At 35.7% G+C, this 63,996-nt stretch overlaps 2 protein-coding genes across 2 annotated transcripts; one reads left to right on the top strand and one right to left on the bottom strand.

The window, feature by feature from the left end:
* Positions 1 to 2,898: 2,898 nt before the first annotated feature.
* LOC132556894 (uncharacterized) lies at positions 2,899 to 8,272 on the bottom strand. The gene is made up of 4 exons (XM_060221348.1): positions 8,206 to 8,272; positions 5,747 to 6,034; positions 3,982 to 4,057; positions 2,899 to 3,310 (listed from the first exon to the last, which is right to left on the bottom strand). The coding sequence occupies exons 1-4, from the start codon at positions 8,270 to 8,272 to the stop codon at positions 2,899 to 2,901; spliced, it is 843 nt and encodes a 280-aa protein (XP_060077331.1).
* Positions 8,273 to 11,255: 2,983 nt separating this feature from the next.
* On the top strand, positions 11,256 to 63,763 carry LOC132556893 (uncharacterized). Its single transcript, XM_060221347.1, has 35 exons — positions 11,256 to 11,357; positions 23,370 to 23,435; positions 24,070 to 24,297; positions 24,610 to 24,724; positions 25,960 to 26,107; positions 32,174 to 32,276; positions 33,102 to 33,222; positions 34,128 to 34,199; positions 38,232 to 38,361; positions 42,846 to 43,074; positions 43,239 to 43,403; positions 44,099 to 44,241; positions 44,439 to 44,552; positions 44,906 to 44,978; positions 46,302 to 46,357; positions 46,889 to 47,038; positions 48,223 to 48,343; positions 48,807 to 48,977; positions 50,591 to 50,937; positions 51,420 to 51,588; positions 51,799 to 51,939; positions 52,343 to 53,253; positions 53,929 to 54,045; positions 55,310 to 55,453; positions 55,720 to 55,805; positions 56,357 to 56,459; positions 57,873 to 58,026; positions 58,196 to 58,381; positions 58,701 to 58,836; positions 58,964 to 59,164; positions 59,375 to 59,602; positions 60,841 to 61,795; positions 62,266 to 62,437; positions 62,566 to 63,456; positions 63,731 to 63,763. Exons 1-35 carry the CDS (start codon positions 11,256 to 11,258, stop codon positions 63,761 to 63,763), a joined length of 7,281 nt encoding a protein of 2,426 aa, XP_060077330.1.
* The last annotated feature ends 233 nt before the right edge of the window (positions 63,764 to 63,996 follow it).

Genomic DNA, 63,996 nt, shown 5'->3' with positions numbered 1-63,996 from the left:
CAGAGGTACGAACCCACACAAAACTGAGTTCTCTTCACCTATGGATACTTCAGATAAAATTTGGACGGAATCCCCGTTTGGGCTCCAACCTTTAGGTCACCAATTATCCAAAATTAAGAAATAAGAACATGGTATAGTTATGATATAACAAAATTAAAATGATATGTCACTTAGTCTCTGTTGGTAATTTGTCATTTCATAGACATAGTCAGAGAATTGTTGATAAAATGAATAGTTTAACCTTTGATAAAGACCAATATATATATACATTACCCCTGTATCTACAAAATGAATGCGTGATTTGTATATATACTTTACGAAACCATCGTCGTCGTCGTCGTCTTCGTGATAACTCTGTGTTTTATAAGTCCCGCATGTCTTACCGGACATATTCCCAGTATACATACAGTAATGTTGACAACATTTCCATATGTCATTATATTGATACTTTACAGTTTCCATAATTGATAAGCTATTTAATAATTCAGATATATGGGAGTTTTGTACCATGAAATCAATGGTAATAACATTTTGGGTTATAACCAACGAGCCAGTAAAGACGGAAGCTAATATGACCCTAGGACAGTGCTTGTTTGGTCACAGTCTCAGAAATCAGTGTTACATACTATTTCTGGAATGTCGGTACATATATAAAAATGTCTTTGCGTTTGGCTGCGCATTATGTCTCATTCTCATATTTGTAATTCGTTTCACCTCTGGATCACACTGAAATATGAAAATATTATTCTGATGGATTTTTAAAAAAGGAAATCTCATATAACATGATACAGGCAATAGATATCGATGTTTAAGAAAAAGTTGATGGACTTAATTACTTGGGAGGTATGCTTCCTTTCAGCGATAGAAATAAAACACAATAAGAAATAGCAATGCAAGGTAGCAAGCATTGTCCTCGGTATAAAAATATCTGTTCTTAAAATATTCTGACAATTGTATTTTACAAGCTTGGTACCAATATATGCTAGAAACCAGAATCGAATGGTTATATGATATGTGAGATGAACAGATCGACGCCGTTTCGGGACCAGAAGATGGAGATGAAGATGACCATTGCATACACTTAATAACAACTCTTTACAGATCCAAACATTTTTTACTCCAAAAATGTCCATTTCACTCAAATATAAGAAAAAAATTTGTGCTTTGTCATTATATATGTGAATTATCTGAGCCGCACGTGTGATAGAAAACTTATAATTAACAATATTCTACTTTTGAATTCTGTCATCTAGCTCACTCAAGCAGCACACTGACAGGATACACAATCTTGATACCATTTTTAAAAACTTTTTTGTCTCACCCTGTCTTCCGTTATTTACAAACTTTCAGATATGTATCGTCCTAGATTGATATACTCGATTCAAACTTAATGCATTTAGTTAGTTCGCATGTTTCATTCCAACTGATACCCCATATTCTGTGTCGCAATATTAATTTTCGTTATGCGTTCTCCACTTCCGCTTTGACACAAGCTCAGCGACGTTTACCTCCCTTCCATCACCACAAATGATCCGTGTGTTTATAGATATACGGTCAAGTTGTACATCAATCACGTGGTTTGAACAAAAATGTTTGTGTATTGTGACCATATCTTCGTGCATTTACATAAAGTTAAAATTGTTCGATGACGTCATATACATTAATGTACTTATCCGAAGCAATAAATTGGATTTTAAACTCCACTAAACATATCTTCAGTTTGACACGGAGACTTAGTTGATATATATTGTACTTCTTTACATGAATGTCAATCTGTTCTAGTCTCAAATATACCTTAATTATAGCAGCAGTGTGTCGTGTTACCACTTCGACTTGAGTTGGACCAGGTTGGACGACAGACAGTCACTTTACTTCGACACCAATTTGGACGACAGACAGGTACATTACCTCGACACCAAGTTGGACGACAGACAGCTACATTGCCTCGACACCAAGTTGGACGATAGACAGGTACATTACCTCAACCCCAAGTTGGACGACAGACAGACATGTTACCTCGCCACCAAGTTGGACGTCAGACAGTTACATTATATCGACACCAAGTTGGACGACAGACAGACATGTTACCTCGTCACCAAGTGAGACAGACTACGGATGTTTCACTACAACTTACTTTTTCAAACATCGGTTGTTACAGACTGTTAATTATACCTACTGTGCATGCGTTTCTTAATTTTAAAAGTTTTGCTCTGAATTTACGGAACGATACATTCCCATCTGATTTCTACATTTGTAATTTTTCCTAATGAATGACTGATTTTATTCCAATTATTCAATTTTAAGTCTTTGACATATTTGTTGTTTAGTTGAGTGGTGACAGGCTCGGGAGTAAGGGAATAGTGTTTAAACATCCGATCCACAGAGGCTTGGTACATTCCCAAGAATGAAAAACTAAACCTCAGAGTCTGACCCCCAGAGTCTGACCTCAGAGTCCGACCTCCAGAGTCTGACCTCCAGAGTCCGACCTCCAGAGTCCGACCTCAGAGTCCGGCCTCCAGATTCCAACCTCCCGAGTCCGACCCTCCAGAGTCCGACCTCAGAGTCTGGCCTCCAGATTCCAACCTCCCGAGTCCGACTTCGAGAGTCCGACCTCAGAGTCTGACCTCCAGAGTCTGACCTCAGTGTCCGGCCTCCAGATTCCAACCTCCCGAGTCCGACCTCAGAGTCCGACTTTCAGAGTCTGACCTCCAGAATCTGACCTCAGAGTCCGACTTTCAGAGTCCCTCTAGAGTCCGACCTCGACCTCCAGAGTCTGACTTCCAGAGTACTTAGAGTGTTCGAGACCAGTTGTTAAAACATTAGACATATGGAATTAACTTCTTTATGCTAAAATTTTCCATACAACAAATGTTTGTTAGAGAAGTAGTCCATTTAGCTCTATGACGTTTTATGAGGTATTTGGTCATTGCCTTCAGAAAATTGGATATAATCATCATCATCCTTAATTGGTGCAAAATCGTCTTTAATATCCACAGAAAACATTGTGTTTTCATATTTATTGGTAACGCCATTCACTTTAGCCCGGACGCTAGAAACAATGCCGAAGTCATTGGGTAGAACATACGACGAGGAGTCATCTAGAGAGACTACATCTTCCTCAGGGATTTCATTTCCTCCTGTTCCCCGTACTATCATGGTGTACTGGTTTTCACCTACATCAGCGTTCTCAAGCTTATCATAATTGGAGCTAGAAATCGCTATGACGTCATAGTCGGTGTCCGTTATATCCTCAAATTTTTCACTCTCGTAGTTAACCTTTAGGTCTTCAACGGCGGACTTTTGCCTTTGTCTGACGTCACAGTATGAAAGATAAACAAAATAACAAGAATTAGTGATAATTTCAACACATCACCATTTGTTTCAACAAATAGGACAGTGACTGGTTTCATGTTGACTAATTATGGGTACGTTTTCCTGTGATTTTGACTCTTAAACAACAACAGATTAGAGTATGAAACAATGGGTTGAAGGGTGAGTAAGTCAAGTTACATGAGATACTCTAACGATTCCTATTGTCGGGGACGAATAAAACCGTCATAAAAAACCTTAAGATAAATTTAGAAAGGAAAGAAATCACGACTTCAACAAAACTTGAAAATACAACACTTCTCCATTAAGCTGTTGTATAAACTGCGAAAATTCTTCCCAACTTCCCAAAACCCTTAGAACTTTCTGGACTTTGTGTTTTTGGGCCGTAAAATACAGCTTACTAGCATCTTTAAAATCTGTGTTGCTGGCCCGTAAAATATAGGAGTTATGTTTTAGATGATTGATGTGTCAAGGTGTACTTTATGAAAGCTAGTTACAATAAAAATTCAAAGTTTGGCGGAATTAGACTCACACTCACACTGGGACGCTACATGTTTTTTTCAAGTTGAGGGTTTTGTGACAATCTAAGATATAAGATATTTGATAAAAAACGAAGTCTAGTCGTAAAAGGTTTCGATATGACCTGCTTACCTTCGTTTAAAGTAAAATACTGCAGCCACCAGTAGGATAACAACAATGAGAGAGGAGACGACACCAGCGATGATACCTAGGTTAACGACAACAAATGTAAAATAGTGATAACACAGGGTAACGTACAGATATACTTATGATCGTTTATCCATCTATGTAACAAACTAAGATATCTTTGTAAATAAACATATATACCCATACAATAACATTATACACTTCCGCAGTGAATTGTCCAAACATCGATATATTATTGTAAAGCATTGCTGCCGTCAGGGCGGAGACTCCATGATATACCTACCCGCTGTGTGTTCCGCAGATGAGTGAGATGGGTAGACGCGGATGGCAACAGTACGGTCACTTTGTAAGACAGAAAATATACACGTTGATGACAGAGTATAACAGCTGTATTTTATTGTTACTTTGTACTGCTAAAATAGACTACTGTAAAATATGACGGAAGTGTGTTGTTACTTTGTACATCTAATATAATGACAGTGTATTATGACGGTAATATTTGTTACTTTGTACTGGTAAAATGAATGACAGTGTATTATGACGGTAATATTTGTTACTTTGTACTGGTAAAATGAATGACAGTGTATTATAACGGTATATTTGTTACTTTGTACTGGTAAAATGAATGACAGTGTATTATAACGGTAATATTTGTTACTTTGTACTGGTAAAATGAATGACAGTGTATTATAACGGTATATTTGTTACTTTGTACTGGTAAAATGAATGACAGTGTATTATGACGGTAATATTTGTTACTTTGTACTGGTAAAATGAATGACAGTGTATTATAACGGTATATTTGTTACTTTGTACAGGTAAAATGAATGACAGTGTATTATAACGGTAATATTTGTTACTTTGTACTGGTAAAATGAATGACAGTGTATTATGACGGTAATATTTGTTACTTTGTACTGGTAAAATGAATGACAGTGTATTATGACGGTAATATTTGTTACTTTGTACTGGTAAAATGAATGACAGTGTATTATAACTGTATATTTGTTACTTTGTACTGGTAAAATGAATGACAGTGTATTATAACGGTAATATTTGTTACTTTGTACTGGTAAAATGAATGACAGTGTATTATGACGGTAATATTTGTTACTTTGTACTGGTAAAATGAATGACAGTGTATTATGACGGTAATATTTGTTACTTTGTACTGGTAAAATGAATGACAGTGTATTATGACGGTAATATTTGTTACTTTGTACTGGTAAAATGAATGACAGTGTATTATGACGGTAATATTTGTTACTTTGTACTGGTAAAATGAATGACAGTGTATTATAACGGTATTTGTTACTTTGTACTGGTAAAATGAATTGACAGTGTATTATAACGGTATTTGTTACTTTGTACTGGTAAAATGAATGACAGTGTATTATAACGGTATATTTGTTACTTTGTACTGGTAAAATGAATGACAGTGTATTATAACGGTAATATTTGTTACTTTGTACTGGTAAAATGAATGACAGTGTATTATAACGGTATTTGTTACTTTGTACTGGTAAAATGAATGACAGTTTATTATGACGATGATTATCATTATCATTATTAAATTTCAGCATTTGTCTTTTATTATGTCATGTATTTCTATAATAATATCCTATAGCAGGCGAAAAAATCCCTTATGCTACCTGCCTATTGCGGTATCTATACCCGTACCTAGTGATTGTAGATAATGTTGTGTCTGACGTCATATAAACGGACGGAACCATGGTGATTGTTGAACTACGAGAAATCGCAGCAGAAGACGATTCTTGCGAGTAAGACTCAGATGAGGAGGCGGAAGTGGAAGACAAGAACGTCTTCGTAACACTGGACCTTGTTGTAGTCTCGTCACTAATGTTTGGCGACATTTTTGTTGAATGTGACACTTTAGATAGGGTGGATGTCGATATACTGGCCGGTGGGGACGACGCGGTTTTCAATGAAGGAATCGTTGCAGGCGATGATATACTGAGTGCCGATGTTGATGAAACGTGATCTCTAGTATATCGTTCACGTGTTTGGTCCGGGGATTCTGTGGAGACACTGGCAGGCACCTCATGGCTGAGCCTGGCATAGGCGGGGACATCATTGTGACTAGAACAACCTGATAAGTATATAAATAGTTGTATACTAAAATAAATAGTTCGAATGTTAGAAATAGAACTTACGTCATATCTGATATCCTGGATTGTTGTCTTTCAAACAATTTGTCATTGTGATATGGTAGTAAGTGGTGATATCGGATTGAAAACGTCCAACTTCCTTAATGTATCACACAGTTAAGTACGTGGACAAGTCCACATTATCACACAGTAAGGTACCTGGACAAGTCCACATTATCACACAGTAAAGTACCAGGGACAAGTCCATATTATCACACAGTAAAGTACCTGGACAAGTCCACATTATCACACAGTAAAGTACCGGGACAAGTCCACATTATCACACAGAAAAGTACCGGGACAAATCCACAGTATCATACAGTAAAGTAGTGGGAAAATTCCATATATTTTCACACAGTAAAGTACCTGGACAAGATCACATTATCACACAGTAAAGTACCTGGACAAGTTCACATTATCATACAGTAATGTACGTGGACAAGTCCTCATTATCATACAGTTAAGTACCGGGACAAGTCCCAGTGCTATACATACAATGATATTAGACAAACCAATAACACAGTTAAATGAAATACATTACTGAGAAAAAATATAGTGTTATATATACAAAAATACCCGTTACTGAGACAAATATAGTGTTATATATACAGGCATACCCGTTACTGAGACAAATATAGTGTTATAGATACAGACATACCCGTTACTGAGACTAAACATAGTGTTATATATACAGTCATACTAAGACTAAACATTGTGTTATATATACAGACATACCGTTACTGAGACTAAACATAGTGTTATATATACAGACATACCCTTTACTGAGACTAAACATTGTGTTATATATACAGACATACCCGTTACTGAGACTAAACATAGTGTTATATATACAGACATACCCTTTACTGAGACTAAACATTGTGTTATATATACAGACATACCCGTTACTGAGACTTAACATAGTGTTATATATACAGACATACTGAGACTTAACATAGTGTTATATATACAGATATAACCGTTACTGAGACTAAACATTGAGTTACATATACAGACATACTGTTACTGAGACTAAACATAGTGTTATATATACAGACATACCCTTTACTGAGACTAAACATTGTGTTACATATACAGACATACCGTTACTGAGACTAAACATAGTGTTATATATACAGACATACTGAGACTTAACATAGTGTTATATATACAGACATACCCGTTACTGAGACTAAACATTATGTTATATATACAGACATACCGTTACTGAGACTAAACATAGTGTTATATATACAGACATACCGTTACTGAGACTAAACATTGTGTTATATATACAGACATACTGAGACTAAACATTGTGTTATATATACAGACATACTGAGACTAAGCATTGTGTTATATATACAGACATACTGAGACTAAGTATTGTGTTATATATACTGACATACCGTTACTGAGACTAAACATAGTGTTATATATACAGACATACTGAGACTAAACATTGTGTTATATATACAGAAATACCGTTACTGAGACTAAACATAGTGTTATATATACAGACATACCGTTACTGAGACTAAATATAGTGTTATATATACAGACATACCCGTTACTGAGACTAAACATAGTGTTATATATACATACATACCCGTTACTGAGACTAAACACTGTGTTATATATACAGACATACCCGTTACTGAGACTTAACATTGTGTTATATATACAGACATACTGAGACTAAACATTGTGTTATATATACTGACATATCGTTACTGAGACTTAACATAGTGTTATATATACAGTCATACTGAGACTAAACATTGTGTTATATATACAGACATACCAGTTACTGAGACTAACCATAGTGTTATATATACAGACATACCAGCTACTGAGACTAAACATAGTGTTATATATACAGACATACCCGTATGTAATAGCTACCTGTAAGTGGCCCTTGTAAATCAACTGTCCTCGTCCCACAGATATATCATTATATCATCACACGTATGATCTTTCTTTTATCACAGGAATATTGTGTCACGTGATGGAAAATAGAACCCTGACTTATTTTACTTACCTGTTTTATGTACAGCTGTAACAGCTAAGATGACAAGAACTGTTAAAATTTTGTATTCATCCTCCATCTCTTTTTTAAAACGTTCCACTGTTTATTTGTATCAATGAAGTGGGTCCATCGGTGGTCTGTCCTGCACAGTGTAGCCCGATAACTCGGCCGATGTGGTGAGCACTTATCTACACAGTTATCACAAGTTATCATCTAGTCATGTACAATAATACACATCTATACCATGGATGTATATTATATATACTAAGAAGGAAAAGAAACTCAAGTTACCGGTTTGATAAGATAAAGTTTCTGAGCAATATACCTAGATGTGAAATGCATAGTTAACTTCAAAAAGTGGACCATCCGTCTTCAAATTTTTCAGATTTGGTATTTTATGATATGGTATTTCTTGCTGTTTTACATAACTAACCGGCTTCGATTTGTAAACTTGGTTTCAATCACTTTGAATACAATATGACCGGGTCAAGTACTACGCCAAACTCAGAAATACTCGAGATTTGTATTTCAGCAATTGTGTGTTGCTGTTTAGTTCATAAATAATTGTGATCCCTCCGTAAAGTTGAGCGAACTGTTGAATTTGGAATCGAGGCGGAATTCGGTGAGAGATTTTACTCGCATCGAAGTATTTATTCAGTATAATGGTTTCTATTGTCATGGAAACCTCCTGATAAATCAGCTTCCAAGCGATTGACTTTTTATGCTCATCACCTATACTATTTACAAAAACAAAGGAAAACAATCTTGTTTGCGTTACAGAATGAGAAAAACGGAACAACTAGTTCTTTATGTGTATCTCAAAGTATAAGAAGGCTTTATTTCTAAGTATTGATCTTCAGTAAAGGAAAACATCAAACTTGTACTTAAAATAACAATTGATATGTAAGTTATAATATAAATAAATAAGAATAAAAAAAATACCTTTTGTAAACCACAAAATATCTTCCATAATCTCCAAACATTAAATACTGATACATCAACAGAAATAGGCAGAGGTTAGATATATATAAACAGGAGATCCCACAGGGATCTTGACGCCCACCATACTAAGGTCTTTATTAGATCAGTTGGATCATATCGCTACTATTTTCTTAATATCCATCCCTCCAAAAATCAAACAAACACAACAAGGGACAAGAGGAACCTATTGTCATTTTACCTGTCCCGATGTTGAAGAGCTCAAATAAAACCGAATGGAAATTTACATATGAAATTTGAGAAAAATCCATTTACGTGCAGTATGTCTCAGGATATAGCGATAACAAGATTTACATTTACTTATCAGAATCTCTGGAGTATCCTGTGTCGAGTCACCTTGTTAATTTTACCAGAAACGTGTCAGAAATTCCAGAAAGCAAACAGCTAGGAATCGTTAATGTAGGTTGGCCACAAAGCAAGGATGAGGTTTCACTGGGCTGTTCGAACTATTTCGACAAAATTACATGTGTTGATGGTTTGATGTTTAAAAATCACTAATTGATCGTGCCAGCAGTGATAGTATACAAATTTCAGCTGGAAATAATGAAAAGTAAGTCTTTTTTGACCCGATCTGGGTAGACGAAACTGAAGACGTCCGATAACAATGTGCGAGAATCGATGAATTAACCGAGGCACCAGACATTTTGGGAATGGTCAAGTGAGGCGATTTGAAGGAAGATATATATATGATCAATGACGTAATAACGACAATACGGACAAGAGAATTGTCAAATTTTCGAGGCAAATATTACACAAACTACATCACATACATAGAACATAAAACAAATACAAAGTTATGAATCTAAATCGAGAGCGGTGGTGTAAATCTTATGTTCTATGTATGTGATGGAATTTATGCAATATCTGTGTCTTGATAAAGGGGTAGATTGCCTCGAAAATTTGACAATTCGCTTGTCCGTACTGTCGTTATTACTTCATAGATCATATATCTATTCCAGTAATACGCATCCAACGAATATTTGTATATATATATGAGAGAGAGAGAGAGAGAGAGAGAGAGAGAGAGAGAGAGAGAGAGAGAGAGAGAGAGAGAGAGAGAGAGAGAGAGAGAGAGAGAGAGAGACACCCACCCCCCCCACACACACAGATATATATCATGTTTAGATGTAATCGCTGAAATGGCGGTCGCTTCTTCATTCAGGTTACCGCAGTCCACCTGACAATCATTAGTATCATGCTTTCTTGACATGACTTACGTACACACAAATCGTAGATTAAGTCAATGATTAGCTAAGGAGAGCTCCTAAAATAGATTTAGTTATGTCATTTTTTTTCAGTTTGATATCAATTTCATACGCCCATTAAGGGAGGTGTAAACGCGATTGTGTTGAAAGTCTTTATTTTGGCCAAGCCATGTAGAAAATTCCAACAATATGTAAATTTTTAAAGGCCCACCCGAACACGTATTAGTCCTTCTTTACGTAGACTCGCTGATTATGTATTCACCCCGGTGTAATTCTATATATCTTCCGGGTTGTAATGATTACCTAGGACGGAGACACAAACAATTAAACTCCGACGACAAATATACCCAGCCTTTTATATGTAAATGAGTGTATCCAACCAAAGTCTGTAATCCTGGTACACGCCACAGTAGACCTGGCTTCTGCGCAATATGCATGGACGGATGAATACCCGCTGATCATCCATTCAGTTTCTATTGTCTCAGAATCGTTCAATTGTCGATAGTTAGCAGGGACGCGGTTAATGTGTTTTACTGATTAGTTTATGTGTTATGTTAACAAGGTTAATTTGAGGAGAACAGCACCAATTCGATATTCAGACCAACCAGGAAGTTATTTGTTCTGAGAAGCAAGCCATGGTCGATCTCATTTGACAATTATTGCTGTTTTATACAGCGTAGTTGTTGAACATTACAATACACCTGAACGTTTAGAATATCGTTTTTTTATTTACGGGTAAGATTCGCTTCTGTGATGTTGCTGAGAGATGGCCGCATGTACGAGAAAATAGATACTTATATTGCTGAGAATATCCCAGGACAGGTGTGACAATTTGTGTGTGTGTGAGAAGACTCCGAGATGGCGGAGGCGGACGTGGATGATCTCGCGCAGCTTGGGACTTTGGATAACGACACGATAAAGAATACCCTCAAAGCGAGATATAAGGAAGGCAAAATATACGTAAGTACCCCTATTATTATTATTATGGTAAAGTGACTTAAGAAATGCAATCCAAAGACTTTAGTCAAAGCGTTGTGTGTCGTAATCTTGTGACATTGACCAAAGTTAGTATTCCCAAGCGAACCAGCACATTATGTGAACCTGTACATATAGATAACTCCTCCTTAATATATTACAACAAAGCTTGTCCAACTCTGTAATTTATATCATAACCGTGTTACAGACATTTTCTCACAAATATATATCACACTAAAATATTCTATATGAAGACTTAGCAGCAGAAAACATAATCTGTATGTACAGCAGAAACCACAGACTGAGTGTACAGCAGAAACCACAGACTGTATGTACAACAGAAACCACAGACTGAGTGTACAACAGAAACCACAGGCTGTGTGTACAGCAGAAACCACAGGCTGTGTGTACAGCAGAAACCACAGACTGAGTGTACAGCAGAAACCACAGGCTGTGTGTACAGCAGAAACCACAGACTGAGTGTACAGCAGGAACCACAGACTGTGTGTACAGCAGAAACCACAGACTGTGTGTACAGCAGAAACGACAGGCTGTGTTCAACAGAAACCACAGGCTGTGTGTACAACAGAAACCACAGGCTGTTTGTACAGCAGAAACCACAGGCTGTATGTACAACAGAAACCACAGACTGAGTGTACAGCAGAAACCACAGACTGTGTGTACAGCAGAAACCACAGACTGTGTGTACAGCAGAAACCACAGACTGTGTGTACAGCAGAAACGACAGGCTGTGTGTTCAACAGAAACCACAGGCTGTTTGTACAGCAGAAACGACAGGCTGTGTGTACAGCAGAAACCACAGACTGTGTGTACAGCAGAAACTACAGGCTGTGTGTTCAACAGAAACCACAGGCTGTTTGTACAGCAGAAACCACAGACTGAGTGTACAACAGAAACCACAGGCTGTGTGTACAGCAGAAACCACAGGCTGTGTGTACAACAGAAACCACAGACTGAGTGTACAGCAGAAACCACAGGCTGTGTGTACAGCAGAAACCACAGACTGAGTGTACAGCAGAAACCACAGACTGTGTGTACAGCAGAAACGACAGGCTGTGTGTTCAACAGAAACCACAGGCTGTGTGTACAACAGAAACCACAGGCTGTGTGTACAACAGAAACCACAGGCTGTTTGTACAGCAGAAACCACAGGCTGTATGTACAACAGAAACCACAGACTGAGTGTACAGCAGAAACCACAGACTGAGTGTACAGCAGAAACCACAGACTGTGTGTACAGCAGAAACGACAGGCTGTGTGTTCAACAGAAACCACAGGCTGTTTGTACAGCAGAAACGACAGGCTGTGTGTACAGCAGAAACCACAGACTGTGTGTACAGCAGAAACCACAGGCTGTTTGTACAGCAGAAACCACAGGCTGTGTGTTCAACAAAAACCACAGGCTGTGTGTACAACAGAAACCACAGGCTGTTTGTACAGCAGAAACCACAGGCTGTATGTACAACAGAAACCACAGGCTGTTTGTACAGCAGAAACCACAGGCTGTATGTACAACAGAAACCACAGGCTGTATGTACAGCAGAAACCACAGACTGTGTGTACAGCAGAAACCACAGGCTGTGTGTACAACAGAAACCACAGGCTGTATGTACAACAGAAACCACAGGCTGTTTGTACAGCAGAAACCACAGGCTGTATGTACAGCAGAAACCACAGGCTGTATGTACAGCAGAATCCACAGGCTGTGTGTACAGCAGAAACTACAGGCTGTGTGTACAGCAGAAACCACAGGCTGTGTGTACAACAGAAACCACAGGCTTTGTGTACAACAGAAACCACAGGCTGTATGTACAACAGAAACCACAGGCTGTATGTACAACAGAAACCACAGGCTTTGTGTACAACAGAAACCACAGGCTGTGTGTACAGCAAGAGATACACCTGCAAAATCGAATGAAAACATTTTGAATCCACACTCGAAAACCTGTGTACACACGTCCATTGCTGATCTTTCAGGGACTACTATAGGATCGCTCGGTAAACAAGTGTCTTTTATACTTAGACACGACGAACAGCTTTATGACATTTACAAACTAGATATTTCAAGTCAAACGTAGAATTTTTTACAGAAAGAAGTTGAATGGTTTCTTTTGATTTTCTAAAATGTACACGATAGGAATGAGACCGACCAACAAGCAAAACAACATTTCTACACCAGAATCACTGAACTGTACATGTACATTGAACCATTCACGGTTCCACACATGTCAACAGAATTGAGAAATACGCCACTTCCTATGGGCTACCCGTTACAATAAATTATGCATGCTCGGAACATATGAACTGTTCACACGTGTACAAGGTATACGCTCTGTAGCGTGCCAGATTGTTACAACAAATAATAACATTTGTAACAAATTGGGATGTATTTTGGTTACAGATATTATTGTAACAAAATGGGTTGTAGTAAAAACAAACCGCACGTTACAACGTTAAGCTCCATAGTGTCGTAGAAGGTAGAAGCTTACCACCAATAAGTAACATTGACAGTACACATTGATCTCTGTGGTAGAAGCTTACCACCAATAAGTAAAATTGACAGTACACATTTATCTCTGTGGTAGACGGTAGGGAACTTACCACCAATAAGTAACATTGACAGTACACATTTATCTCTGTGGTAGAAGGTAGGGAGTTTACCACCATTAAGTAACATTGACAGTACACATTTATCTCTGTGGTAGAAGGTAGGGAGTTTACCACCACTAAGTAACATTGACAGTATACATTTATCTCTGTGGTAGAAGGTAGGGAGTTTACCACCACTAAGTAACATTGACAGTACACATTTATCTCTGTGGTAGAAGGTAGGGAGTTTACCACCACTAAGTAACATTGACAGTACACATTTATCTCTGTGGTAGAAGGTAGAGAGTTTACCACCATTAAGTAACATTGACAGTATACATTTATCTCTGTGGTAGACGGTAGGGAGCTTACCACCACTAAGTAACATTGACAGTACACATTTATCTCTGTGGTAGACGGTAGGGAACTTACCACCACTAAGTAACATTGACAGTACAAACTTATCTCTGGTAGAAGGTACGGGACTTACCACCATTAAGTAACATTGACAGTACACATTCATCTCTGTGGTAGAAGGTACGGGACTTACCACCACTAAGTAAAATTGACAGTACACATTTATCTCTGTGGTAGACGGTAGGGAACTTACCACCATTAAGTAACATTGACAGTACACATTTATCTCTGTGGTAGAAGGTAGGGGACCTACCACCACTAAGTAACATTGACAGTACACATTTATCTCTGTGGTAGAAGGTAGGGGACTTACCACCACTAAGTAACATTGACAGTGCACATTCATCTCTGTGGTAGAAGGTAGGGGACTTACCACCATTAAGTAACATTGACAGTACACATTTATCTCTGTGGTAGAAGGTAGGGGACCTACCACCACTAAGTAACATTGACAGTGCACATTCATCTCTGTGGTAGAAGGTAGGGAACTTACCACCATTAAGTAACATTGACAGTACACATTCATCTCTGTGGTAGAAGGTAGGGAACTTACCACCATTAAGTAACATTGACAGTACACATTTATCTCTGTGGTAGAAGGTAGGGAACTTACCACCATTAAGTAACATTGACAGTACACATTTATCTCTGTGGTAGAAGGTAGGGGACTTACCACCACTAAGTAACATTGACAGTACACATTTATCTCTGTGGTAGAAGGTAGGGGACCTACCACCACTAAGTAACATTGACAGTACACATTTATCTCCATAACAATAATATACGTTTTGTGTTAAAGAAGTATATATTACATTTATTCTGTTACATTTGAGTTTTATTGAACACATTTTCAATTGTATTCTTCAGCCTCGCCAGACTCCTGGTAAAATGAAAAATATTATTTCAGATTCGTTTCAGCCATCTTTTATAAATATAAAAACCCTCTTTATATTGTATATTGATATTTAGTTCGTGTTGGGGCTTTTCCTACAGTTTATGTCATGGTTGACTAAACATTGTTTAAACAGCCCAAAGTGGTTCCATACATTGTTAGTCTACATTCCTGTAACATACAAGACACGGTGTCTCAATCATTCTGGATCATGACATGTACTTCCTGATTACTGAAGTAGAATAAAAAGAATATGTTCTATAGTCCTGTTGGATTTGTTAATCATGCACTCTTTGTTGGATTTTCCTTTGACTTGTTCGAATTAAAACACGATTTGCAAATAACTGTATTAGCATTGCATTTAAAACCTACCAAACATTGACGACTACGTATCATAATGTCCGTTCCTTTTCACATAGATTCATCACCAAAATTGATTGATTTTTAACGTTACCAGGAGTTGCATTCTTGTATAATGATTATATATACATGAATGGAATTCCAGTAGGACTGTTGTATGCATCAGTATAGAAATTCTAGTTGGACTTATGATGCAATTCGAAGTTCAAGTAATCCTAATAGGATTGTTACCTATGTACATCTAGGTTTAAGAATTATATTTGGATTGTCACATTTATGTTTGGGTAAAAGAATTCTAGTAGGATGTTAGAGGTATATCTAGGTGTAGGGATTCTAGTAGGATGTTAGAGGTATATCTTGGTGTAGGAATCCTAGAAGGACAGTAAGAGGAATATCTAGGTATAGAAATCCTAGTAGGACTGTTAGAGGTATATCTAGGTGTAGGAATTCTAGTAGGATGTTAGAAGTATATCTAGATGTAGGAATTCTAGTAGGATGTTAGAGGTATATCTAGGTATAGAAATCCTAGTAGGACTGTTAGAAGTGTATCTAGGTGTAAGAATTCTAGTAGGACTGTTAGAGATATATATAGGTGTAGGCATTCTAGTAGGACTGTTAGAGGTATATATAGGTGTAGGAATTCTAGTAGGACTGTTAGAGGTATATATAGGTGTAGGCATTCTAGTAGGACTGTTAGAGGTATATATAGGTGTAGGCATTCTAGTAGGACTGTTAGAGGTATATATAGGTGTAGGCATTCTAGTAGGATGTTAGAGGTATATCTTGGTGTAGGAATTCTAGTAGGACTGTTAGAGGTATATATAGGTGTAGGCATTCTAGTAGGATGTTAGAGGTATATCTTGGTGTAGGAACTCTAGTAGAATTCTAGTAGGATGTTAGAAGTATATCTAGGTGTAGGAATTCTAGTAGGATGTTAGAGGTATATCTAGGTATAGGCATTCTAGTAGGATGTTAGAGGTATATCTTGGTGTAGGCATTCTAGTAGGATGTTAGAGAGGTATGTATAGGTGTAGGAATTCAAGTAGGATGTTAGAGGTATATCTAGGTGTAGGCATTCTAGTAGGACTGTTAGAGGTATATATAGGTATAGGCATTCTAGTAGGACTGTTAGAGGTATATATAGGTGTAGGCATTCTAGTAGGATGTTAGAGGTATGTATAGGTGTAGGAATCCCAGTATGACTGTTAGAGGTATATCTAGGTATAGGAATTCTAGTAGGATGTTAGAGGTATATATAGGTGTAGGAATCCCAGTATGACTGTTAGAGGTATATCTAGGTATAGGAATTCTAGTAGGATGTTAGAGGTATATATAGGTGTAGGAATTCTAGTTGGATGTTAGAGGTATATCTAGGTGTAAGAATTCTAGTAGGATGTTAGAGGTATATCTAGGTGTAAGAATTCTAGTAGGATGTTAGAGGTATATCTTGGTGTAGGAATTCTAGTAGGATGTTAGAGGTATATCTTGGTGTAGGAATTCTAGTAGGACTGTTGGAGGTATATATAGGTGTAGGAATTCTAGTAGGACTGTTAGAGGTATATATAGGTGTAGGCATTCTAGTAGGATGTTAGAGGTATATCTTGGTGTAGGAATTCTAGTAGGACTGTTAGAGGTATGTATAGGTGTAGGCATTCTAGTAGAATGTTAGAGGTATATCTTGGTATAGACATTCTAGTAGGACTGTTAGAGGTATATATAGGTGTAGGCATTCTAGTAGGATGTTAGAGGTATATCTTGGTGTAGGAATTCTAGTAGGACTGTTAGAGGTATATATAGGTGTAGGCATTCTAGTAGGATGTTAGAGGTATATCTTGGTATAGGCATTCTAGTAGGACTGTTAGAGGTATATATAGGTGTAGGCATTCTAGTAGGATGTTAGAGGTATATCTAGGTGTAGGCATTCTAGTAGGATGTTAGAGGTATATCTTGGTGTAGGAATTCTAGTAGGACTGTTAGAGGTATATATAGGTGTAGGCATTCTAGTAGGATGTTAGAGGTATATCTTGGTATAGGCATTCTAGTAGGACTGTTAGAGGTATATATAGGTGTAGGCATTCTAGTAGGATGTTAGAGGTATATCTAGGTGTAGGCATTCTAGTAGGATGTTAGAGGTATGTATAGGTGTAGGCATTCTAGTAGGATGTTAGAGGTATATCTAGGTGTAGGCATTCTAGTAGGATGTTAGAGGTATATCTTGGTGTAGGAATTCTAGTAGGACTGTTAGAGGTATATATAGGTGTAGGCATTCTAGTAGGATGTTAGAGGTATATCTTGGTATAGGCATTCTAGTAGGACTGTTAGAGGTATATATAGGTGTAGGCATTCTAGTAGGATGTTAGAGGTATATCTAGGTGTAGGCATTCTAGTAGGATGTTAGAGGTATGTATAGGTGTAAGAATTCTAGTAGGAGTGTTATATCAGAAATGTAAGGACTTTACTTTGTATATCTATATATAAGCACTCAATTATGCCTACTGTCAATCTACATATATATATATATATATATAATGACAGTGACTAACAAGCCGCGGATTTCTACTCGATCGTTTCTGTGATCTTTTGTAGTCACAATAAAACAGTGCTTGTATCCCCTACCACGGTAAGTATGGTACGCTGGTTTTGTAATATACCACTGTTTAATCAAAGAAGTGTAATAGATATACCGAACATTTTTATAGTTAGACCAGGAAGTTTACAAGCCATTGATATGTATGCACAGTCTTTACAATGACGAAGCATGGGTTTATCTATAGAACACCGCTATTGTCAGGTGTTCTCGGCCCAGTGACAAATAAAGCCTACGTGATACACACATGAGAGACTCGACAAACCGCAGTGTGACCCGCTTACTACACATTTTTTGTCATTTGCAAAGTGTTTGTAATAGCAAGTGGTAGACACTGCTGTTGGTCTTTCAATCTTCGAGGTTTGCCGTAATGTTTGTGCCATGTTTTAATTCATTCAAATGGCGGCACGGATCAGAAATTACACCTGTACATGTCCTTGTTCTTAAATGTACTATATGACAGTATGAAAATTACAAAGTTTATTTAATTAAGGGACAAGTGCACCTCCCCGTCTAAATTTTACCTTTTATTTTGATGACTTTAAGATATTTCTTTATCGCCTTCTAAGTTTCAAAATTTAGGCCCTTGGCGTCACTGACGAGTCGTATAAGGACGAAACATCAGTATGATGAAGCATCACTGACGAGTCGTATAAGGACGAAACAGCTGTATGATGTAGCATCACTGACGAGTCCTAAAAGGACGAAACAGCTGTATGATGTAGCATCACTGACGAGTCCTAGAAGGACGAAACAGCTGTATGATGTAGCATCACTGACGAGTCCTAGAAGGACGAAACAGCTGTATGGTGTAGCATCACTGACGAGTCCTAGAAGGACGAAACATCAGTATGATGTAGCATCTCTGACGAGTCGTAGAAGTCGAAACCAAAGGCTACACTTGTCCAATAACGTACTGTACCTATTGTCCTACCATGTGTTCAAACCGGTTCCTTTTCAGTTGTTGTATATATAACATTTGTATACCAAGCGCTTTTTTCCGCTGATATAACCTGACATTTACAATACACATTCAATTAACATGGTAAATCCAACAAATAGCTTATAGCATGCCAAACATTGATTTAGACGTGAAAGGGTGTTCAGTATTGTAAATCATGGCCTAACAAAATTTCAGCTTAAAAAAAATCTGTTATGCTTGATTGACGGTAAATTCGCTTATCATCAAAACAAATTATCGACAAAAAACAAGAGTGAAATAGGTAAAACTTGTCTAACCGGTTTCAGTCAGTCTTGGTGGTTGCCTAGTTAGAATGAATTATTAATCAAAACAAAAAGTATTTTTAGTAGTATTCTGAGCACGATCGAGACAAATGTATTACGTTTATTATAATATATATCATATTTATCGCGGGATTGGAAAAAAAGACAGATGAACAAGTTAACCTAGACCTGTACAGACCATGTCATGTATCTAAGGACTCCGAAATACCCTCCTAGTATCACTACAATATAAACTGTACACATCAAATGGCTGTAGCAATACTGTTTCTATGATAACTATAAAGAAATTCACAGCAAAGATAAAAAGAAATCTTCACACTGCCCTACAATTGCAATATCCTTACTAACTAAAAACTGGGCAAAGCGGACTGACTTTTCTCTAAAGATTTCAAACATGTATTTTGAGCCATATCTATCAGGAGAAAAAACCAACCTCTCAAATACTATACAGCATACGGCTTTACCGATGGTCTCAGAGTGTTACAGATTATCTCAACATACAGCTTACGGCTTTACCGATGGTCTCAGAGTGTTACAGATTATCTCAACAACAAAAAAGAGAGGACTTTGCGGTAGAAAACTAAGAAAGATGTAACTCACAACACAGGCTTTAGGGACCTGTAGGGGTTTAAAATGGACGTCACGAGTTGTCCCTCAAGGTGCTGTAAATAACATCCTCTTTAGTATAAATTTAATTTTGTTCATAAAAAGGTCCGTTAAATATTTTATATAATTTTCATCTTTAACACGAGTTCTATTACACCTGATTAACTTACAAATCTTAGTTCATTGTATTGCATATCCGTTAAACGACCACATCCCTTAGCAATGCTTACCAAATTGTGTCCTAGTGACAGAATATGTCCTAGTGACAGTTAATATGTCCTAGTGACAGTTAATATGTCCTAGTGACAGAAAATATGTCCTAGTGACAGTTAATATGTCCTAGTGACAGAAAATATGTCCTAGTGACAGTTAATATGGCCTTGTGACAGTTAATACGTCCTAGTGACAGAAAATATGTCCTAGTGACAGTTAATATGTCCTAGTGACAGTCAATGTGTCCTAGTGACAGAAAATATGTCCTAGTGACAGTTAATGTGTCCTAGTGACAGAAAATATGTCCTAGTGACAGTTAATATGGCCTTGTGACAGTTAATACGTCCTAGTGACAGAAAATATGTCCTAGTGACAGTTAATATGTCCTAGTGACAGTCAATGTGTCCTAGTGACAGAAAATATGTCCTAGTGACAGTTAATGTGTCCTAGTGACAGAAAATATGTCCTTGTGACAGAAAATGTGTCTTAGTGACAGAAAATATAATTACCGTGTCCTAGATATGCATTCGTGTCTTATCGATATTCACAATATTTTGTGAGTGAAGCAAAGTAGCACACAAATAACTAAGACATATTTTTAAAAATTGTAATCACAGCCCTATAACCCAAATAACGTCCTTCTTGTTTATGAGTGTTCACGTTTCCGAGGAGGAACATTCGTCGAAGTTTTCCTCTGTCTTGTACATTAACTATGCTACAAGTCGCTGTCTTGTACATTAACTGTGCTACAAGTCGCTGTCTTGTACATTAACTGTGCTACAAGTCGCTGTCTTGTACATTAACTGTGCTACAAGTCGCTGTCTTGTACATTAACTGTGCTACAAGTCGCTGTCTTGTACATTAACTGTGCTACAAGTCGCTGTCTTGTACATTAAATGTGCTACAAGTCGCTGTCTTGTACATTAACTGTGCTACAAGTCGCTGTCTTGTACATTAAATGTGCTACAAGTCGCTGTCTTGTACATTATCTGTGCTACAAGTCGCTGTCTTGTACATTAACTGTGCTTCAAGTCGCTGTCTTGTACATTAACTGTGCTACAAGTCGCTGTCTTGTACATTAACTGTGCTAGTACATTAACTGTGCTACAAGTCGCTGTCTTGTACATTAACTGTGCTACAAGTCGCTGTCTTGTACATTAACTGTGCTACAAGTCGCTGTCTTGTACATTAACTGTGCTACAGGTCGCTGTCTTGTACATTAACTGTCCTACAGGTCGCTGTCTTGTACATTTACTGTCCTACAAGTCCATACTTATCATACCATCCATACACAGTATTTGAGCCTGCCAGATCTTGGTCTTGAGATCGATTTATTTTTAGTTTTTCAGTTGATCTTACCTCATTTTGCTCTGCCCATGTAACCCCTAGGATAAGTGACTGCCAAAGTATGTATACCATCAAACTGTCACCCTATCATGTTAATCCTTACCAAGTCTAAATTATGTCCAATGGAAATAAGAAATAGTCTCTCAACGATATCATTTTCTTCTAAGAACGATTGTTAATTTGACCCCTACACCGGGGAAATGTTACATAGTGGGGTCAGGGAAGTCAATAGTGAAAAGTATTTTATGCTACATTTCTGGTCATTGATTCCATGTCCAATCGCCACATCCGGGTCTCCAAAATGTATACACAGGGGTGTACAAATGGGGAAAACGGAAAAACTGCTGTGGGGAAATCACCGTGGAAAATCGCCACATCCGGGTCTCCAAAATGTATACACAGGGGTGCACAAATCGAGAAAACGGAAAAACTATTGTAGGGAAATCACCGTGTCAAATCGCCACATCCGGGTCTCCATAATGTATACACAGGAGCGTACGAATCGAGAAAACGGAAAAACTGTTGTAGGGAAATCACCATGGCAAATCGCCACATCCGGGTCTCCAAAATGTATAAACCCTTAATTGAGGTTGAATTCTTTACGGTTAATCTTATATGTTCGACAAAGATTGACCAGTGCGAACAAATTTTCATATTTCACTTTTGAAATTCGCTTTCCTCACATTTCCTAGAAATGCATCATTACAATCCAATGTTGGGTATGGCGACTTTTGCATACAGAACAAACCTGAATATGAATTCCGATTCCTTCGGCTGTAGAATTTCAGAACAATTATTATTTATCTTCGATATTTCATGTGGACGAAGGGGTTTCTAAAAGTGTGAACTAGGGGATGTTTTAACACAAATGACATCTTACATTTTCTGGCCAATATTGCCAATCAAAGCTATTTTTTATTGTAAATAACTTCGTTTTAGCCAATAGAATTCGGAATTTATATATAGGAAGGAAGATGACCTTATCCAAGTTTACATATGCGTATCTAATTTGGAGATCTCGGACAGAACATGGTAAAAATAATATTAACATCATTAACGTCATATTTCGCAAAGAAAATCGAACATAAATACAAACTATGTATATGTTTGTGTCGAATTATTTGTCGGAAATCCATTAAGTCCATCATTCTTTAAAAAAGTTGGCAGTGGATGGTCGAATGGCGCAGTGGTACCGCACTCGCCTTTTACCTGGCTGTCCGGGGTTCGACTCCCGCAACGGACGTGAAAAGGTATTGGGCACCTTCCCGACCACGTGGGTTTTCCCCTGGTACTCCGGTTTCCTCCAACAGCATGACTCCCTTGCGAGCTTCCATCCGCGCCAGCATGAGTGATTAATAGAAGCTAATAGCTTGTTTCGCAATTGTTGAAAAATAAATAAAGTTCATATCATAATAATTAGCAGCTTGAAAACTGAAATGAAAGCAAACAAAGAGGAAAAGTCAGCGTTCCTCGGTCCTTATTTAAATCTACACTTCAATATCTATATGACAGGTATGTTTTTGTGTCTACAGATACGACATCCAAAAACTGAATCCTTGTCTTGAGACATTTTCACATTCTCTACATATCAAAAGAACCAGGTTGCTTGTTAACGAAGGATACCTCGAAACGATGGAACAGAACAAGGCTCTCGCTTTATTGAATTTGATTTTTGATTATCATTAAGTTCATATGTTTGTATTTTCTTGTTGTTTTTCAGACCAACTGCGGTGATATTCTGATAGCAGTGAATCCATGCAAATTTCTGCCGCTATTTGGAGAGAAGGTATGTGACTATAATGACTATAATGCGTGTGACATCATCATTGATAAATGTTGCTATTTAGTATACTTGATAAGAACTTAAAAGTTTAAGGTGGAGTCATTATACACATATCACAGGCGGTTATCTTTTATCATCTGAGATTCTCAGTTACGTGTTTAGGCCCGAATACATGATAGTTATCAATGATCACCGAGGTGCCAAGTAAAGGCTTGTGACAAAGATTGCTTTTGTTGATCATTCGGGAGTGTTTAGACCCGTATCACAGGTAAGTATCATTGATCATGTGGGATACTCACTGGCGTGTTTAGACCCGTATCACAGGTAAGTATCATTGATCACGTGGGATACTCACTAGAGTGTTTAGACCCGTATCACAGGTAAGTATCATTGATCACGTGGGATACTCACTAGAGTGTTTAGACCCGTATCACAGGTAAGTATCATTGATCATGTGGGATACTGACTGGCGTGTTTAGACCCGTATCACAGGTAAGTATCATTGATCATGTGGGAGACTCACTGGAGTGTTTAGACATTACAATTCACAGGAACATTGGCAACGTTTTGCGATATTTTGAATATTTCTTAAGAATTTTACCATTTATGAATTGTAAAATCATTTCAAACATTGAAGCAACATGAAGAATACCATTGGAAGAATTTGCGGGGTATGCCGCCACCGCACGTGTTTTATCCGGCAGCACGTGCGTATCGCCGAATGCAGGAGACACGAACTAACCAGGTGATACTTGTTGGAGGGGAGTCCGGAGCAGGAAAGACAGAGAGCACAAAATATATGGTTAAACATCTCGTGTCCTTGTGCCCAAAAGATACTACCGACCTCCATCAACGTATAATTAAGGTAAACACTCTGGATTCGAAAAGACATACAGTTGTATCGCGAAATTTTATAACTCGACCCTGCATATTTCGAACTTATTTAAATCGAATACCCTGATATGGTCCAACAGACTTCGTAATTATAAGATTCGACTGTACATGTATTAAAGTAACTACCCTTTGACATTCATAATCATTATGCAAACATTGAAAGTTGCTTATTGAACCACAATTGAGCAAAAACGTGATCGTTACATGTCTACCATTTCATGAGATTGATGTGTTAATACATAGAAATCGAATTAACGGTATTTTCCTTAATTTATGGATACAGATAAATCCACTGCTCGAAGCTTTCGGAAATGCCAAAACAACGATGAACGATAACTCCAGCAGATTTGCCAAATATTTAGAAATGACTTTCTTAGCCAACGGCCGTATAAAAGGAGGTAAGCGATGTATACATCAAACAAGTTCTAGATTACATACATACGGCACTACTAATACAAACGTACAACAAATTACAACAAAAGTACAAGAAATTAAAACAAAAGTACAACAAATAACAAAATTACAACAAATTACTACAAATTACAACAAATTGCAACAAATTACAACAAAATACAACAAAAGTACAACAAAATACAACAAATTACAACAAAATTACAACAAAAGTACAACAAAATACAACAAAATTACAACAAAATTACAACAAATTACTACAAATTACAACAAATTGCAACAAATTACTACAAATTACAACAAATTACAACAAATTACTACAAATTACAACAAAATTACAACAAATTACTACAAATTACAACAAATTGCAACAAATTACTACAAATTACAACAAAATTACAACAAATTACTACAAATTACAACAAATTGCAACAAATTACTACAAATTACAACAAATTGCAACAAATTACTACAAATTACAACAAATTGCAACAAATTACAACAAAATACAACAAAAGTACAACAAAATACAACAAATTACAACAAAATTACAACAAAAGTACAACAAAATACAACAAAATTACAACAAAATTACAACAAATTACTACAAATTACAACAAATTGCAACAAATTACTACAAATTACAACAAATTACAACAAAAGTACAACAAAATACAACAAATAACAACAAAATTACAACAAATTACAACAAATTACTACAAATTACAACAAATTACAACAAAAGTACAACAAAATACAACAAATTACAACAAATTACTACAAATTACAACAAATTACTACAAATTACTACAAATTACAACAAAAGTACAACAAATGCACCAGAAACTTACAACAAAGGTAAAAGAAATGTAAAAAAAAAAAAAAAAAAACTCGATTTTACATAAAACTAATATATAAAAAGATTACACAAATATAAAACGGTACAAAGTTTTTGTATAAAATAATGTGATAATAAATATAAGATAACAATATCATAGACTAAATGTATTATCTTAACGAGAAGGTATCAGATGATATATAAACTCAATGTATTATCGTAATGATATGAGATAAAAATATGAACTTAATGCACTTTCTTCAAGAAATAAGTTTTTAAAATGAAAATGCCGTCTGATATTTTCAATAGAAAAACCTTGATTTAGGTATTCCTAATGAAATAAAAAACAATAGCAGAAGGTGTGCTATTATTTGCTATTTGCAGCCATAGTGCGAGATTACTTGTTGGAAAAGTCTCGAGTGGTTGACCAGATGGACAATGAGGGAAATTTTCACATTTTCTACTGTATGTTTGCCGGAGCTCCAGATGCTGTCCTCAAAAATCTGTACCTGAAAGATGCCGGCACTTACAGGTAATTACTAAAGGGTCTGGAGGTTACGACATAACCCATAACGACATGTCCCACGGCTTTGGTTTAGGAATTACCCCTGTGTTTTAACTCTGTGGTATGCTTTCGCTTTGTTCAATAAGATTGGGTGTGGGGTAGTTTTTTACATGTTGACAATGTGGTGTAAATTACATTGATTACATATTGACAGTGTGGTGTAAATATCATTGATAACATGTTGACTGTGTGGTGTAAATATCATTGATTACATGTTGACAGTGTGGTGTAAATATCATTGATTACAAGTTGACAATGTGGTGTAAATTACATTGATTACATGTTGACAATGTGGTGTAAATTACATTGATTACATGTTGACAATGTGGTGTAAATTACATTGATTACATGTTGACAATGTGGTGTAAATTACATTGATTACATGTTGACAATGTGGTGTAAATTACATTGATTACATGTTGACAGTGTGGTGTAAATTACATTGATTACATGTTGACAATGTGGTGTAAATTACATTGATTACATGTTGACAATGTGGTGTAAATTACATTGATTACATGTTGACAATGTGGTGTAAATTACATTGATTACATGTTGACAATGTGGTGTAAATATCATTGACTACATGTTGACAATGTGGTGTAAATTACATTGATTACATGTTGACAGTGTGGTGTAAATTACATTGATTACTTGTTGACAGTGTGGTGTAAATATCATTGACTACATGTTGACAATGTGGTGTAAATTACATTGATTACATGTTGACAGTGTGGTGTAAATTACATTGATTACTTGTTGACAGTGTGGTGTAAATATCATTGATTACATGTTGACAGTGTGGTGTAAATTACATTGATTACATGTTGACAGTGTGGTGTAAATTACATTGATTACATGTTGACAGTGTGGTGTAAATTACATTGATTACATGTTGACAGTGTGGTGTAAATTACATTGATTACTTGTTGACAGTGTGGTGTAAATATCATTGATTACATGTTGACAGTGTGGTGTAAATTACATTGATTACATGTTGACAGTGTGGTGTAAATTACATTGATTACATGTTGACAATGTGGTGTAAATTACATTGATTACATGTTGACAGTGTGGTGTAAGTTATATTGATTACATGTTGACAGTGTGGTGTAAATTACATTGATTACTTGTTGACAGTGTGGTGTAAATATCATTGATTACTTGTTGACAGTGTGGTGTAAATATCATTGACTACATGTTGACTGTGGTGTAAATTACATTGATTACATGTTGACAGTGTGGTGTAAATATCATTGATTACATGTTGACAGTGTGGTGTAAATTACATTGATTACTTGTTGACAGTGTGGTGTAAATATCATTGACTACATGTTGACAATGTGGTGTAAATTACATTGATTACATGTTGACAGTGTGGTGTAAATTACATTGATTACTTGTTGACAGTGTGGTGTAAATATCATTGATTACTTGTTGACAGTGTGGTGTAAATTACATTGATTACTTGTTGACAGTGTGGTGTAAATATCATTGACTACATGTTGACAGTGTGGTGTAAATTACATTGATTACATGTTGACAATGTGGTGGAAATTACATTGATTACATGTTGACAGTGTGGTGTAAATTACATTGATTACATGTTGACAATGTGGTGGAAATTACATTGATTACATGTTGACAGTGTGGTGTAAATTACATTGATTACTTGTTGACAGTGTGGTGTAAATTACATTGACTACATGTTGACAATGTGGTGTAAATTACATTGATTACATGTTGACAGTGTGGTGTAAATTACATTGATTACATGTTGACAATGTGGTGGAAATTACATTGATTACATGTTGACAGTGTGGTGTAAATTACATTGATTACTTGTTGACAGTGTGGTGTAAATTACATTGACTACATGTTGACAATGTGGTGTAAATTACATTGATTACATGTTGACAATGTGGTGTAAATTACATTGATTACATGTTGACAATGTGGTGTAAATTACATTGATTACATGTTGACAGTGTGGTGTAAATTACATTGATTACTTGTTGACAGTGTGGTGTAAATATCATTGACTACATGTTGACAATGTGGTGTAAATTACATTGATTACATGTTGACAATGTGGTGTAAATTACATTGATTACATGTTGACAGTGTGGTGTAAATTACATTGATTACTTGTTGACTGTGTGGTGTAAATATCATTGACTACATGTTGACAGTGTGGTGTAAATTACATTGATTACTTGTTGACAGTGTGGTGTAAATATCATTGATTACTTGTTGACAGTGTGGTGTAAATTACATTGATTACTTGTTGACAGTGTGGTGTAAATATCATTGACTACATGTTGACAATGTGGTGTAAATTGCATTGATTACATGTTGACAGTGTGGTGTAAATTACATTGATTACTTGTTGACAGTGTGGTGTAAATATCATTGATTACATGTTGACAGTGTGGTGTAAATTACATTGATTACATGTTGACAGTGTGGTGTAAATAACATTGATTACTTGTTGACAGTGTGGTGTAAATATCATTGATTACATGTTGACAGTGTGGTGTAAATTACATTGATTACATGTTGACAGTGTGGTGTAAATATCATTGATTACATGTTGACAGTGTGGTGTAAATTACATTGATTACATGTTGACAATGTGGTGTAAATTACATTGATTACATGTTGACAGTGTGGTGTAAATATCATTGATTACTTGTTGACAGTGTGGTGTAAATTACATTGATTACTTGTTGACAGTGTGGTGTAAATATCATTGACTACATGTTGACTGTGGTGTAAATTACATTGATTACATGTTGACATGGTGGTGTAAATATCATTGATTACTTGTTGACAGTGTGGTGTAAATATCATTGACTACATGTTGACTGTGGTGTAAATTACATTGATTACATGTTGACAGTGTGGTGTAAATATCATTGATTACATGTTGACAGTGTGGTGTAAATTACATTGATTACTTGTTGACAGTGTGGTGTAAATATCATTGACTACATGTTGGCAATGTGGTGTAAATTACATTGAATACATGTTGACAGTGTGGTGTAAATTACATTGATTACTTGTTGACAGTGTGGTGTAAATATCATTGATTACTTGTTGACAGTGTGGTGTAAATTACATTGATTACTTGTTGACAGTGTGGTGTAAATATCATTGACTACATGTTGACAATGTGGTGTAAATTACATTGATTACATGTTGACAGTGTGGTGTAAATTACATTGATTACTTGTTGACAGTGTGGTGTAAATTACATTGACTACATGTTGACAATGTGGTGTAAATTACATTGATTACATGTTGACAGTGTGGTGTAAATATCATTGATTACATGTTGACAATGTGGTGTAAATTACATTGATTACATGTTGACAGTGTGGTGTAAATTACATTGATTACTTGTTGACAGTGTGGTGTAAATATCATTGACTACATGTTGACAGTGTGGTGTAAATTACATTGACTACATGTTGACTGTGGTGTAAATTACATTGATTACATGTTGACAGTGTGGTGTAAATATCATTGATTACATGTTGACAGTGTGGTGTAAATTACATTGATTACATGTTGACAGTGTGGTGTAAATATCATTGATTACATGTTGACAATGTGGTGTAAATTATATTTACTACATGTTGACAGTGTGGTGTAAATTACATTGATTACATGTTGACAATGTGGTGTAAATTATATTGATTACATGTTGACAGTGTGGTGTAAATTACATTGATTACATGTTGACAGTGTGGTGTAAATTACATTGATTACTTGTTGACAGTGTGGTGTAAATTACATTGATTACTTGTTGACAGTGTGGTGTAAATTACATTGATTACTTGTTGACAGTGTGGTGTAAATATCATTGACTACATGTTGACAATGTGGTGTAAATTACATTGATTACATGTTGACAGTGTGGTGTAAATTACATTGATTACTTGTTGACAGTGTGGTGTAAATATCATTGATTACTTGTTGACAGTGTAGTGTAAATTACATTGATTACTTGTTGACAGTGTGGTGTAAATTACATTGATTACTTGTTGACAGTGTGGTGTAAATATCATTGATTACAAGTTGACAATGTGGTGTAAATTACATTGATTACATGTTGGCAGTGTGGTGTAAATTACATTGATTACATGTTGACAGTGTGGTGTAAATTACATTGATTACTTGTTGACAGTGTGGTGTAAATATCATTGATTACTTGTTGACAGTGTGGTGTAAATATCATTGATTACATGTTGACAGTGTGGTGTAAATATAATTGATTACATGTTGACAATGTGGTGTAAATTACATTGATTACTTGTTGACAGTGTGGTGTAAATTACATTGATTACATGTTGACAGTGTGACAGTGTGGTGTAAATTAATTACACAGTGTGGTGACATTGAAATTTGACATGTTGACAATGTGGTGTAAATTACATTGATTACTTGTTGACAGTGTGGTGTAAATTACATTGATTACATGTTGACAGTGTGGTGTAAGTTATATTGATTACATGTTGACAGTGTGGTGTAAATTACATTGATTACATGTTGACAGTGTGGTGTAAATTACATTGATTACTTGTTGACAGTGTGGTGTAAATATCATTGATTACATGTTGACAGTGTGGTGTAAATATAATTGATTACATGTTGACAATGTGGTGTAAATTACATTGATTACATGTTGACAGTGTGGTGTAAATATCATTGATTACATGTTGACAGTGTGGTGTAAATTACATTGATTACTTGTTGACAGTGTGGTGTAAATAACATTGACTACATGTTGACAATGTGGTGTAAATTACATTGATTACATGTTGACAGTGTGGTGTAAATTACATTGATTACTTGTTGACAGTGTGGTGTAAATATCATTGACTACATGTTGACTGTGGTGTAAATTACATTGATTACATGTTGACAGTGTGGTGTAAATTACATTGATTACTTGTTGACAGTGTGGTGTAAATATCATTGACTACATGTGGTGACATTGTGTGGTGTAAATTACATTGACATGTTGACTGTGGTGTAAATTACATTGATTACATGTTGACAGTGTGGTGTAAATTACATTGATTACATGTTGACAGTGTGGTGTAAATTACATTGATTACATGTTGACAATGTGGTGTAAATTACATTGATTACATGTTGACAGTGTGGTGTAAATTACATTGATTACATGTTGACAATGTGGTGTAAATTATATTTATTACATGTTGACAGTGTGGTGTAAATATCATTGATTACATGTTGACAATGTGGTGTAAATTACATTGATTACATGTTGACAATGTGGTGTAAATTACATTGATTACATGTTGACAGTGTGGTGTAAATTACATTGATTACATGTTGACACTGTGGTGTAAATTACATTGACTACATGTTGACAGTGTGGTGTAAATTACATTGATTACATGTTGACAGTGTGGTGTAAATTACATTGATTACATGTTGACAATGTGGTGTAAATTACATTGATTACATGTTGACAGTGTGGTGTAAATATCATTGATTACATGTTGACAGTATGAATTTCATTGATTACATGTTGACAATGTGGTGTAAATTACTTTGATTACTTGTTGACAGTGTGGTGTAAATATCATTGACTACATGTTGACAATGTGGTGTAAATTACATTGATTACATGTTGACAGTGTGGTGTAAATATCATTGACTACATGTTGACAATGTGGTGTAAATTACATTGATTACTTGTTGACAGTGTGGTGTAAATATCATTGATTACAAGTTGACAGTGTGGTGTAAATATCATTGACTACATGTTGACAGTGTGGTGTAAATATCATTGACTACATGTTGACAGTGTGGTGTAAATATCATTGACTACATGTTGACAGTGTGGTGTAAATTACATTGATTACTTTATGACAGTGTAGTACATCAATATCAACTGCAACACTTTCTGTCAAATTGTAAATCAAAAGACTGAAATTAATAAACTTGAGATTACAGAATAATGAATGAGGAAACCATTCATTCTTCTCTTTTCAGAATTTTAAAAGGGAATCGGGAACAACTAGCCAGAAAGGAATTCTACAGAAAGATGTACAAGGAACAGATCGAAGTTCTTAAGACCATTGGCCTGGACCAGCAGGTATATCGGCTAGTCGTAGATATGTGTTTGATTACAAAATCACCATAAAACAATCCTCCCTTCTACACACTCATATCGAATTTCACTATAGAGGTAATTTCTCTTTAACGGTAGACCGCAGTAACGGTATAAGGTGTTTATCCGTGTTTACAACATGTCACAAACAATGCTAAGATGTATGGTCTAAGATTTTTTATAGTAGTCTAAGTGAAATCAAGGTTTAAACAAGAGGTAACATTATCCATGTACTGTTCATGATGTTTTAGTCAATTATTAAATAAATATAAGTTTCGTCTCGCATCCATCGGGTTAACAACAGCAGGAAAGCCCGTTAACTGAAAGTTTTAGAACAAATTGAATGATAGGAGATTTTTGTAATGGATGTGTGGGTCCCTGATATCCCTAATTCTTGGTACAAATTGTCTCCTCTATCTTAACTTGACTGTAACTCGGTCAACCCTGCCCTTTAGACGTTCTATATTATTACCATAGAGACTCGATATCGGTTCGTACTAAACATTGTGTGACAACGTCCTCCAGCGGACGGCTTGCTTCTAAAGAATATTGTATAAGGTATTTGCATTGTAAAGGAAATCAAATCTTATTTCCCAACGAACTTAAAATCACTGTAACAGTGCTCGTTCGTGTTTCGCTCGTGTTTCGCTATTATATGCTGTTAATAGTTGTTCCTAATATTTTCATTAGTTCTTTAAAGTTTGCTTACGATCTACTTACTTAAAATCATCAAAACATGGCTTCATGTAAAGGGATGCAAATGCAATTCATATTCGAAACCAACATATGATATTTTCTATTGTCGGACAGGACATCGACATCATACACACTGTGTTGGCGGCTATCCTGCTCATCACACAGGTGGAATTTGAGGAGCCTGATAATCCCAACAAGATCCTGGACATCAAGGGCACTACTACAGCAGCTAACGGTGAGAAATTCTCAAGAAAACGTAATGACAGCAAAATGTCAAGCTAGGCAAGTTCAGACACTGATAATCCACCGCCCAGGTACATTGTTACCACAGAGTTCAGACACTGATAATTCCCCCGCCCAGCTACATTGTTACCACAGAGTTCAGACACTGATAATCCACCGCCCAGTTACATTGTTACCACAGAGTTCAGACACTGATAATCCACCGCCCAGTTACATTGTTACCACAGAGTTCAGACACTGATAATCCACCGCCCAGTTACATTGTTACCACAGAGTTCAGCCATGATAATCCCCCAGCCCAGAAACATTGTTACGGCAGAGTTCAGACACTGATAATCTACCGCCCAGCTACATTGTTACCACAGAGTTCAGACACTGATAATCCACCGCCCAGTTACATTGTTACCAGAGAGTTCAGCCATGATAATCAACCCGCCCAACTACATTGTTACCACAGAGTGCAGACACTGATAATCCCTCAGTTCAAGTACTCATTATCTCCCTTCAGCTGTAAGTTATAAGGTTGCGGTGTCGTAACTGAACAATGTTCCAGAGGTTTTAATCATCGGAATTGACAATCCGACTGCAAATGTCATAAAAATTTTGGTCTACATCAAAGACTGATATTCCAACTGCTCAGTAACAAGCATACGACTAATTATCCAAATATGGTATTGCACCTGCTTCAAGGTCACCACCTACAAAGAGGAAGAGTTAGTCCACTACCAGTGGCTCATCAGATTACCGAGTCAGATGAATGTAGTAGAAACAGAAGAACATTATTTACTTTATGGCTGTTTTTCATGAGACAAGGATAGAAATACACGTTAAAATTAGAACTCTTGTATAAGATATAAATTTGAAATTTAAATAGTTTATCGTCACTTTTCTTGACAGTTGCCGAACTGCTGAATGTCTCGGATGAGGACTTTTGTCACGCTCTCATCGCCACAAAACAGACATATGTTGGTATGTAGAATATAGTTGTGAAGTTAGTCGTGTAAAGTAGATGCATTAAGGGTCAATTTTGGCCCCAGCATAGATTTTCTTAATTTTTATATCATGCAAACATGGACATATGACATTGATAAAAAAAGAAGTTTTCAATGATTCTGACAATGCGTTGCCTAGCAACGGGCCTGGAAACCAACCTACTCTTTACCGTCTATTTGCACATTTTAGTGATATTTCATTGTTTTTTTTTATTTGGTCAAAATATTTAATCAACTTTTACATATCAATGGTATGATTTAACAATCATATCATATTTGTGATCAACTATCATATATTACATGTTTAAGATTTCCTAGCAACACAATAGCAACCAAACTCTCTCCATAGCAACGGATTGTAATAAATACAATAATGGACACAGAAAATTGATGATAATACTCAAGGTATGTTTAGATTATGATACATCTTAAAAATGTAAATATGATGATACAATAGAGCACATAGGTGGTATTCCACAGTAACCATGTCTTACCATAGCAACTAAATATTTCACCATAGCAACAGTACGTGTAATAATCAGTACATCAATTTGTCAATACTTCCGTACACGGTTATCTTTACATTCTTGGTTAATTTAAAAAGGATATGAAATCAAACATGTTACTGTTAATGATTCTTACAAAAGTTAAGTTATTTCAAATAAACATTATGCACTAACAAAATACATTGTCATCCAAGATTAAAGTCAATTCCTCAGTCGATCAAGTGAGCACCGTCCATTTGTATTTACATTTTTGGAGATTCCGAAATTTACATGTAATTTACATGGCTACATCGGTAAATCTGTACTGTTTTATTCCTCCGTGTTACCTTCATTATCACTCTCATCAATACTGACTGGGTCTGGTGTATAACTGGCATCTTGTAAATATTGTGTCCAGTCCTTACTAAAGTCAAAGGACTTGTCTAAATGACGTGCAAATCCCATATACCACAAGATTGATGCAACATCGGAGCAAGTCCCAACCACTCTCGCCCCAGCACGGCATGTACAGTACCATCCTTGCACATTACAATCATCAAATGATACCCACAATCGGTAAAGTTTTGAGGAAAAATGTCGGCTCTGTATCTTGGCGTTGATCAGATTAGCATCTACTTTACAGATAGATACTTCATATCCTCCCGTTTCGCTCATATGTTCCTGTGTGTAGGACCGTGCCAGTTTGAGCTGATACACTCCCAGTGTCAAATTCCGCAGGTTTTCTTCTGTCAGAACAGAAAATATGATAGCACTTGTGGTCTCCATCTTCTGCCACTCACTAGGTCGATTGAAAAGGCCTTCTCGTTCAATTCTCTCCCAGAGAGAATTCTGCTTCCTTGACAAATGCAACATTTTCGATCCTAGCAGTTGATCTTGCTCTGCATCCCCCGTGCTTATTGTTGTACCGAACTTGTTGAAGATTGCATACACAATCCTGACAATATCGCCTATGTATGGAATCTGTGAGTTTGGCAACACACGATCCAAATATTTCCAGGTTTTTAATCGTCCATTCACAGCCTCAACGACCCATCTGAAAAATAGTAAATAGATGCATTTTGAATGTGAATAAATGCAGTATTCAAATGCAAATGATGGTAACTATATCAAATAAATTTTATTTTCAATTTCGACGACATCTTCTAAATGGACAGGTTTATGCAGTTCAAATTATAAAATCGAAAGTATCTAATTCTCACTGGGAATTACCTTTAACCATTTTAATGATATATTAATACAAATAAGTTATAAATATATTGTAAAAGCAATTGGTAAAGTTAGTGAAATGTTACTCAGAACAAAGAGAGACCTTGCCTAAAAAGCCAATAAACTAACTGCAGCCAAAAATGAAGCTAGGTCAACAATATCAAATAGCCACAATATAATAATGTTCATTGTGCTGACGAAACTTACAAAGTAGAAGACTTACGCTTAATTTCTGAATCAAATGTATCCATGAAAATATTTGAATTCAGGTTCTCAGGATCGTTATGTTACCGGGTTTCTTCAAAAGAAAATATGCATGATAAGATTTTTCATTATATTAATTTTATAATAGCATAAATGAGAGAAATCATACCCTGGCCCATAAGATTAACACTTTGGTTTCTGCATGTATATGCTGATTATTTGATGCTAGCAAAAGTAAGTCCGACGCAAAAAAAAATATATATAGAAAAAAAATTACCTCAGGTCGATAACAATTCAGCAAAATGACATCTAACGCGATGTAAGAGTTACAATATCTCCAAAAGAAATATTTGTAACACCAAGACTATCGATGCAAATATAATTGTTTGTATTAGAATGCAAGGATATTTATACGGAAAAATTCATGTAGCAACATGATATAAGGTCCTGAAAATATTCTTATATTTATAATTATTAATTCTATCAGTACATTATTGATGAATATAACTATTACAATTGAGAATTATTGAGGTGAAAGTTATAGAAAAAAATAAGAATAAAAAACAATAAGATATGTGACTGCGATTTGAACTCGCCACGAGAAATCTGCAGCTCCAGAGCATTGCTCCTTCACCGTTACATTACAGCGGCGGACTACGTCACCATCTAGTTTGTTAGAAATATAATTCCAAACCAACACACTTCGGATGTACACTGATTCTATTATGGGTGTGTGAATTGACACTTTAGTTTATATCTCGTATATAGGGACACTTTCTTATCTTTTATATGTTAGTGCATGTTTTGAAAACAACACTGTAGCAAATACATTTTAGCCATTATTTTTTTCTGAAGATAAATCCCTGCATTTTGTTTGGTTGCAAAATTCTATTTTTAGACGCAGACTCAGACAACGTTATTATGGAAAATACCGTTTACAAACAAAAAAAAGAAAGAGGTTTTATTTTATCTTATATACTTATTATTGTATTCTTACTTACTGCATACTTATCAAAACACTAGCAATATCTACAATGACTATTTTTTCGAAGTCAGCTCTGACGTCTGCTCATATGCACAAACGTAAACAAATCACGACAATGTCGCGAATACACAACATGGATATCTTCTACATAATATTGTTACATACCTGTTAGAGATGTAGACAACTTCTACAAGATGTGCAGATTGTGTTGACAGCTCTTCTACGTAACATACTTCAAATGTAGGCTGAAACTTACAAGATCTTCTATGCGAGTTTAGACTAACGTACAATGTAGCGCATGAGACTCGGGCCTAGGAGATTGCAAAATCTACGAGTTGTTAAGATGGATACTTTTTTGTCATTTTTTAAAATACATTTTTTTTCATTATTATTATCTAATTTTATTAACAAACATAAGTCAAGTCATTTTTCATGTTTTTGTCTTTTATTTCAGCATCCATTTACTTCCGCAATCTTGTAGTCGGTCTCGACGCTAACGTTACGTTGGGCAACGTCAAAATCTCACTAAAATCGTGAAATGTGGTTACAAATTCAGAAGATATTTGTTATTTTAAATACCTCCCCAGGCATGTACCAAAAAAATATTTCAGCACCGCAAACATAATGTGGAAATCGTTCTCATTGATAAATATAAAATTGGTACACCCTTGGGGAGGTAGTTAATTTTTCGTTCAAAGTCATAAAATATCGAAAAAACTCGTGACTTTTTGTAAACGTGACGTTTTCCCGCAAAATTTGTGACGTCATCACAAGCGTTATGAACCTATTTTTATCTGCATTTCAACTGATAAGTTGTTAAATAACACAAATGGGTACATGATTAAAGAATTTTCTAACAAAGAAAAAAAAAGATTTTTTTTGCATCTACTCCTTTGCAATTTGGAAAAGGGGAAAAGGTGTGGATATTACCTGTAGCTTCTCTAACATTTTAAAGCCAATGGACTTGTCTCTACAATCCTTGGTGGTATTGAATCTACTTCAGATATCATTAACAATTCATTTAACACGATGATGATTTTGGAAACAAGTTAATATCAAATACTACTTTAATTAAAGCATTTTAAAAAGATCATGACAATATTTGTAGGAGATGCAGTGGTAAAACGAAAATCCATGGCTGAAGCAATTGATACCCGGGACGCGTTCGCTAAAGCGCTCTATGAACGGCTCTTCGGCTGGATCGTGCGTCAAATCAACCAAAACCTCCATCCTTCAACGTGAGTATAGAGTGTATCAGTTCTTGTCAAAAGTGTCTGCAGAATCATAACTTTAGGTACGCATTATAATGATATTTTATTGCATTTTATCTTGTAATGAGTTGCATATCAATGTAGGAGTTAAAATATAAATATGTAAACTATATAAGATATAAGTCGACAGTATCATAGTGTAGCTATAACATAGTTCATGGTATACAATAGTATGTTAAGAATGTGTGAACGCCTATGTTAAATCCGTTTTCCAAACGCATGCAGCTACGGGATACCATGGGTTACGCCCCCTTAGCGCTTATTGGCCGGAGGCAAGAGCGTGTTCGCAACTTCTCAGCTCAAGAGTGCACTGGCCGAATGAGGCTGGTCACGGATGAGTGATTTTATCAAATTGCTACCATTTTACTTTACTCGGGGACCCATATGGTTATTATAGGTGTCTGATGTACATAACAGTTACAAATCTACATGTTTTTTTCACGCTCCGTAATAGCACTGTACATAATATTCGGATTCACGTCGAATTTAAATCCACAAAAAATCATAAATGCTACCATTTTACTTTACTCGGGGACCCATATGGTTATTATAGGTGTCTGATGTACATAACAGTTACAGATCTACATGTTTTTTTCACGCTCCGTAATAGCACTGTACATAATATTCGGATTCACGTCGAATTTAAATCCACAAAAAATCATAAATGCGCCCCACCTTCAACAATTCAACAAAGAATATCTGTTGACTAACCGTACTTTTGTGTCATTTTCACTTAAAAACCAGTCGTGATTAGTTCTTATTTTATATCTGTGGAAAGTTACTATACTTAGTAGTCAGAGGCACAGAGGTTTTGAGATTTGTGTATATAAAATAAAATCTTATTTCACAACGAGATGTGTTTATGAAACAGTATGTCTCTGGTTGCAACAAAATTCTGAAGTGGGACATTAAAACTGTACTGTGTAAGACAGGTGCTAATTGCATGCACAGTTTTTTTTTCAAAAGTAGGTCAAAAGTCAAGGCGAAGGCCACACGATGAACAAGTTTGGTACCACTGGAAAGGTCTTGTTAAAAGGAGCACGCATGCAAAAACATGAAAGACTTACCTCTTACCGTGCAATAGTTACGGGCAATCCTTACCTCTTACCGTGCAATAGTTACGGGCAATCCTTACCTCTTACCGTGCAATAGTTACGGGCAACCCTTACCTCTTACCGTGCAATAGTTACGGGCAAGCCTTACCTCTTACCGTGCAATAGTTACGGGCAAGTCTTACCTCTTATCGTGCAATAGTTACGGGCAAGCTTTACCTAGTACGTGCTATAGTTACGGGCAAGCCTTACCTCTTATCGTGCTATAGTTACGGGCAAGCCTTACCTCTTACCGTGCAACAGTTACGGGCAAGTCTTACCTCTTACCGTGCAATAGTTACGGGCAAGCCTTACCTACTACGTGCTATAGTTACGGGCAAGCCTTACCTCTTACCGTGCAATAGTTACGGACAAGCCTTACCTCTTACCGTGCTATAGTTATGGGCAATCCTTATCGCCTCGATATGATGGCCAACACCTGTGACGTCACAAGTTTAAATCAAAACGATTCTATAGAAATATACTATGGAATTTCCATCATGCGTTTGGTATGCGTGTTATTTAGCTACTTGTGTGATGCTTACTTCTGTATGTAATATTTAAAGTGCTACATACATACAGAACTGAGATTTTGTTTACAAATTTAATAAGGAAATCAATTCTTATTGAGCAGACAATGTTTGTGAACGCTATCTAAATAAATACGTGTTTTTCATCATTCGTTAATGTTATTTTAGAGACTGTAAACATAATACTTTTTATAACATTACTGGTCTTTAGGAAATGATGAACATTTATTTTTACGCAATACAAAGCAACAGTTTAAAACTGCATTCAAATTAACGAAAGCGCACTGCACTCCTTTTTCACAAATGGAAATAAACGATTGGAATTAGCAGATTCACCAGTACAATATCCCATACTGATAATGAGCGGCAGCACGTGCGTTGTTTTCCCAAATGATTTTCTTATTTCAATCCAGAGATTTTAGGGCGTTGTGTAATAGATGAATAAAACAATTGACGAATGTTACAGAGGAAGAGCAGTCTGTAAAAGTCCACCTAGATAAGTTATTGATCAATGAGTCATCTGATCAGTCTTACAAATTTTATTCATAAATATTTTTTTTCCAGTTGGTCCTGATGTATATACCTCACACGGGCCACCATTTAACGTCCAATCCTCCACACTATTCCTCAGCTATTTAGCCCAGTGTTAATACACACAGAGTTACATAATAAACAACACTGTTACTCAGCTATCTAGCCCGGTGCTCATACACACAGTGTTACATAATAAACAACACTGTTACTCAGCTATCTAGCCCGGTGCTCATACACAAAGTGTTACATAATAAACAACACTGTTACTCAGCTATCTAGCCCGGTGCTCATACACACAGTGTTACATAATAAACAACACTGTTACTCAGCTATCTAGCCCGCTGCTCATACACACAGTGTTACATAATAAACAACACTGTTACTCAGCTATTTAGCCCAGTGTTAATACGCACAGAGTTACATAATAAACAACACTGTTACTCAGCTATCTAGCCCGGTGCTCATACACACAGTGTTACATAATAAACAACACTGTTACTCAGCTATCTAGCCCGGTGCTCATACACACAGTGTTACATAATAAACAACACTGTTACTCAGCTATCTAGCCCGGTGCTCATACACACAGTGTTACATAATAAACAACACTGTTACTCAGCTATCTAGCCCGGTGCTCATACACACAGTGTTACATAATAAACAACACTGTTACTCAGCTATTTAGCCCATTAATGATAAAAATAGCAGTTACAGTACTCTACACCTTTAAACAGCGATCCAGCTTAGCGGTGCAGGTAGACGACAAAATATTAGAAATGGTGACATCAAGCCTAGTGTAGACAACCCTGCACGGCTCAAGACATCGGGCCTATAGTCGTGTTACAGTACCAATCCCAAACCATCCCTTATAAGCAGGGTTTCATGGCCTTAACCAGAGCTGCCCATGATTCTTCCACCACGTTCAGCTCGCAACTGCCTCGCAAATATCTTGCAGAATATCTTGCATGCACCCTTTTGCTTGAAAACATCTGCAGTCTATTTCACACCTTCTCTATATTCAACCAGACATGTTATAGTCTGTTTCAACTTCCTATGCAGACCTACAGTAAAAGTAGTACAGACCGTTTTATAAATAATAGTCTGTTTTATAATGATAATATCATCTTCACTATATAGATATCTATCGCAAGATAGCAAAATTAGGGGGTAGGGATGATATAGTATAAAAAGTTCATTATTTACCTCAGACCCAAGATCATATATCCTCAATAGACATTGGACATCTCTCTGGTTCTCCTGAGTTTTTGTAAGTGCATGCCCATTTAGTTTATGGTGAATGAGATCTCTTGGAATAGTGTTTGATACATCCCCTGTGTCCTGAATGTACCTGCGGTCATTGCGGTCAGTGGCACCATTCCTGTCCTGCTCTGAAGAAAAATTAAGTCAAAAATAGAAAGTAGACTGTCCAGTGTTTTTATGGTCTCTCCATACCCAGAATTCCAAGAGACCACATTTAATTTCCCCTTAACGGAAATTTCAGAACACTGATGTATCTGTATTACTATTCCCTTTCTGGCGCGAATTTTCATCTTGCATTCAAAATTTTTCGCAAACATAAATATTTCGACGCTTTTTACGAAGATAATAATGAATCACAACATTGATTTAAAAGAGACTGTTCAATTGATAGTCAGATATCAAGACATTTACCAGATTTAATCACCGTTCCACTTTCTCTTCTCGTACATTTTGATCTGGTACATTTTGTTTCTGTCAGTTTTCAAGTCTTCAAAAAAGACAGACTGTCCAGTCCGATTTTGCCAAAGTGCTTTTTGATACAGTATTTTCCTGGAGACTTTTTATCTTATAATCATCCAAAGTCTAAACCTGGGGGTGCTATTTTCTTTCTTCTATGTTTACTCAGCTTCCAGCGTTGCCATACAGAGTTCTTCGATTCACTTGCGCTTGATATATCACTTTTGAAATCAGATTTAGTACTGGTTGTCGTTTGCGTGAGAAAAATGTCGCTTTCACTCGTAGAATCCTCCATGTTGAGCCGTGAAAAACTAAATTGACATTGAACAGAGCCACAAGTGTACCTGGCAAAAAAGAACAAATTGCATATAAATGATAATACATGATTTTTATAGTGACTATACCTCAGAGGGTAAACGGTAAATGAAAGGGCTGGGCAGTGGAATGGGTGAACAATATCCTGGATGTCTGTGTAATAGTTGGAACGAGGAGTTTACGTGTTGCCAAGTTTTTCGTACAATTGCAAGTACCCGTTAAAATTGAAACATGTTTTACATTTGTTTTCTTATTCTGCTACTAGATCATCTTCAGGAACTACCAGCATTGGAATTCTTGATATTGCTGGTTTTGAGAAATTACAATCCAACAGCATGGAACAGATGTGTATCAATCTTATTAATGAAAGGCTGCAGAATTTCACCAACAGTAACGTTCTGGATTTTGAAATGTCAATCTATAAAGAGGAAGGGATTCAGGTGACCCACGTTAATTTCAAGAACAACAACGCATTGCTGGATATGTTTATGAAGGTATGGTTGCAAACGTTGTCCAGACTATAGCGATTTAGAACAAAAACTACTGCCGGTTTAGGTTAAACAAGACCTAATAAAACCACTTTGTAAATGTTTCACTGATAAATATGCTACTATGTTTGTTTTCGTTTTTTAAACAAAGTATAAATCTTGTTTTTAAGAGAATATACGGCGTGTTGCCACTCCTTGACGAAGAGTCAAAGCTAGGACAAGGTTCGAATGAAGGATTTGTCAAGAAATTGAAAGATAACTACGAGACACACGAATGTTTCACCTCATCTCCACAGGAACGAGCGGAATTTGGTATCAGACACTTCGCTGGCCAGGTAATATTTTACCCATATATCATGATGGTATTCTAACGTGTGTGTGTTGCGAAAAATATAGATTCTTTCAGAATCATACATCAAGCAGGTGCTGCACGGAAACATTTTTGATGCTAAATCTCCCAAGTCTGATATTAATTTTAACCGATCAATGACAAGGTTATGAAAATGAGGTATTACAATATCAAACCTAGAGTGACAACATATAATTTGTATAGCATATAGTAACATTTTATCACCATTTATGACGACACAAGATGAAAATATATAAATGTTTATTACGACGCATGATACAAATATTTAAATGTTTATTAAGACACACGATAACCGTATGTAATGTTTATTGCGACAAGATAAAAACATATTAAAGTTTATTACGACCGAAGGTATGAGTATATCAATTTTCATTACGACATTGTGTATGAGTATATCAATATTTATTACAACATCGGGTATGAGTATTTATTACAACATCGGGTATGAGTATTTATTACAACATCGGGTATGAGTATATCAATATTTATTACAACATCGGGTATGATTATATCAATATTTATTACAACATCGGGTATGAGTATTTATTACAACACCGGGTATGAGTATTTATTACAACATCGGGTATGAGTATATTTTTTTTCAAAGAAAGATATAATAGGTAAAATTGATGTCATCTGTCAACATCTCTTGATTATCAGGTGTGGTATGACGCATCAGAGTTCATTCAAAAGAATCGTGATATGCTTAGCGCTGACATAATCAGCTGTATGAAAGCGAGTGAGAATCCATTCGTAGCCGATCTCTTCACTGTCAAAAAAGGACCGACGGGAACTATTTCAGCGTAAGTTGATATTTTTTCATTATTTGTGGTTAATTTATATAATTGTTATAAAGCGCCAATTAACTTATATACTGTTCAACTCACAGCTTGTCGTTTAGTTTTGTAGGCCGTAAGGTAGATCTATACATATATGTATTTTCAATGTTGTTCAATATTTTTCGGAAATCCGAGTGATAACAGATAGGTATTTTTCTCAGAACTAGGTATGACATCAGAAGGTCTGAAAAAGCGCCAGGTAGAGGTCCGAGAAAACCTGCCACAGCGAAAGGACATCTTTTAATGGCCGAGCTAGGAAAATCTTTAAAAAGAAGGTAAATTCCGACAATTGAGTTTTTTCAACATTTTTCATTATCTATTACCATATTTCTTTGAAGTAACTTTTTCAAAGCTTATTCCAGCGTCTGTCTGGTGATACATCAGGATTCGTTTCTGTTATGGTCATTGGTCTATAACATCACGTTTCGAAGGAAGGAAAAAGAAAAAAGGCAAATGGATTTAAGACATGGTTGTGATTCCCTCTTTTTGAATTTCTTATGCGATATTGATCCTTAACTTGATTATTTGTTCATTTATACATTTTTGAGAAATCAATATTATCCAGTACCAATGCCACCTTTCCGATGTCGACGAGTGGTTGATTTTGTTTCTTATATGTTTGACATAGATACGGAGACCTTCAGAACACTAGTCAGGTGTACAACCCCAAAGATCAAAAAACAGTTATCTCATACTTCCAGGTAGGTTGCGTGCATATCATATAATATGAATGTATATCATTTAAATACTAAGTTACGATAAAACACACACTGTCAATAAAATGAAAACAAATACTGTCATTTGTGTTATTAACTGACAAGAATTCAGCCAATGCCATCTTTTTATTTAGCATTGATACCAAAGCACTGTGTTTTCTTGATAATTGACATGAACTAAGGGTTGTCGTAATTACTTTTGATAAGCAATAAAACACACACTGCCATTTTGTTATTATCATACATGAAAAAACACTCATTTTGTTGCTGACTAAATTGTATGAAAAAGCACGGTCATTCACATACATTGAACATTTTTTTATGATATTAACTGGCAGAAAAACAAACTTGGTATGGTCTTCCTTCAAATGAAATCCTGTTATTTATGCTATTCACTGTCTGCAGCATAATGTTTCCCAAAGTTGTGCAAGGATCATGAAACTTGTGTACATTAATCATACTAATTTTGTGTACAGAGCATTACTTTGCTTGCATTAAAACCAGGATAACGAAACTTGGTGTATACATTGGTCATATTAAGAGGAGGTGAATTATACCAAATTCATGGTATGCAATCTCTTAGTTGCATAAGAATTTTCCTTCGTTAAAAGTTTGTGCATAATAAATTTGCTTTCATAGAGCATTCATCAGTTTCACTGACATTTCTATTCTTATTGTTTTAGCTGTCATGAAACCAATCATTTTTTAAATATTGAATTATATAAAACTTATCACTTTTTTTTTTTAGGTATTAGCTGACATGAAACTAATCATTGTTATTTTTAATACTAAACTGCATAAAACTAAACACTGCTGTTTTTGGTATAAGCTGACATGAAACCAATCATTGTTATTTTTAATACTAAACTGCATAAAACTAAACACTGCTGTTTTTGGTATAAGCTGACATGAAACCAATCATTGTTATTTTTAATACTAAACTGCATAAAACTAAACACTGCTGTTTTTGGTATAAGCTGACATGAAACCAATCATTGTTATTTTTAATACTAAACTGCATAAAACTAAACACTGCTGTTTTTGGTAAAAGCTGACATGAAACCAATCATTGTTATTTTTAATACTAAATTGCATAAAACTAAAAATGTTATTTTTGGTATTAGCTGATATGAAATCAGTCATTGTTATTTCTTATATTAAAATATATATAAAACTAATCACTTTTATTTTTGGTATTATCCGGCCCGAAAGCATGTATTGTTATCTTAATTAAATAACATGAACCTATCCCTGTCATGCTTTTTGTGTATCCACAACATTTACTAAGTACTTTACTTGTATTTTCAGAGTTCTCTGAATGACTTGTTGCTTAAATTACAACAAGGAGAACCTTACTATATACGGTAAGTGTGTTTATTCTTGTGTGGATAGAATTATTTCTTATAAAGTGTATGATGTAAACATACAGCAAACACGACTGAGCCTATATTCCAGTGTTTCCTCAAATGTGTTTTTCTGTACAACACTATACTTAGAAAATGTATTTTAAAAATGCACATAGATTTATTAACTTGTTCACTGTAATTCATTTCTTAAGCAATTTTGTCCGATGTTAAACTATTTCCATGGTATCCGGTCAGTAAGCCATTCGATAACTCGCCCTAACCCTGATCCTTACTCTATAATCTGGTAGTAAAACTTATAACTTCCCATGACCAGTTCAGTTAACATAACAGAACTACCAAGAACACAATGGAGCATCGCTCATGTATAACTTAATATTTCAAAGTGAAATAGAATCTTTCTCAAAACAGTGCCACTGTCCAATCTAATTATGAATATTCGGCAGGGGTAACCACGCTGATGGACAGTGGAAAAGTTTTTTTTATAAGATTTTATTGTCTGATGGTAATAGTTCTGCAATAAATTTACAGGTGCCTCAAACCCAACATGTTTCTCGTGCCAGATAAATTTGATGACGAAAAAGTCTTGGAACAGATGCTTTATAATGGGATATCGGAGGTGGCCAAAATAAGAAAACTTGGACTTCCTGTCCGGAAACGATATGAGGAGTTCACAAAGAGGTAAGATATCGAGTATTGTATCTGAAACAATTTCTATTTAATAGCTTTTCTCCGAGGTACTCAGGTTTTCTATCATAGTAAGATATATCATGATTCGCCACTATTGTAAAAAGTTTAAACTGATATTTATGTTTGATTCTATAAAGAGCATGCAGCATTTTATATCTAATTTAGTAGATTGTGTATTTTGATACATCTCCTTGAGACGCATGAAGGTTAATGTTGTTATTTTAATTCTAAAACACACGAAACAAGAGATATTTTGAAAAAAGGTTTTGATTCCCATGATACCTCTTATCACTTTACTGTTTTGATAACTTCATTACCATACACGTTGTCCAAAGCCGCTAACTAGATGTATGAAGCAGCTTGTACGTCGGTCTTAATGTTCGTCTGTCAATATTTTAACTCTTAAAGTATTTCACATTAGAAGACAGGTGAAGACGTCAAAAATATGAAGTCACTATTGATATACAAACATTGTAGGCAGACATACTTCCAATTTATCATATATATATATATATATATCTTAAACAGACCTGGAAATATCATGTTGTATCCTTTTGGAGAACTTTTAACAGTAGCAACATAAAGGATATTTTACTTTTATTATAATGATAATATTGTAGTATTTCAATTTTCACTAGATGAGAACGATAAAAGCACATCGAGGTGAAGCTTCAACAATTGTCTCATCTCAAGTTTTTGTAAACGTCGATTTGGATTTATTTGTCATTCTACACAATTTGAGCAAGTCGTTATCATGAATTTCTACAATATTGAGGTTGAGCGTCTGCCTCAACAAGAAAGACGGCCGCCACATTTTGGCTCGAGTTAGAATTATGGCATGGCAACGTCTGGGAACGTCATAAGTATATCGGGCATTAGATCTTGAAAATTAACCAATAAATATGCGTTACATAACCACTATAACCCATGACGATAACAGGAAGTTTAATATGAATTTCAATGGCCGCGTCCGTACCATAAAATACTACAACAAATTAATTACAGCGTTAGCCGGTACTCAGCACGTTTATCTCTTATTTGATAAACGCTACCAAAAGCAATGATAAAATGTAGCACGGTCGGTACACTAGGATTACGGTACGTTTATAGTTATTTGATGACAGGGCTGTCTTCATGGCAGTTCATTTTTCGTTTGTCTACAATTTACGTTGTAGATACGGAATGCTGAACATGAAAGGGTTGGAAAAAAAACCAGGCAGAGCAGGAACAGAGTTGATCCTAAGGAATGTTTTACCAGCTAGGAAGATGTCTATGATCAAATTTGGTAAAACAAGGGTATGTGTGAAAACTCAAGTAACAATGTTAATTAAAATGGACGGATCTATTAACTAAGAAAAGAAGCTGCACTCGCTAATTTTGACGCTAAACCAATATCATACCTGTATGTGTTTATTCTACATTCATATCGCAATTGATCGCGATATTCAGGGTAAAGGCAAACCTTATGATCTAAAAAGGTCGAGTTAAACGATAGAACTTTATTACAAAATATATTGGGGAAAATCACATGACTATAGGGGCATCGAAAAGTGAAATGGGAAAGTCAAAGCTAACGTAATTATTAAATATTGAATACGGAAGGGTGGCGTACTGGACACAGAAATAAGAGATATTAGATTGTAGATAGATGTGTGTATGTGTTTAGATATAGATGATTCATGATGTTGCCGTATATGTAACTTTGTACCTGCATGTTTTAATGAAGAATGGTTTTGCACTTCTGTATCTCTTTATTCAGGTTTTCATGCCGGAAGATATCAGTATCTGGCTAGAAAAATGTCGACATTACAGGGAACGAGCAGCGGTAGACACCATTGCTAGGATATGGCAGCATTATTATGTCGAAAAGACACGCAAAGAAAGAGAAAGGGTGTCTTCACTGTCGCGGGAGCTTGAACGTAGTTCACACGTAATTAGTTTAGTTAACATCTGCGAATGTGAAAAAATCCAGATTGGAGACATTGCTTTATTTATTTGTTTCTATATTTTTAAGCATCCGCATTTCAACCCCACTGTTACTAAAATTACATTATTGTCTTGTGGTCGCTATATTTGAAATTTGTTTTATTTTCACATTTATCCATTTCTTACATTTTTGATATTCTAAGTGATTTTTGGAATGTTCGAAACCCAGCCCCATCCCCCATCCCCATTCATGTCAGACCATGGCAATCCCCGTTCTTACGCGTCAGACCTGGGTTATTACCAGGGTGCGAGTCGGGCCTGGAGTATTCCAATCGTACGTGTCAGATAAAAGCAAAACATAAACGTACATAACAGATCTTGGGTATCCTCATTCGTTTAACATTCAATAAATGAACCAATTTATTGCATGGACCAATATTTGTAACAAACACATCAAGAAAATGATTTACACAGAGACTCCCGGAAAAATAAAAGGAGAATAAGACCATATGTTCCGGAAGAGTTAGTTTTATCTGTTTTACTGAAGGCACCCTCCATTTGATTCTTGGTCAATTGAAATAAGTAATGTCACGTTCCAAAATGAGAACAAGATATATAACAATAGAACCAACTGGCAAGCTAACGAGTATAAAAGGCGTCAAGCTTCGAACAGAAATAGAATGGTTACTATGACTACTGTGAAACTTTCCAACAATTTTCATTAGCTTTCATCTGACGAAACCATATGCTGTGCGTTTTCTGTCAGTTGGCGACAATTTGCACGAAGATAGTAGTATTAGGAATAGAACAATGTATACTGGTTTGGGATGCAAGGATGTTGCTATCTAGAAAAGGAACATTTACAAGAAGGCAATTGCAATCACGCTTATCATTCAGCTGAATTGGAAGCTATAAATGTTGGTTGCGTTATAGGCAAAGATCGATATAGGTGGTAAATATAGCAGAGTAACCCAGATTACATATGTTCTCATTCTTGGTATGTCCGTAGCTAGCGTGTAATGAGACATTATAGAAAAGACATGTTCCATTACATTTCCAAATACTACACTTATTGCCAAAACGATAAAGTAATTTTTGAGATTCCTATGTCAATTCTACATTTTGGGTTCTCTAATTCAGAACAACTAATTCGAAATAAGAGAAAATACTATTTCACACAGATTAATAGAAAATGGTACGCAGTTATCTGTATTTAGGCAAATAATTAAACATCTGTAACAACGCAATGATGTTTACTTGATTTCGGACAATATTTTGTATGATGTTTTATTGTGCCAGATGTAAATGAGCTTGTAAGAACTTACATCTAACAGAGAGTTATTAATATGAAGTAAACACTTGTTCTGGGTGTCTTGCTGATTTCATAGTGGACGGACTTGGTATGATACGGAATGTTTACCGTTATATACTTAGGAATGATTGAATCATCTAAAGCATGAGTTATTTATAATTCAATTAAAATACAGTTGATCGTACAAAGGATATTGACATCAAAACGTTGTCATTCAGATTCAAGTGATATCTACCATCAAAGTATAAGAAAGAGTTTAAGCTTAAATCAATTTCTCTATTAAATCAATGGCATTGTATTCGTAGGATCACACCTTGGGTAAATCCATTGGACATTCAACTAAACCTGGAAATGATATGGGACATTCTTTCAAAACCGATGCAACGTACTATACAAGCAATGAGTTCACGAATAGTGGTCTTGGGGATACAATGTCGACAACATATTCCGATTCTGATGATGACTACCGTTCGAATACATTCAATCCAATAGATGGCTTTAAGATTGCCAGTTCTATTAGACCAGGAAAGCTAAATGGAGGAAGTAAGAGAAAGGGGAAAGCCCCTACACCTGTTACAAGATATAGCACACAGGGCAACACCAACACAAAGGATGCCAAAACAGAAAATAAAGAGACCAAACAGAAGGATGAGTACGTATTGATGTTTTCATTCATATCTTATAAGGATCTGTAAGAAAGTTTTAGTCTTTAACTATACCTAAATTTTGTTATCTAAAGATCAGTACCTGTTATTATTTAACGTACAGATGACACGTACAAATGTAAAGAAGACAAATTATAGTACATCAATTTCCAAACATCGATGATATGGTTATGGGCATCCTACATGAACACATACAGGAATTCGTATTTCAATCAAACGGTCTTTTTTAGAGAAAATAAGACGACGGTATGAATATATCACCATATCCTGGCGTCAATGAAGAGCAAATGTCTGTTCATTCTCTAAATATATAACCTGTCATTAGTTAATCTTCCTGTTTTTGTGTGAATCTGTATACACAATGTTTATTACATTGTATAATTTCATCCCAACTTTAACACTATGTGTGTATGTCTAATCTTTAAGAAACTGTATACTATACTATCCATCAGCTGTCGCATTATTTCAGATTTTGGGATATCTTCAAAATCATTAGCCGTGAGTCAAAGAGAGAAGATATCTATACAAGTGGTTGGATGCAGGTGTTGAAGATTATCACCTACTTTGTGTTAGCACTGCTTCTCCTGAGTTGCTCCGTGCTGCAAAAGATCAGTTTGGTAACACTTGTATCAGAAGAAGTAAGTTTCGTTTTTAGAATTAAATAAACTATAAAGTAAAAGATGAATTCTGAATTGATTACTAGAGAAGAGAAACTAAACTCATAGGACAGTATCGTATGAAAATGTGCATCCGAAAGTGTGGAGTTAATAGAAATGTGTTTTTCTGACTTAGAGGGACAGCATTGTTCAATAAGTTTTGATAAGCATTTGATGTCATAATGATTGTAGAAAAACCCCGGGGAAAGGAGTGCACGCTACAGTCTTCTGTTGATTGCCATATGCACCCCGTACGCCCTGGCATTTCTTCTTAGTCTATGGAGGTCTCTATTTGGAAACGTACCTATTCCGAGTTTGAAAAGCGTCATTGTTGTAAGTTAATAATTTCGCTTTCCGAAAAAAGTTTTACAATTTTTAAAATTAAAGCATATGTAATAATGAAGTAAAGTGTGCAACGAGTAACATATTGGATACCGGATATGTATTTCATATATAATTATCGTTATAAAGCTTCTCTCCAAGATAAAAATACAGTAACACTGTATATATTTGGTATCCAAGTCTCTTTTTAAAATTACATTTATATAAAGTTTAGGGATGTAGACAAACATCTTGCATTCACAAGCGGTATAAGTAAAAGACAGTGTCCTTTTGCGCTATTATGGCCATAATGCTTTACCTTGAGACTAGAAAACGTAGGTATAGATATATAACTTTCAAACAATTATGGTTTTGTCCCTACATTGTCTTGATAAAAGTATTGCGTTTGTTTAAGGTTGCAGTCGTGGAAGTTCTACACTCAATAGGATTGTCGATACTGGCCTTTCGAATCCTGCCGGAAATCGACGTTGTACGTGGGGTTCTTCTGCTCAGCGGTACCTGTATGGTGCCTAGTATCATTAAACCTTTGTGCTCGTCGACTAAAAATCCCAAAATGAGATTTAAATCAACAATAGGAAAGATGTTTGTGTTCCTGTTTGATCTGCTGGCAGCCATAGGACAACTTTCTGCAATACCAGTGGTTGTTTTATTCGGATATTACATGGATAACCGGACCTTTGTGGAAGATAACAAAAAAATAGCAGAACTTATGTTCGCTCTTCTGCTTTGTTCGTTGTCATATTGGGAAAATTTCATCGATGACAGATTCTGTGGAACGTTGAAGGAGACAAATAAGTTGCAAATCGCAATGCTAGGATTGAAATTTGATTTGCAAGAATGTCGTCCGATGTTATACGCAGTTGCTACTCCGGCGAAAATTATCACTACTGGAATAGTAGCATTCCTGTATTTGGAACAAGACAAGTACCTAGAACTGAAATGGGCATTTGACATCATATTTGGCAGAACTGACGAAAATTCTCTCACGTATACATCAGTCGCTTGTCTGATCTTGTCTGCATACATTGGTCATTATATCGCCTACACGGCCTGTAAATTACAGATGCAGATCATTGCATACTCCGTACCGTTACTTCTCTCCACGCCAATCGCTGTTGTCATACTGTTCTTAGACTGCGAATATGGCTTCCTGATAAATGTATCGAATGAAGACCGCACCTGTGACGGAGCGTTTTTAGAATACTGGTGGCACTTGCCAGTAGCCGCTGGATGGCTGATTTCCGTATACTGGATCGGACGCCATATATGGTTTCCTTGTCAGGATAGGCTTGCAAAGCTTGAGCAGTAAGTAGGATGATTTCAAAGTGATGTTATGTAGATTTGATATATATTTTTTCGATATGACAACACAACACATATTAAAAGTTGCTTAATGTTATCATCGCTTAATGGTACCATGTATTTCGTATTGTTATGTTCATTTACAATAAACATAATTCATTTTTAGAAACAACTAGGTTTCATTATCATTTCCACTATTCGCTGTTCAAATGCATTTCCGCTGAAAATAACACTTAATATTTGTCTTAAAAAAAAAAAAAAAATAAGCACATTTTCCGAAATTTCATCATTATACATTTTTTCTATTAATTTCGAACTTATAATTTGCCTATTGTTATATTTTTTGTACGAAAGACGTTTCAAATACAATTTCCCAGCATTTAACATGAACACGAACAAAACGTCAATTACAGGTTATAACCAACACCCAAGAAACCAATATCGACAGAAGCAGGGTATTAGTTATCTTTACTCAAGAAATCCTAATATCGATCGAAAGTTCCGGAATTGTAACATACTCTGTAGACATTAAAAATGGACTTTTTATGTACAAACATGTATTCATTTACATATAAATATACATCTTTAGACAGATTCGTGGGATATGCATTGGAACTTCCTTAGTCCTCGTTCTGTGAACAACTTCTATTTACACAATCATTTTATCCTATCGTTCAGCTTGTTCATGAGTCCCATATACTGTGGTGTTATCATGGAGCAAGATCTTATAATGAACCGGCGCCGTCACACCAGAAAAATAGCCAAGATCAACATCAATGGACAAGTATGCTACAGGTAAACACCCATTGCAACACTTTTAAAATGTAGCGAAATGAGAAAGCACTTGACATTGAATTGTTAACGTGTTCCTGCTAAGACATTGTTATAGACATGGTGGATTATCTTGGCGATATAGTTAGTAATGTGATATTGGAACTGTAATATCAACAGTTTGAAGCTAAATGATCACTGGAGTTTCCAAATATCGTTGAGTATGCATCCCTGAAATCATAACTTGTCATTCTTTTTTTATTGGTACTTATCATACTTCTGTGTATTTTAATAGCTGTTACTTGTGACTTTGTGTGTTGATTTACGTGATTGGTTCACCTAGGAGGAAGTTAAAAGACATAGTGTCTTTTGATTCAGCCAGTAAAACATCGAAGGAGTAATTAACATGAAAAGGGAAAACTAGACTCAACCTTTCAGGAGCGTCTATTGCCGTGTGTTGTCGTTATTGTTGCGTCACCTGTACACGTTTATATAAATGCTCACTTCTGTCAGGCAACTGAAAGGTTTTCAAGAAAGCGTGGTCTTAAGTCAATTGGAAAGTATGATTGTATTTTGTATAATTTTAGATACTGCTACATTCGAAAGTTAAAGCAGATTGTGATCGCCATTTGAAAAAACCATATAAATTTGGTCTGATCCTACGAGTCAAAGGGACGAGGCTTATGGAATCTTTGCCATCAACAAGTCACGTTACATATATAGCACATGGATATCTTGCTATTCAGTAATACAATTGTAATATTGTTTGGAGTGAAAGGGTTTAGGGTTTGTGTTTTACAATGAAATCTTCAGTTCCACTTTAGATGTATACGATGTTCATCCAGGACTATTGATCGACAAGGTAGATTAAGAATTTCTACCATCAATAATAAATGTAAGAAGTTTGTCAGAGGCCTTAGAGAAGATCGTATTACAAATCTCAAAGGTTTGTTAATAGCAGAAAGTCAGTAATAAAAACATAGGGTCGAAATGAAAAAGACACAAAATTTGCAATCAGACATTAGAAAGTAATAATTGCATTGTTATGCCTTTTTTTGCCTTTGCTTCGACGATATCATATGTTTTACACGCATCACCATGTATTTCACTTCTATGAGTACAAGCATAAGACAGAAGTTGTCCTGACGTGCTCAACTTTCTTAATCAGATGGATGCTGAAGTAAAAACTATGCGAAACACGTCTACCTTATCAAGATAAATCTGAAATAACAAAGTATTAAATTCAGTTGAGTTACAGTGTCCATTTATTTCAATATACTATTTAAAGGTTAAACCTGGATATAGTAAAGTCTTTAGGGAAGGAAAAGGAAGAAGAAATCGAGGATACCATACCTCCTATGATTTATGCATGCGGTACGATGTGGCATGAAACACGGCAAGAAATGGTTCAGCTTCTCAAGTCGTTATTCAGGTAATATGTTACACGAATAATTTGGTGCATCCAACAGACACGTAAATATAGTTAAGTATTACAATAATGAAATGCATATCTGATAGAAAGCATTTTTAATTTCATCTCTCTTTAATTTTCTTATCTTTAGATATTGCCCTGATGAATAAGGCTTATATAGATATGTAAAGGCACTAATTTTCAAACCCATTTACAAAATAATTAACCAATGAATTTCTTTCAAAAGTGGCTAAAGCTGTGATTATGTGATTATGCATTATTTTTAGAATGGACAAAGATCAATTTCTGCGGAAGCGTGCAGTAGAAGAGTTCAAAGTTAAACCTTCCGAAATAAAATACTATGAATTTGAACGTAAGTGGTGCTTGTATTTTTAATGATGCATTAGATACTTAAACGGTGAATTTCAGCAGTTCGCTCTAACTTTTAATTTCGTACTGTTACCAAACTTGAACTTGTGTCGAAGTGAGAATATCGAGGCAAGTTGTACCAAACGGTAAATTTTACTTTGGTATGAAACAGTATTATCAATGTTAAATCGCTTTGCTATTCAAACAAATTCGCACCGTTTCACAAATGACTAGAGACTCAAACTTAAGACTCGAAAAGTTCACAACATCTAGTGCAATATCTTTCCTCTTGCGTGTAACTGAAACAATGATAGATGACAAGCTGGTGCATCAGACATTAAGTGGAGGTAATATCATAATAGACGGAATCATCTACAATAATAATAACCGTTTTCTCGTTGCTATTCGAGGCAACAATCTTGACTAATTTGAGCTTTTTAATCTGGCTCATGACCGTTTAAATTCTAAAACTCGTGATTAGATAGCTTCAAACCGTCATTGAAACAAAACTCGTACCAGAAATTATAAGTGTCTCGGGTTATTTGAATTTTACAGCACATATCCTCTTCGACGACGCCTTCGAAACGAATGATGATGACCAGAGAGTGCCAAACAGCTTTGTAAATCTTCTTGTTGAACTGATGGAGGAGGCTGCAAGGTAAGTTTTACCGACAACATTTTTATATTTATGTAATGCCAAAGATGTAAAGTACAGTTTAAGTTTGTTTTACTGTATACATTCACAGCTAGCTAGAGAAATATCAACGTATTGTAATTTGTTAATGACTAATTCACGTGAAAATTTCTTGAAAATGTTTGGCTGTGGTGATTAGTATAAGTTTTGAAATACTTTGCTTTCTTGAAATAACGAGAGTATCAAGACATGATCACATCTCTTCTATCAGACTTGTCTTTCCAGATCATTGATAATGGACAAAACATCATTATATTGGCATTAAAAACAAGAATATCCTTGAAATGAAACTGAGCAAATTCACGTTTTAAGTGTCTACCACCTGTTATATCAAAAATTGTGCAAAAGATATACAAGTGAATAGCTCCTTTTCATAATTTAGAGCGAGATACAATGAATGAAACTACATCATACAACTGTTTCGTCCTTCTATGACTCGCAGTGATACAAAGGGTCTAAATTCTGAAGCCTAATGGGCGAATGAGGAAAATCCAAGGCGATAGAAAGAAAATTCAAAATCTAGTCCGGGAGGTGAAGTAGCATCCTCATGGGGAAACAATATTTATTTGTTTATTTGTTTGTTTTATCTATGTACGCCAAACAGGTACTCGCACGATGTGAAAGAGTATAGGTATTCTAGGAGCTTGTATCTTGATTTTCGTACTAGATGTCGGCAACAGACCGACAAACCCACAACGCAGGGTTTCGACAGATATGGCTGATTATGCTTATGGAGGAAGTTTTAGAGTTGTTATAATAATCTAAATGGGAAATATTATATTTCTTTGTGTTATATAAAACTTGATGTGTTGTTTCCGTTGCACTCAATGACCAAAATTTATATGGCGAGTGTCGGCAATGAAGCGGGAGGTGCTTGGCCTTCCGGAACACTTGGTCTTATTTTCTGTTAACTTTTTCTTGAGTCTAAGTACACAATTTTTTTACTCATATTCTGTCATAGTTTTTTTTATCGATTTTGTGTTTGAATTATGATTTCGTTAACATGTTGATAGTTTCTTGGTTGTTCTCAATCTCATGCAGCACGTACTAGGTATATCTAGTTAAATCTAGCCAGATCAAGGAGCTGTTCAATAAATGTGTATTAGAATGGTACCATTATATTACGTAGTCATTTCTGAATGCCGAGTTAGGTCCGGTTGCCAGTGCAATGGCACTAGATCACTAATATATCACCAATTCTGATACGATGTTAAAAAAGTGATGGTACAAATGTCTTCCATCTACATCTACATTATTTCGCGATCATCTGATAAGTAGATATTTAAAGCGCAACTATGCAGTTGCCAAATTGATTGTGAGATAGTAATAATTTCGTAATGAAACGTAAACAGATATTGTCGAAAAACACTATTTCAGCTCTGTTCATGAACGATCGATGACCATCCATGCCCCTGTCAAAATTCCGACTCCATATGGCGGCCAACTAGTGTATCTGATGCCTGGGGAAAATCTCATGTTCATCCACATGAAAGACAAAAATAAAATTCGACATAGAAAAAGATGGTCACAGGTAAATACCTTTTACATTACAATCGGCGCTATCAAACTGACATAATGACTTCAAAGATATCACATCGTCCGCGTTTCTGGTATGCCTTGATAGACTACAGTTGATATAAACTTCCACGTAGCTTGTTGTCTTTCCTGATTAACAACATGGGTAATATTAATTTGTGAAGGTGATGTACATGTACTACCTACTGGGATACCGAATCCTCAAAGAATGTCAGGAAATTGTCATGGCAGCTATCGAGGGAAACCAGTTCAACGATTTGGCCAGCTGGCGGGATTTCGAGAGGCAGAACACGGGAAGAGTAGAGAGAAGTCAAATATTTCAGTTTTTGGATGATGAAGTGATTTACAGAGTGAGTCTTTCTCGTTAAAATTGCGAAATGTTTAAGTTTAAAGCTTATTATTGGTTTTAAGCAAGTAAAATGTGCATTTCATTTTCTATGATTTTTATCAGATACTAATTGTATTCTAAAATTGGTTTTCTTTGAAGTGTCGTTCTTATTGCCTTTGTTGACCTATCGAGTTCTGAATACATGTAATTTGTAATTTGTAGAAGGTTTTCCTATCACATTGTGTGCTTGTGCATAGATTCTTAGGCAAATATGATAAAATCCCAGTAACGTCTTATCATTTGCAAAGATACTTGACTTTGTTTCATTTTTCTGACGATAGGCGCGAAACACGTTTCTCTTAGCGTTGGACGGTGACGTCGACTTTACCCCCGGAGCAGTACATATGCTCATGGACAAAATGAAGAAAAATGAAAGGGTTGGGGCGGCTTGTGGTCGTATTCATCCAATCGGGAAAGGTAAGCATACATTCAGAGAACATAATAACTTATGTAATGGATACTTTGTTGAATCAATATTTACTTTTGTTTCAAAATAAGAATTTTAAAGTCATTATTAAACATATAAATGGTTTCCATCTGACAGGTCCAGTTGTGTGGTATCAGAAATTTGAATACGCTGTAGCTCACTGGCTTCAGAAATCCACTGAACACGTACTCGGTTGCGTGTTGTGTAGCCCGGGATGCTTCAGCATGTTCCGAGGTTCAGCAATCATGGACGACAATGTTATGAGAAAATACACTATTCTTCCGAGTGAAGCTTCTCATCATCTCATGTATGATCAAGGTAATATCATAAACACCTAACGTTGATTTCGGAATGTTAATGTCAGTGATGAAGTATCTACTAATGTATTATTCAGAAGGCATTTGTTCATTTTATAAATGAGGACTACAAATTCATTTCGAATATTACAGTCTTGTTTCAGATTTGATAATAGCAATGTATTTGATATGAAGAAATAGTATTGACTTCTTGAAGTAATTGTTTACATAGGCGAGGACAGATGGCTGTGCACCCTTCTCCTACAGCAGGGCTACCGTGTCGACTATGCAGCAGCGTCCGATGCCTTCACTTACGCTCCTGAAGGATTTGACGAATTCTTCAATCAGCGTAGACGATGGATGCCTTCCACCATTGCCAACATCCTGGACTTGCTTCAAGATGGACGGAATACTGTGGCTGTCAATAACAATATCAGCTGGCTCTATATCTTCTACCAAGGTTAATTTAAAAAAATTACAATAATAGCCTCGTTATCCAAACTTTATTCCGCTATTATTGCAGCCTTGTTTAAGCCATTTACGTCAGCATCTTTACTCACTTTACTATCAGTAAATTTTATGATTATTATATCAAGACGGTACAAAAGAGAGAAATGTAAATTGCACATTTAAACTTGGATTAAGAGACAGGTAAGCATATATGAAAAAAATTGACGACTATACATTTTATTGCAAGAATACAAACGGATTTCGTTATCCTATCAAAGCTCCGAGTATACCTTAGATTGACCTTTATCGCTACTGATTTGTTAGCAGAACACCAAAGAAAAAAGACAGTCCAATTTAATGTGTAAAGTGTTGTATTAGATGTCAATTAAGATTGAATTGGGCACATTTTAAACTTGGATATTGTCCGCGCAGATTAATCCGTAATTGTTCAGGTTTTGTATATCAAAGTATATTTAGTTTACAATAGAATCAAAACTGGCATAAACTAATATAAATGTATTTTTAAATGAGTTCAGACCCAACAGATTAATGCATTTTGTGGAATATAATTGAATAAAATAACTCTATGACTGATATCAAATGTCGATCGTTAGAACACTTCCAAAAATTGAATACGTTAAACGCCAACCAACAAAACGTATTCCAAGTACTGTATGCAATAACATCTGAGGTAACATACGTGATGCTATTGTTAGGATAAAGTCAGTAAATTTTGAAAGAAAATGGCACAGTCATTCTGATGTACATTTGTATCATAGGACAGAGGCAAATGAACTGTAAGTTTACCACATATCTTTCCATTTACTTATGTACTTTACGTATGAATGAAACTTGTATTCTGCAACTGTTCCTTGCGCCTAGGATTATTAGTGTTAATGGGCACATTAAAGCGGAGTTTACGTACTAGGCCGATTACTAAACATGTTTTTTCCATATAAAATGACGTAAATTTACTTCAAAGTAAGAACGTATTTTCTAGAATCAAGTGACTTATTTGTCAATATGACTGCAAAACTAGCTTCTGTGTTGTTAATTAATTATAGTCAGGAGAAATGGTATTTACGCAGCATAACATCATACTATATGTATAGTTGTTTGACTAAATGATACAGTCTCCTACATGGTATTATGATGCATGTCAGCATCTGAGATCGGAGTGCCTTGTATATTTCAATCATGAGGTCAGTTATCGGTGCTCTTGTTTGATGCTTTTGTTCTACATTATAGGGTGTCTCATGGTGTCGACAGTAATTGGCCCATCGACAGTGCTTATGATGATCGCTGGAGCTCTGGTCACTGTCTTCAACGTGGAATTGCTCGATTCTTATCTCATATCCGGTATCCCGGCAATTTTGTACTTTTTCATGTGTTTCTGGGTTAAAACCAAATACCAGCTTCTTGCGGCACAGTTGCTCAGCGCAGCCTACGTCTTTATCATGATGGTGGTATTTGTCGGGTGTATAGTGACAGCTGTTAAGGAAAACCCTTTCCATCCGAGCGTGATATTTCTTGCATCCTTGGTAATCATATTTGTGATATCTGCCTGCTTCCATCCTCAAGAATTCAGCTGCATCATTTTTGGAGCACTCTATTTTGTTTGTGTTCCTATGGGCTTTTTGCTTTTAGTAATATATTCTCTTTGTAATATGCATAACATATCATGGGGAACTAGGGAAGTACCTAAAAAGAAAACGAAGCAAGAGATTGAAGAAGAAGAAAGAATAAAAAAGGAGAAAGAAGAAAAGAAGAAGCAAGGATTCCTTGCTAGATTTATGCCAAAACTGCAGTTTCAGGACATGTTTAAGGTCATCAATGATCTACAAATGACAAAGAAAAAAGAAGACGAAACAACGGAAATGTTAAAGGCTATGAACAGGAACTTTGAGGCTTTACTGAAGCTTCAACAAAACAATGGAAACATGCCAGCACCAAATGTACCAGGTGCGAGTGAGGCACCAACGGCTATCATCTCACAGGGCCCGCCATCAATTCTAAAGAAAGGTGTAAAGTTTGAGGAGAAAGTGATTAGTAATGAGATCCCAGAAGATACGGGAAAACCAGAAAAGACAGATCGAGATGACATGGAATGTCCACATTGGGTGGACGTAGAACAATTGGGGAGGGGACCAATCCTGCGAATGAATAATGCAGAGGAAGAGTTTTGGAAAGGTTTCATTCGCAAGTAAGATTTTCATACCTAATGCAGCATCATTTTAATTGATGTTAACCATAGGTTACCTTTCTTAAACTGTAGCATTTATCGTATTTTTCGTTTCTTGGGTTTAATCAAATACTTGACAAACAGTTGATACTTTGCACTTTCTAGTGTGGTTCGTTCAACGAGTATTTTTTAATCTGAAAACAAATTCCATTTTATATGTAAATATTCTTCTAGAATTTTGAAAAATAATTTTATAGTTTCATTTTATACATTATTTACCAAATTCTTCTGAGGAAACATCGGATTCATTAGTATGACTGATAGAATAATAGTATAAAAGAATAATTATTATCAATTTCAGGGCTTGTAGCTCAGATAAAGCCTAGGTTTTTAACACTTCTTCACAATAACAATAATATCATTAAAAAAAGTTTAACCAGCCAAAATCAATTATTGAAATTCGCATAGGGGTGCTGTGTTATTTGTTTCAGATATCTTTATCCACTGGATGCTGATAAACAAAAACAGAAGGAAACTGCTGCTCGATTGATAGAACTTAGAAATAGTGTCTGTGCTGGTATGGCCATAGTTAACTTGCTATGGATAGCTATTAACTTCATGTTCCAGCTTCGCAAGCCAGCGGTTATTTCTTTCCCGGTACCGGTATGTTTGACAACAATTAATCATTTTCAAAGGTTTTCGGTATAAATTATCTAATGTAAAATCCAAGTTAATACGTTTGAATCTATACTTGCGTATATAGTGGTAACATATTGATTACATTGTTTCAGAGCAATTTGGATGACGGAGAAGTGAATGTGAACAATCTGGAAATTGATGCCCTTGGGATGATGTTTGTGATATTTTATGTTCTAATCCTGGTTATCCAATTCATCGGTATGCTGATGCACAGATGGGGAACATTTTTACACCTAATTGCAATAACAGATATACCAAACCCTTGTCAAAAGACTATCAGCGAGGACGATATTGAAAAGGGAAACCCTAAAATGTTAGCGAAGAAAGTACTGGAATTTTGTGAACGATTAGACTCCGAGCCGATGCCCGACTATCCAATTGATAGTGACGATGAGGATCAAGAGGCAGAGCAAACTTTAAATGCTCTAAAAGAGGTGATCACTAATATACAGACGAAAGGCACAAAGAATATTCCTGGATCAAGTAATCCCCTTGGGAAAAGTTTCCGCCAAACTGCAATCGGCACGTCATATAGAGGCTCTACAAGAGGCAGTATGCAAAACAACAGGCCGCACGAGTTCATACGATCCATTATTCGAAAGACAGTAACGCCAAATGACCGACTATTAAACAGAAATGAGAATACAACACAGGACAGAGTATTTGATGTAAATGCATTAAATGATCTTGAAAAAGAGGTTCCAAAACGACGATTTGCTGTTGGTATGCCATTACAAAAACATTTTGCAAACGAAGTTAGAAACAGAAAACTACCCAATTTACCTGATGATTTGAGAGGAAGGGAAAACGGATTAAGTCGAACTTTGCCAAGAGGGTCATATTCAGCAGCTCAAAGTGATTACGACGACGAAATATACGACACGATTCCTGCGATAGGTACTATGGGTAAAAACTTTGCAAAGAAATTCAAAAAATTCAGAGAACAGGAGAGAAGCGAGAAAAGTAGAAGTACTGTGCAAAGGGTAAGTAGTGATCAATCTACCAGGAAATTTCATCATCAGTTTTACCTAGCTCATTTGTGAAGTATAACGATTTTAATTGAAGATATAACAAATATGTGTAACTTGTTCTACTATATCATATACTTTTACTGATGCTGTCATTAAATTTCTTACATTTACGACAAATTTGACTTGTAGAGAATGTCCCTGTGGTAATAAAGATATATCACTGGAATTTCTGAATGAAAGGAGACATACATATGCATTGTTAAAAACTGTTTAATGTCTTTTTCAGGGAACCAGATCCTACGAAATGTCGCACATGTAAAGATTCCCATGATAAGATAAAATTAGGATGGTAACCAGAGAAACATAAAAAAGATTAACAATCATCTAGTTTATATAGTAATTCATTTTGCAAAATGAATGTTCTACATTATCTAAACAAATATATCAAAATAATAACATTCAAAGGCAACACAGACAATCACGCACATTTAACAAAACAGGGAGTGAATGATTAACATTTTGACCAGCATCATACAATTCACTACATGCTAA

This window comes from Ylistrum balloti, unplaced genomic scaffold (assembly GCF_031769215.1).
Source record: "Ylistrum balloti isolate Yb309-2 unplaced genomic scaffold, AGI_CSIRO_Ybal_v1 Utg370598, whole genome shotgun sequence".
Taxonomy (NCBI): Eukaryota; Metazoa; Mollusca; class Bivalvia; order Pectinida; family Pectinidae; genus Ylistrum; species Ylistrum balloti.
This window is presented reverse-complemented; position numbering and strand designations above follow the sequence as displayed.

Coding starts and splice junctions, on each gene's coding strand:
- LOC132556893 (XM_060221347.1), top strand. CDS start 11,256: ATGGCGGAGGCGGACGTGGATGATCTCGCGCAGCTTGGGACTTTGGAT. Junction 33,223..34,127: donor CACTACTACAGCAGCTAACG/GTGAGAAATTCT, acceptor TTTTCTTGACAG/TTGCCGAACTGCTGAATGTC. Junction 51,940..52,342: donor GTTTGAAAAGCGTCATTGTT/GTAAGTTAATAA, acceptor CGTTTGTTTAAG/GTTGCAGTCGTGGAAGTTCT.
- LOC132556894 (XM_060221348.1), bottom strand. CDS start 8,272: ATGGAGGATGAATACAAAATTTTAACAGTTCTTGTCATCTTAGCTGTT. Junction 4,058..5,746: donor GTCTTCTGCTGCGATTTCTC/GTAGTTCAACAA, acceptor TCGTTAACCTAG/GTATCATCGCTGGTGTCGTC. Junction 3,311..3,981: donor GTATTTTACTTTAAACGAAG/GTAAGCAGGTCA, acceptor CTGTGACGTCAG/ACAAAGGCAAAAGTCCGCCG.